The sequence below is a fragment of the Vipera ursinii genome, assembly GCF_947247035.1.
Source record: "Vipera ursinii genome assembly, chromosome: 2".
Classification (NCBI taxonomy): domain Eukaryota; kingdom Metazoa; phylum Chordata; class Lepidosauria; order Squamata; family Viperidae; genus Vipera; species Vipera ursinii.
In genome coordinates this window covers 157,299,128-157,371,216 of record NC_139513.1, presented here as the reverse complement: position 1 = coordinate 157,371,216, position 72,089 = coordinate 157,299,128, and the positions used below count along the sequence as shown (strand labels likewise).

The window sequence follows — 72,089 nt, the reverse complement described above, 5'->3', positions numbered from 1 at the left end:
ATCCACAATGCTTTTGCAACACACACAACTAATGCTAGGAACCAATTGCAGCTACTTAGCCAGGCACATACATATTTAGTGCATTTGAGAAACACAATACCTCGACTTACAATCCACAGCTGTGTCCAAAATTTCCGTTGCTAAGCAAGACAGTTGTTAAGTGAGTCTTGCCCCATGTTACGTCCTTTCTTGCCACAGTTGTTAAGTGAATCACTGCAGTTGTTAAGTTAGTAACACAGTTGTTAAATGAATCTGACTTCCACATTGACTTTGCTTGTTAGACGGGCACAAAACATGATGACGTGACCTTACAGTTGCGAAGCGTCCCAATTTTGATCGGGTGACCACAGGGGAAGCTGCAACAGTTGTAAATGTGAAATTGTTTATAAGTCACTTTTTTCAGTGCTATTGTAATTTCAACGGTCACTGAACAAGTGGTTGTAAGTCAAGGACTACCTGTAACAGGAGGCAATACAGCAAAACCTGATATCTCTAAATGTATTAGAGTTTGAGGATTTAGTGTTCCAACACACTGGGTGGCCCAAGAGTGGGAAAACTGCAATAAGTAATCAGAAAAAAAGGGCCTGGGAAAGATTTTTGTTTGATGGAGCATTCCTTATACAGCCCTAGAGCTGAGCACTCCTATCCCTGTTTCCCATTCCTTCAACTTCTACATTGTAAATTCTATACACAATTTACTGCCAAAGGTACCTCAATTCACACCCATTCTTTGCCTACAAGGACCATAAACCTACCTCTGGAATTGTGGAAGTGAGAATATGAAGTAATTCAATACTCACTCATGGGAAGTTTCCTCTAATACATAACTGAAATCTTCTTTCCTGCATCTTCAATCTTAATGCCTCATATTGTGTACTAGCTGACTATTGGGAACAATCCTTCTCTCTTTATCTTACTCTTGGACCACCACCATGTTCTTTTTAATGTTCTTGATTCTCTGTTAAAATACACAATTGTTTAGATTTTCCTCATATGAAAAACCCTGTGTATGCAGCCTAGGAATAGGGTTTCTAGGTGATATAATGAATTGAACAAAATTAGACATAATTTAGAATAAACCTTGCTAGAATCAGGATTCATAAAACATATATAAACATGTAAAAAACTTTTAATCGGCTTTACGGTTCTCCTTGGAATTATTTCTCACCAATTTCTTTTCATTTCTTTTATGAAATCAAATGTAATGCCATTTTCATCATCTGGAGAGTTTTAGGATGATGAAGTTAATCTTTGTCTATACAGTAATGACAATAGGATTTTATTATCACAAACCTTTTCAAAGCTCAGTTGCTGGCTAAAATATTTTTCTAAAGTATTAAGAGCTGAAATGTATTTGCTATTTTAAAAATCTATTAGTTGAGTCTTCAGTTCCAAAAAAGATGTCCTAGCATTATGGCCTAATCTTGTCAATGAAATTATTATGACTAATTCAGTAAACAGTGTTTAAAATAAGCCATGCTTTAGCATGATGCATTCTTTTCTTTCCCTTCATTAGTTTTCAAGGGCACTTGAATCAAAGAGTACATTATCTCATACCCCAGTTCCCAACTTCATGTTCTAGCTGAAGAAAGTTCATAACTGAAGTTGGTTCAATGCTGGTGGCCCACATATTGCTCATCCCAGCCACAAACAATGGATTCTAAACTAGAAAGGCTGGATTCACCTCATATCCTAAACCAAGCCAAATAAACTTCATTACAGCTTAGCATGATGTACATACAGATCCAGCATATCAGTATATATGGCTTTTCTCTGCAAAGTTCCCTTCCCCAAATAAACATATAGAATATTTTAAACAGTAAGTACTCTGAGATCTTTGCCGAGGAACTGGCTATGAGAAATACAAGCCTTCTGGCATACATTCTCTAGGCCCAAATGTCCTATGCAAGCATACTGGGTCAACTGAAAGATGCTTACTGTTTACTTACACAATTTTTTAAAGTATACAGCATATTTGGCTGCACTGTTTACACATCATAAAACTACTTGGCTGTCTGGGAAGATGGGATGATGGTGATTAATTTTGTTGGTTTGAATTTATAAAATCTAAGGCTACCATAGACAACCAATTTGATATAATGGTTAAGGCACCATGCTAGAGACTGGGAGACTGGGAATTATAGTCCCACTGTCAACAATGCGACTAGTGAACCCAACAAAAGAATTCCTCAAGGCAATTGAGTCCCATAAGGTAAAACTTTATTGGATACACCATCTTGGAACTGAAGAAGCCAAACTGGCTCTGAGTTTTCCCACGTTAAAGCTCACTTAGTTAAAAAGATTCTTGTGGCCCCACCCACCAAGTGTTCACATTGTTCAATCATAATATTTCTTTTTTTATGGGAACAGTTCACTTCTCCATTGAGCACCTGCAGTAGTGACTTTGGTGTGTTGCAGGTTCTCACGGTCCATGAACAGCTTCTTGGCATTCCATTCCCGCCCTTAGCTTTCTACCCCTTCCCGCTTATCTATGGCAAGTTGATTAGCGATAGAAGCTAGCAGGCGATGGGTAACCTTGAACTGGTAACTCTTTCTCAATCCTAGGAAGCAGGCAAAGGCAGACCACTTCCAAAATGAGCCTTGGTGGAGCAGTGGGCTAATGCCTCCTTAAGTAACACCAGCTGCCTGCAATTAGTGCAGGTTCGCATCCCACCAGGCTCAAGGTTGACTCAGCCTTCCATCCTTCCCAGGTAGGTAAAATGAGGACCCAGATTGTTGGGGGCAATAAGTTGACTTTGTAAAAATGCCACTTGGGGGGGGGCTGAAAGCCCTAATAAGCAGGCATATACATAGAATGAAGGCTATTGCTAAGCACATTGATTTGTGCTTCTTAGATTGTAAGCCGCCCTGAGTCTTCGGAGAAGGGCGGTGTAAAGTAGCATGGGTGCACACAGAGACGGACACGCAGCTGGGTAGTAACTTCTTTACTGAGGTCAGGAATGAAGCTGGGAAAAGGGGGTTACCTGGCGTACCTTTATACCTGCCCAGGTGAATACCAACCAATGGATTCAAACCTGGGCTTCCCGCCAGTGCAGGTGGCTAATAGCTTTGGTGGAGCAGTGGGCTAATGCCTCCTTAAGTAACACCAGCTGCCTGCAATTAGTGCAGGTTCGCATCCCACCAGGCTCAAGGTTGACTCAGCCTTCCATCCTTCCCAGGTAGGTAAAATGAGGACATTGCTAAGCACATTGGTTTGTGCTTAAATTGTAAGCTGCCCTGAGTCTTCGGAGAAGGGCGGGATATAAATGGGATTAAAATAAAAATAAATAAATAATAGATTTAAACCCTGGCTTCCCGCCAGAGCTGGCCATAGCCCGGGGCTGTCAAACTCATTCAAACCAGGCTTTCCCGCCAAATGCGGTTATCGCCTGGAGCTGTCCAGCCCCCTGCTGTGCTGACAGCCTGTGTATGCTTTAGCTGCATACACTACACCCCTTCCCCCATGGTGAGGTTTTATCCCCCCTACCATTCCTACTCTCATAACTATATACACTATTTACATCTTATTATATTATTGACACTTCCACCTTCCTCCCCCCTTAGGACCGTACATAATCAGAGAGGTAGCTTGGAGCCTTGTGGGCCCTGCTTGATCTCCTTAGGACTGGTTCACCCAGAGGTGTGTTGCTGTTTGCATTTCCTGCCCTTCCTGGTTGTTGGGGTGGTGGTCCGTGGTGCGTAGGTGTGGGTGCTGTGGTTCCAGGGGATTGTGTGTGGCTGGGGTTTGAGGGGCTGTTTTGTTGGTATTGCAGTGACCTTTTTCCTTCTGGGTCAGATGTTGGCCTGTCCCCACTGCCGGTCTCCTGCCTGGAGCAGATCTGTCCTTGTGACCCTCTGGTAGCCCTCCTGTGTGAATGACTCCTCATCTTCCTCATCAGACCCAAGAGTGTCCCCCAAGACCCTTTCAGGAGCCCTTTTCCTTACTGGTCCAGATGCCTTTTCCACAGTAGTCCCCCCTCCACCCTTACATTGTATGACAGGGGGCCTGTTTGGTCCAGTATTTCCCCTGGCACCCATGGGTGACCTGAGCTATAGTTCCTTGCCCAGATGGTATCGCCTGTGTTGAAAACTTTTTTGATATTAGGGGTCACGACGTCTACTGCTACTCTGTCTGGGTGGAGCCTGTCCAGTGTTGTTATCAGGCATCTACCCCATCTGAGTTCTGCTGGGCTTTTGCCTGTTGCGGAGCAGGGCATTGAGTGTTGGTGAAGAAGGAAGGTGGCCAGTCGTTGCTTCCATTCCCCTTGGACTATGCGCTTGAGGGCATCTTTAGTGGTGCGTACAAATCGTTCTGCCAACCCATTACTGGCCGGATGGAAGGGGGCTGAGGTGGTGTGTCTAATCCCCAAGGTCCTCAGGAACAGCTGAAAATCCGATGAGGTAAATTGCGTTCCATTATCTGACACAATTACATCCGGAGGTCCATGGATTGCAAACAGCCCCCTTAGTGCCTGAATGGTTCCTGCTGAGGTCATGTTGCCCACAGGAACCACCTCTAACCATTTAGAATGGCTCTCTACCACTACTAGGAATGTGTGGCCCTGGAATGGACCCGCATAGTCTATGTGCACTCTAGACCATGGGGTGTGTGTTTCCTCCCATTTGTGTACTGGTGCATGTGGTTGTTCGGGGCGTGACCTCTGGCACGTGTAGCACCCTGCTACTAACCCCTCTATTTCCTTGTCTAGCCCCGGCCACCAGAGGTAGCTCCTTGCCAGTGCCTTCATCCTTACCACCCCTGGGTGGCCCTCGTGCAGTGACTGAAGGACTCTACCTCTCAGGCCCTGTGGGATTATGACTCTACTTCCCCATAACAGGCACCCCTTGTGGGTTGAAAGCTCATGTCTCCTGGTGAAATGAACTCTTGCCCTGGTGATTTGTCCTGCCACCCACTGCTTACCCATGATTGCACCCGGCTCAGGATTTTGTCCTTGGCGGTCTCTGTTGCTATGTCTTTGGTGTTGAGGGGGCATTCTGGCAGCTCTTGGATAGCCAGTATTTGGGCAGCGGGTGCTGGGTCTGGCTCAGCATCCCTTAAGGGGAGTCTGCTGAGGTCATCTGCATGCCCCATCTCTTTGCCTGGCCTGTGTACCAATTTGCAGGCGTATGCTGACAGAAAAATGGACCAGTGTAGCATCCTAGGTGACAGAATTTGTGGTGTCTGTTTATCTGTGGTGAACAAGCCTAATAGTGGTTTATGGTCTGTGTATATTAGGAAGTCCCTACCATACAGGTAATCATGGAACTTCTTTACTCCTGCGACCACTGCCAGTGCCTCCTTATCTATCTGGGCATAATTCCTCTCTGCAGCTGACAGGGTCCTGGAGTAGTATGCAATGGGGGCTTGAGTTCCATCCTCCTCTACATGGCTGAGCACGGCCCCAATCCCATAAGGGGATGCATCGCAAGCAATGCAGATTGGCTTGTTTTCCCTGAAGTGTGTAACTGTGGCATTTCCTGCTAACAGCTTTTTTAGTGCATTGAATGCATCCGTGTGTGTGGCAGACCAGTTCCAGGGTGATTGCTTGTCTAGCAGCCTGTGTAAGGGCTCTGCTATCGTTGCTTTGTGTGGCAGGAAAGTGTGATAGAAGTTGAGCAGGCCCAGGAATGCCTGTAGCTCTGCCTTACTTTGTGGAATTGGGGCTTCTTTGGTTGCCCTAACCTTGGATGCTGAGGGATGGATGCCTTGAGCATCTATCCTGAACCCTAGGAATTCTGTTTCTGTTACCCCAATCCTGCACTTGTCCCTCTTGAGTTTTAATCCTGCAGCCCTAAACCTTTCCAACACAGCTTTCAGGCGGTCTGCCAAAACGTCCTCAGAGCTACCTGCAATTAGGATGTCATCAAAGTATGGGCAAACTCCTGGTATCCCCTTGAGAGTTTTTTCCATGACCTCCTGGAAAATTCCAGGAGCCACACTTACTCCGAACTGCAGCCAGTCTACCTGGAACGCCCCCTTTTGTGTACTATCGTTTGTGCTTTAGCAGCCTCCGGGTCGACCAGTAGCTGTTGATAAGCTTGGGCAAGATCCAGCTTTGCGAACACTGACCCGCCTTGCAGGGACGCGAGGATGCTGCTGACTGCGGGGACCGGGTAGGAGTAGGCGCTCAGGGCTCAGTTGATTGTCCCCTTATAGTCTGTGCAGATACGGACCTCGCCATTTGCTCTGAGGGGTGTCACGATGGGAGTTTCCCATTCTGCTCCATCGACCGGAGTTAACACCCCCTGGTCTACCAGCTTGTCTAGTTCCCGCTCTATTTTGTGCTTTAAAGCAAACGGAACTCTCCTAGCCTTCATTCTGATGGGCTGGACCTGGGGGTTTAACTTAAAGGAAATTGGGGAACCTGTGTATTTCCCTAACTGTTCATCGAAGACATCTGCAAACCCTTTGCAGACAGTTTCAAGTGAACGGCAGCTCCACATCTGGTGAATCCCGGTGATTCCAATGCCCAGCGCTTTGAACCACCCCAACCTCACGAGACTGGTTCGCTGCCCTTCAACAACCAACACATTCAATTTGCCCAAGAACCTCTTGTACTGCACCATCACAGATGCCTCCCCCCGAATGTTTATCGGTGAATTTTGGAAGTCAGAGAGGGTCAGTCTGGATGACCTCAAGGGGACCCGCTGGCTGATCCGCTTGCAAATTGCTTTAAAAGTTCTGGCGGAGACGATTGACACGGCCGACCCCGAGTCCAGTTCCATCGTGCAGGGGACCCCTTGCAGCTTCACCCTTAATTTTATTTTCGGGGTGAGTGTCTGTGGACCCCCCGTTGTGCAAACAGCTGCCTGTCCCTTCGTGTGGCTGGCCGTCAGTCTCTGCAACTGCTCCCCGGTACCTGTGGCAGACTGGAACTCCACTTCCACTTCGTGCAGACTGTCCCGTTGCTTGCTCCTGCAGACCGACGCGATGTGCCCAGTCTTCCCACACGCTCGACACTTTGCCGATTTGAAACGGCAGGTAGACCAGGGATTCGGTCCTCTTCAGCTTGCGCAGCGGGTAGACCGGGAGCCGTTCGCACTGTAGCCGGAACACTGGGTAGACCGGGTATGTCCGCAGCTGCCGTGCTGGGTAGACCGGGACCCACAGCCACAGTGGTGGGTAGACCGGGGCCGGTTCGCACTGCAACCAGGGAGCTGGGTAGACCAGGGGTTGTTCGCTCCGCACCTGCACTCCTGGTACTTCTGGTCCATCGCGGCTGGCCTTGCTTCCCTCGGGTTGTCATGGTTAGTGGCGAAGGGCCGAGGGGTTCGGTGTATGGCGTCCACTTCGGATGCTGACCCTTCTTCCCTGCTGCAACCACTCAGCTAGTGGATGGTTCCACTTGCTCTCGTGTCAAGACTCCTCTGCCACGTCCCAGGCTAGGAACTCCTTCTGGACATCTCTCAGGGTTAGCTTTTGTTTGGCAAATATCTTCTGCCGCAGTTTCCGATCCCTCAGGCCGCAAATGATGCGATCCCGCAGCCTAATTTCTAGGTTTTCAAAATTACAGGGACAGGCTACCTGCCTTAGGGTGGCCATGTACTGTTTAGCGGACTCACCGGGACGCTGGTCCCGCTTCTCAAAATGATACTGCCAAGCGATCTCGGACGTGTCCGGTCGGAAATGTTCGGTCAGCTTGGCCAGCAGTTCATTGTAGCCGATGGTGTTGATGTCATCCAGTGAGCAGAGACCGACCGCCAGCTGGTAGGTCTCCATCCCGCAGCTGCACAGCAGCGCCGCTGCTCTCTGGTGGTCATCCTTAACCCCGTTCTCCCGGAGATAGCACTCGAACTGTCCCACCAAGTCTTCCCATTCTTCGGGACGGTTACTGTTAAAAAGAGGATACTGACCCAGCTGTGCCATTTCACTGTCTCAGGTCGTCCTGTGTCCAGATCCGGTGCTGCCGATGGGGGTTCTTCCGCGGCTAGCGATGTCCAGGGCAGGATCCCACCTTCGTCGCCAGTGTAAAGTAGCATGGGCGCACACAGAGACGGACACGCAGCTGGGTAGTAACTTCTTTATTGAGGTCAGGAACGAAGCTGGGAAAAGGGGGTTACCTGGCGTACCTTTATACCTGCCCAGGTGAATACCAACCAATGGATTCAAACCTGGGCTTCCCGCCAGTGCAGGTGGCCAATAGATTTAAACCCTGGCTTCCCGCCAGAGCTGGCCATAGCCCGGGGCTGTCAAACTCGTTCAAACCAGGCTTTCCCGCCAAATACGGTTATCGCCTGGAGCTGTCCAGCCCCCTGCTGTGCTGACAGCCTGTGTATGCTTTAGCTGCATACACTACAGGCAGGATATAAATGGGATTAAAAATTTTAAAAAAAATCTTACCAGGAAAACTGCAGGGACTTGTCCAGGTAGTCACAGGAGTCAAGACTGACTCAAAGGCATAACACTCACACACTAAGGCTCCCAGGATCTAGCAGACATAGTGACTGTATATTACTTCTAGGATCAAAAGTGCTAAATATACGTTGTTCTAACTTAGGAGCAGGAGAGCGCTATTATCTTTGTGTACTGTTAGTAGCCTTTCTAGAGAGGCTTATGACCGCCTAACATCAGAATCAAATAAAATTCAACTGGCTTTTTGTATGATCTAGCAGGGCTCTTCTTCCTATGAATAAATGTCAGTAAGTTCAATTCATAGGCCACAAGAATAAGTTGTGCCTTTCAGAAACAGATGACATTAGATTCCAATGCATTTGATTTGGGCCTTTGGTGCTTCTTGAACTAGTAAAGTGGAAAATGGTTTCAGTATATATACAGTAGATGATTTTGGATGAATCATTCAAGGAAGTATAAGGAGTTGATAGAAACAGACTGTAAAAAAGACAAAATGTCTTTTGTTGCACAATCCTCTTTCTATTTGGTCATCTGTGGTATATAATTAAAATTTTAAAAATTAATGCGCCAACAGTGGAACTTTCATAAGGATCTTTCAATACGGGTAATCCTTCAGTTACAACAGTTCACTAAGCGACCGTTGAAAGTTACGACATAAACCTCCCCCCCAGTACTTACGACCAGTCCCAAAGTTATGAATGTTGCAACATTCGCTCTGCCATTTCCCTCCCTCCCCGCCAGGTCTCCGCAGGCACTGGACCTCCCCTTGCAAAGTTCTAGCAAGCCTTCGGTTTCTTGGCCTGGTTCGGTGCATCAGCCCTTCGGTGCGGTCACAGAGAATGGAGGCCTAAAGTACCGCAAGAACTTGTGCTACTGATCTTGTGTGATCTCCCAGAACTTTAGGCTTCTGTTCTCTGGAAACGGAGGCCTGGATGCGATCTACGGCAAAAAGGCTTTGCAAATGGAGGAAAGGCCTGAAGCACCAAAACCTACCTTCTGTTTGCAAAGCCTTTTGCCATCTTTGCAAAAAGCCTACACCACCGAGAATGGAAGCTGGGAGGGGCTCATGCATCCCTCCGGGCCTCCGTTTCGGGTGGCAAAACTCTTCACTTTGAGGAAATATTTCATTGAATAAAGGCCTTTGCTGCCCTAAATGGAGGCTTGGAGGGACGTGCACATCACTCCCGGCCTCCATTCTTGGCAGCAAAGGCTTTTTGCAAACGTGACCGGAGCTTATAGGAACACAATCTCTTGCCTCTGCAGGCCTCAGCAAGCCTTTGCTCAAGGCGAAACCGTGGCAGAGAGGCTGGAGAGGAGATAGATCCTTTGATCGTTGAGACCTAGGTATGGTAGGTGACCCAGTCAGGCAGGAGGGGGGGAGGGGGAAGCATGAGATATCTCAGTGGGTTGGAGGAGGCCTTTGGTGGCCACTTTCATCCTCGACTTACAACCCCAATTGGGACCAGAATATTTGTTGTTAAGCAAGATGGTTGCTAAATGAATTGCGCCCAATGTTTTTTGAAAATTTTTGCCAAGGTTGCTAAGCAAACTATTGCAGCCGTTCAGTGAATTACATAGTTGTTCAGTGAATCTGGCTTCCCTATTGCTTTTGCTTGGCAAAAAACAACTGAGAATGTCACAAATGGTGATCACATGACCCCAAGAGGCTGCAGCTGTTGTATATACATGTCAGTGGCCAAGCGCACAAATTTTGATCATGTGACTGTGGGGATGCTGCAATGGTCATCCGTGTAGGACTGGTTGGAAATTACTTTTTTCAGTGCCTTAACTTTGACCGGACATTGAAGAAATGATCGTAAGTCAAGGACTACCTATATACTTTCTTCCACTTTCTTCCAATTATAATGAGTGACAAGTAACAATCTAACAGCTTGTTTAACAGAAAGTTTTAGTTGAATTTGTTTTTTCTAAGGTCGAGTGTGCTGCTGAAAACATTTGTTGGCATGGTAATAAGAAAGCTACAGGAGCAAATTATGATAACATAGTTTAACTTTATGCTGGGCACTCCAGATTTTCTTCCAGCAGGTCAAAACAAATGCATGGATGGGAATTAATAATTTAATTTAATAATTTAATTTCTATACCGCCCTTCTCCCGAAGGACTCAGGGCGGTGAACAGGGCAATACACAATAAAAATCGAATACAAAAAATTAAAAAGCCATTAAACAACATGCCCATAAAATCAATACATATTAAAGTTAAAACTAATTTTAAAAACCCAACCCCATCCCGTCAGACCAGGCCAGCTTGTTCAAAAAAGAATGTTTTGAGATCACGCCGGAAGGAGTGAAGGTCGGGGGCCATCCGGAGCTCAACCGGTAAGCGGTTCCAAAGGTCTGGCGCGCCCACAGAGAACACCCTCCCCCTGGGGGTCACCAATCGGCATTCTTTGATCGGCGGCACCCTGAGGAGGCCCTCTCTGTGGGAGCGCACTGGACGGAGGGAAGTTGACGCCGGCCGCAGGTGTTGCCGTAGGTAATCCGGACCCATGCCATGAAGGGCTTTGTAAGTCATAACTAACACCTTGAAGATGAGAAGGGAGTAAAAAAAATCCTTGTCATAATAACATGGAGTTGTGTACATCAGCATTTTGGAAAAGGGGCAGGGCACAGACAACGTAAGAAAATGTAGATATCAGTGGATTTAGAGAAAGCATATAATAAAGTGAATAGGCAGAGAGTAAAACCTGGATATGTAATAGCCCCTTGATTAATATCTTTATGGATACTTGGTCTCAAAAGATACTGCATGTTGCATCATGAATATATGTGCGTGTGTGTGTGTATGTGGATATGGATATGGATATGTATCTGGATATGGATGATGAGAACCCAGCAGCAAATATTATATAGGTTGTGTGCTGCAACAAGGGTCAGAAAATTAATGCATCAAAACCCAAGCTAGTTGTGTCTGACAGATAGAAACAACTCAAGTAGCATTGTCCTTCATGGGAATAAATGGAAAAAAAGATAAGGAAAGCTGCCCATGCTAAGCTTCAATGACCTGATTCGTACCATGGGCTGCCGTGGTTTATTGAATAAACCACAGTTAACTGCTTCAAACGACTAGACTACAAATCACGGTTTATAATCCACAACAGCGACAGGATGGCCATAATCTTCCTCCCAAGCACTCTCGAAAAATGTACAAAAAAGGATAAAGCCATTTTCCACAAAAATGAACACCCAAATAACACAAAATATAAAACAATGAAAGAACATCAACTTAAAATAGTGTTTAGTAAAAAGTACATTAGCCTAAAAGTACATTCCAGGATCAATTATAATACTACAATACATGACAGTTGGTATTCGTCATATTTCCCCAGGCATGAAAGATTCCAATTAAGGTGTTACTGAGAAACTGTAGCTACTCTTCCGCAAGCCAGAGTTATCATCAAGATTATATATAGCGAGTCTCCCTGATTATTGACTTCCAGGTAGAAACCTGTCAGATTAACACACTTCCGGGAAGCAGTAGGGATGATGCAAACTTCTCCCATTAATGAAACCTCTCTGGACAAGGAGAAGCCATGAGATCAACTACATGTGATCTAGGAAGCGGCAGTTCCTTGCAATCAGGCATGAAGCTGCGTGAACCTGCAGGCAACTTGTGAGTAGAGCGCTGAGCAGAATACTAACACTGTATTATCCTACTCCAGACAGAGTCCTGGTGGATGTATCAGTTGAAGTTTTTTTATTTTATTTATTTTTTATTTTAATTCCATTTATATCCCACCCTTTTCCTGCCTGTTATGAGGCAAAGGCATTCAATTTTTTTAAAAATTCCATTTATATCCCACCCTTCTCCGAAGACTCAGGGCGGCTTACAAGCTTAGCAGTAGCCTTCATTCTATGTATATGCCTGCTTATTAGGGCTTTCACACACACCCCAAGCGGCATTATTACAAAGTCAGCTTATTGCCCCCAACAATCTGGGTCCTCATTTTACCTACCTCGGAAGGATGGAAGGCTGAGTCAACCTTGAGCCTGGTGGGACTTGAACCTGCACTAATTGCAGGCAGCTGGTGTTACTTAAGGAGGCATTAGCCCACTGCTCCACCAAGTTGGGAATCAGCAGCAAAAAACAATGTGAGGAAAAGAAGTTCTTTGGAGAGAGGAGAGTGTTACCAAGATAGAAACAAAGAAAGAGGCAACCTTGAAGTGCTCAGTTCTCATAATTCTTTCTTGAGCAGGGGTGTCAAATTGCTGGCCCATGGGCCGGTTGCATCATATGGAGGCTGCGCCCACCCCAGCTCCGGCAATGCAAAAAAAGTCACGATACGTCGTGACACATCACGTGATGCAGCGACTTTGACACATGTGACCTTGAGGATAGATAGTAACAGTAGAAAGGCAGGGAAGTAACTTGAGGTTTTGCTAATTATGAATATCTATGCTTACTTCATCAATTACCTATCTATATGTATGACTGTATCATTTTCTCCTCCTTTCCTGAAATATATAAATATGAGTGCATCTTCTTCTCTGTAGGAGTCTGTCCCATTATTTTCTGGAGGAAATTCCTCCAGTGCATACTGTTAAATAAATAATTACTGCAGTAAGCCTTGATTATTGGTTTTTGAGTCTTATATTTATTCCACACCAAGAAAACGCATTATGGCCACTTCAGGCTAATGTTCAACGCTCAGGTTTTCTGCATGATTTGACAGATATTACAAATGGATCTACTGTAATACTGTTCATGACTTCAGGACTTAATTGAAGAAGTGAACAATTGTGTTCTTGGGGCTGAATTGCTTTCTTGCAACTATTTCATTATTAGGCTAGGTAACATCATCAGTCTAAGGGAGAATAGGATTTGCTGGCTGTTTATGTATAGGAGCTTGTCATGCCAGTCTTGATGGCAGTGGAGAATCAGAGTTTTCTGTATCTCTTCGCTGCCATATAATGGCCATTGGGATTTTTGTAGGCTATATCTAGTAGCCCTAATATATAAGACAAACACAGCAACATTTGAAAATGGAATTAGCATCCTAACAGCATCCTAACAATCATTTATTGGGATACTAGTAAGTAATAATAATGGCAATAGCATTTATATACCACTCCATAGTGCTTTACAGCCCTAAGAGGTTTATGGAGTCGGTTTATTTCCCCCAACAATCTGGGTCCTCATTTTACAGACCTTGGAAAGATGGAGGGTTGAGTCAACTTTCAGCCTGTCAGGATCAAACTCCCGGCAGTGGGCAGAATTAGCCTGCAGTATTTCATTCTAACCACTGCACCACCAAAGATGATGATGATAATGATTATAATGAAAATAATAACAGCAACAACAATAATAATAATATCAGCAAAATGCTATTTAAAACAAGGCAGCCTTAACAGTGTTAATTCTAACTACTTATTTCAGATAAAATGTTAAGGGAAAATTTCTAATTCTGTTATTAGTTTGCTCATTGAACAACATACTTTTAAAGCTTTGAAATTTCCTTTCATAGTGTTCAAGAAAAGGATTTTGGGTTCCAGGGGAAGCAATATTTGCAGCTCAGGAAACATTGCTAACTCCAATTAAATGCATCTATAGGTGTCAAATAGCAAAACAAGCAGTATTTTCTTTGACTTACCTTATTTTAATCATATCTCAAGTGTTGTAAAATATAATTATTAATGGATTATTCTTATCCAGCTTCTATTCCTGATCTGTAGTCTTCCTATACAGATTAATCCTTGTAGATAAATGTTACATGCGTATATGTCTTATAGGTTCATTCGATAATTGTTGTACTCCCAACCATCTTCAGGTGGACAAAGTTGCCACTGCAGAAATGGCTCCCTTAAAGCAACCTCATCCAACTCAGTGACCTCCAAATGGGTTGAGCGACAAATCTCTTCATTTGCCACCAGCAGAATTGTCATTCAGGATGCCATAAAACATATCAAGATGGTAAAAGTATTTTCATGTTTGTCTAAAACACGGGTCGGCAACCCGCGGCTCCGGAGCTGCATGCGGCTCTTTGAGCTGTCTCCTGCGGCTCCCAGCCACCCGGTGTGCGCGCACCTCTTCGAATGGGCAGTGGTGCACATGCACCTCTCCAAATGGAGAGTGGCACCGCCCGTTTGGAGAGGTGCGCGTGCACCTCTCCGAATGGGCGGAGGTGCGCGTGCACCTCCCCAAACCTTTGGAGAGGTGTGCGCGTACCTCCGCGCGAATGGGCAGCGGCGCCGCTCTTTGAGAAAGCTGCCGCGGCACGTTTGCATGCTGCCGAAAGCGGTAGCTCTGCAGACGGGCCGCGGCATCTTTTCCAACAAGCGGCGCTGCTGCGCATTCCAAGGTGCGCGCACACCTCTCTGAACGACCGTAGGTGCACGCGCACCTCTCCAAACCTTTGGAGAGGTGCGCGCGTACCTCCGCGCGAACGGGCAGCGGCGCTGCTCTTTGGGAAAGCTGTCATGGCACGTTTGCAGGCTGTCAAAGGCAGTAGCTCTGCAAACAGGCCGTTGCCATCACGCAACCGAGAACCGGTTCCATCACACATAAAAAAATGGCAACTGTGTGCGTCCGCGCATGCGCAAAAAAACCTGTTTTACGCATGCGCAAAACATTTTTTGCGCATGCGCATGCATGGACGCACGCGGCTCCCACTTTTTTTTATGTATGATGGAACCGGTTCCCAGTGGCTCTTTTCCTTTTTCAGGTTGCCGACCCCTGGTCTAAAAGAATTCCTGGCTTTAGAGTGCCCACCTAGCCCAGATAAATAGTCTAATCACAGCATCCTTTTAGGATTAGGAGGAAGAAAAAGAGGAAAGAGAAAATGAGAGAAAACTGACTGAAGAAGCAGAAATAATAACCTTCTCTGATTTGTGCTAAGGGTGCCGTGGAGCACATTTTTCTTTTACTTGGAGCACTTCTCCAACAACCACCAGCCTTACTTTCACTGCGACTGCTTAATCTTGGAATACACCAAGCTAAATACAGTATACAGTATTTCTCTCACTTACAAAGAAGCAACTGTAGAGCTGATCAAAATGGATGTAAGTCACAACAGCTGGAGCATCAAACCAGAGTAAAAACCAGACTACAGAGATAATGAAGTGTTTAGCAGGTGCTTTCTAGCAGGAATTAGCTACACAACAAGAGAGGTGGCATACAGATTCTCCTAGTTTGCTTGACTTTACAGTAAACTATACAGTGAAAATATCTACATTTCAAAGTGCCAGTGCTGTGATGGAACGAACTTATTCAAAATTAACTCAACCATGATTTACACAACTTAATTTTCTGTGTTTGCACAACACTGAATTGGTGTGCACAATACATGAGACTATAATTATATGACATTATTGTATACAAGTCCACCCCTGAGTTTAAGTTGTCTATTATTGTTGCAGGATTCCCCATCCCAAAGCATAACCATTTCTATTTTCTGTTTTAATGTGCTTGTTTACACTCTTGCTGCTAACTGTTTCTACAGCTACCCAGAATTGTGTACATAGCAACTACTGTAGAAATTTAAATAAAAAATAGTTGATGCAGAATGTGTCACGTGAACACAGCCAATGACTCATCATATCTTGAAGTGCAATTTGAAGCATTAAAAATGAAGAAATGCTGACAGAGAAATAAAAAAACAACCACTAATTGCATATAGATAAATGTCCTCATTTCCCAGTATACTTCTGTATGCAAATGATAAATTAAGATCTAGTGGTGGGTCTCTAGTGATTTGTAGTAGGTCCAGAAGGATTTCAAGCTCTTAGTATTTAAAAACAAAAGCAACAAAGTATATCCCTGCCACTGCTTGAAACAATGCTGCTGAAATGGAGAAACCTTAAAAATGGATATGTTTCTGAAAGGATTGAGAACTCGTGTTAAATTTTTGAATCCAAAACAATGTCTTGGGTTCAGAATTTCTTGAATTCTTGAATTATTATCCACCAAAGTGGAAAGTTCTGAGCAGTGGAATCTAGTTTGGGATAATGCATTGTATCACAAACTTTACTTTAAAAAAAATGAAGCACTGGAAAATATAGATTGGGGGAAAATAAAAATCCAATAGCTATAACAATTTAAAGTACCCAGTCTAATGTGAATTGCAGCTTTTGATATTTCATAAGTGATTGGTTAGATAAGTTCTGGATTCAGTGGCTTAAAATAAGTGCAAGTGCATTAATCTGTCTACGGAGATTCTCAGTCCTCCAAGTCATAGTTATCCCAAAGATGCTTTTTCAGGAGGCAACTGGACTTTCTTGGGGTTGTTTTTCTTTTTGAAGATGTTTTGCTTCTCATCCAAGAAGCTTCTTCAGCTCTGACTGGATGGTGGGGAATGGATTTATCCTCCTTGCAAACAGCTGGTCATTTGCATTCTTTTAGAGAGTCATTGATCCAATCGAGGAAAATTACAAAATGTTAACGTATACATGCGTTGTCAGAAAAATATCAGTTTGTAAGGTTTAATAAGGCTATCAAATCTGGGTTGCAAAAATCTCTGGCAGCTTTGAAATATAGAGCACTTACGAGGGGATAGTATTCCCTTTACCACCATCTGGTGGGCATATGAAGTATTGCAGCTCTATGATGCAATTTTTACATCTAGGTTCCAGGGGTGTCAAACTGCCAGCCCGTGGGTCAGACAGGTCACAAGGAAACCTGCGACATCACGTGACGTCGCAAGTTTGACATGTCTGTTCTAGAAGAACTTGTGGCGAAAGGAATCAGTTCTCCATTTGAGGATAACGTGTCTGTAAATATACAGGCAGTGGTGGGATTCAACTCTCTGAGCAACTGGTTCTCTTTGTGGATGCTGCTTCCGGAAATCTGTTCTGGGCCTAGGCAACAAAAAATAAGCTACCGGTTCTGCCAAACTGGTGCGAACTGGCTGAATCCCAACACTGTATAGAAGTGGTATAAGTATATATGTGTGTGGTGTTTCTGTGGTATGCACATGTATTGAAATAATGAGGGACTGAACAAAAATACCTTTCTACACATATTCTTCATTTTTAATCTGTGAATCTGTGTGGATAAAAATGTTAACAGCAGCAGTCTGAAAAAAAATTATTCACTTTTAACATCTTGTATCCTGCAGCAGCCAATCGGAAGCCTATCAACATTTCAAAAGGAACACATAAAAGAACCGCAAATCTCGTTCTTGTGGTCCAGCCAGTGGATACCAGAGAAAATTCCTTTTGAACCTGGAGCTTCTGTATAGCCGCGAAGACAAGCAGCCAACTAGCAAGTCTACCTTCATTTAATTCCCTTTGCTGTGGTCAGTCATATGCTAGCAGGTCTCCTGTGTGGACAATCTAGATCACTTGGAAGAACCATTTTTGGAAATCATGAATCTGCTGGACTCCAAGTGCTGCAGGACCGACCCCCTTCCTTCTGACTGGACAGCTTTGCATCCCCGTGGCCTTTTTGTATGTGGGGGCAGATACTTTACTTCACTGGCATAGCCTGATTCTTCCCTTTTTTGTGTGGGGCTGCTTGGACAGAAGAATATTAATTTTGTGGGGGATTGATTGTAAATTTTCCAGGGGGTCAATGTTACATTGGGCTACAAAATTAAAGGCTCCACAGGACCCACGTGGCAGTACCCTTTTCCCATCATACCCAAGGACTCGAGACATCTCTCCTCTTCTGGAGGTTGGAAATCTCGTATTATTTTTTTTAGAAGCTGAAAGTTTTAAAAAGTTGATCTTGGTATTTCACCAATCCACGCTCTGAAACTCTGCTGCATTAACAGTGCATGTGGGCCACAACAATAACTGGCTCCATTATTGGGGGGGTAGGCTGGGCGCAATGCTTTTCATACTGACATACTTTCTTCCTACCTCAATTATGGGAAGAAAGCATATTACTGCAGTTATGAAGATGGCGGTTATGAAAAAGACTCTTCCTTTCCATCCCCAGGGAGGCATAAAGATCCTCTAGTCTCCAATATAAGCACCATTACTGTATAGTTGTGGCTATATATGCACTTAGGCTTCTTCAGATCTCCTAGAACTGTTTAATGTAATATCGTAGGCAACAATATATCTTGGGAGAACCAGTAATTGGCAACAGGGCCAAGGAGGTCAGTTTCCTCTACGTGTGTGATGCTAAAACCTTAGCCAATATCAGTTCAGGGCAAGATTAAGGTCTCTTGACTGAAAGTTATGGACCATAATTTACCGCACTAGTGCAACATGGATTGGAAAGTACAGGAGACTTTTTTCCCCCAACTTTGCACTTTAGGGCTGTGTGTGTGTGGCTGGCCCAAAGAAACCAAGCTGACTTCAATGTCTAAGGGAAGATTAGAACCTGGGTCTCCCTCTCCTAGCCCAGAATCTTAACCCCTACACCATATGTCTTTCTCCTAAATATAAGCTATTAAATGCAGAAGAAGATGTTGACACAGCAATGTATCTGAGACTATGTCTTTGCAATCCCTGCTAAAGTGTATGAGAGCTGTAAGGTAAAGTTTTTAGTCTGCTAGTCATTGCAGACTATGGGGGGGGGGCGGTGTTCATTTCTATTTCAAGGCCATTGGGGCAACTCTGTCCAAAGACATTTCCGTGGCCATCTGGCCAGCATGATGTTACCTTCCCACCGTAGGGGTACCTATTTATCTACTCCCATTTGCATACTTTCAAACTGCTAGGTTCACAGGAGTTGCGGCAAGGATGGGGATCCACTCCGCTGCACGGCGCTCAGGTCTCAAACCTTAGCTGTCAGCTTTCCAACCAACAAGCCCAGTGTCTTAACCGCTGAACCACCCTGAGAGCTGTACCTATGTTCATATATAACTCCCACTCATTTCAATAAGACTTGCATGGGAAAGCCTAATGCGTGAGACATAATGCTTCAAACTTGAAGCAGGACCCTAGCGCAACAACAGATGACATATGCTGTGTGGCCAGAAGACTTTTAAGTTCTCTCTCCAGCTTTTCCCCATTAAAGGCATCACAAAGCAGGGCAATGCGAAAGATGTCTGCCTCTCCAAACCCCTATAGCATTAATCCTGAACTTTTTGGCAGCTTTCCAGATTCATACATAAAGAGAACCAGGGCAATGGTTTTGGAATCTGGCAGAAAGCCATCTCCCCAAGGACTGTTTACAAGCAAAAGGAAATTACTTGAAGGAAGCATGATTTATTTTTATGAAGAGCTAGTAAAACTTATTACACTAATAAAGTATTATAGAAGACTAAATGTAAGGTAGTTAAAAAAAAGCTGCTTGGGGTATAAGGCAAATCTTGTGAGCCATGTCAGAGAATATATGAATGAATGCTCCTACCTCAAGGCCAAAAAAGAGGTCTCTCCTTATAGATCACCAACTACTTCTTGCTCTATCTCTGTTCCAACTTTATTCATTTCTAGGATGCTTCCTGAAGTGACTTTAATTGCACAAATACCTTTAATTGTACAAATGCCTCCCTCACAGAATTTCTGAACAAGGTAGTCCTCTATGAGTAATCCTCCCATATTCCCTAAAATAGGAACAATAGCATGGGTGTGCAATGCCTTTTGACTGAGTGCCAGAAAATTTATTATTTGGGGATGGGATCTCCACTTCCTTGTTATCTACAAATGCTTTTTTTTTTGCACTAAGCAGAGCTGAGAGCATAGACTGAGTCTTAGAGCAGGGCTTTTCAACCAGTGGTACGGGTACCACCTGTGGTACATTGGCACCTGGCAGGTGGTATGCGACCATCCTAGAAAAGTGGTACTGGGGGAGGGGAATGAACTGAACTGGTGGCAGCACCGCACAAGCCTGAGCGAGAGACGGCTGGAGCTGCAGGGCTGTCAGGGCTCAGTGGAAGCTCCAGGATCACTGCCACTTTCCAGCTGATCGGTGCTGTGAGGGTTCAGTGGAAATGCCAGGATCAGCACCAGGTTCCAGCTGGAGCTCAGCACTGATCCTGGTGCTTCTGCTGAGCCCAGAAGAAGCGCAGATCAGCTGGAAAGCAGCACTGATCCTGGCGCTTCTGCTGAGCCCAGAAGAAGCGCAGATCATCTGGAATGTTGCAGCATCCCCAGGGTCTTGTGATTTACATTCAGATGCTTGGCAACTGATTCATATTTATGACGGTCACAGTGTCCCAAGGTCATGTGAAGTGACCAAAACCTGCTGCAACCACCCAGCAGAGGGGGGGTAATAAAAACCAAACACCCCCCACCCCACCCCCGCTGCCAATCCTCAACAGAAATGCTCACCACAATGAAAACCTCGGACAGGAGGAAGAATGCCACCAGGCAAGCAGGCAGGTGTACTGCTCAGCTGTGGCATGGGGGGCACTTTTTTCAGTGCCATTGTAACTTTGAACAGTCACTAAGCGAACTGTTGTAAGTCGAGGATTACCTGTACTTCATCACTTTTCTCCTTTTTTTTTTGTCCTCAAGTTTTTGACACCTTGCTAGGCGACTGGTGGTACTCGGATGTTGCCATATCCTAAAAGTGGTACAATGGGTGAAAAGGTTGAAAAGCCCTGTCTTGAGAGTTCAGATGCAGCATGTTAAAACTGCCCAGCTGCCTCTTTTTCACACGTGATATATTGCACATAACTTTCTGTCTCCAAGCAGTCCAACAACAAGGGACCTCATACTAGGGGGAAATGCAAGAGATATGAAGGAAGAGGCAACAGAGGAAAGAAAGGAACAAGGCAGATGAGCATAACTGGTTCTAGGCTAGCTTTCCTTAAGGCACAGGTCTGCAACCCGTGGCTCCAGAGCCACATGTGGCTCTTTCAGCCGTCTCCTGCGGCTCCCAGTCCTCTGCCATGTGTAGTCCCCCCCCAAAAAAGTGGGACTAAAAAAGTTCAACCAATTAATTCAAATATGCAGGGTAGGTGCATATCTCGCCTTGGCTCCACTCTTCAGTCAAACCCTGTTCTGCACACATTTTTTGCGGCTCCCAGTTTTTCCTTTTGTGAGGGAACCAGTTCCGAGTGGCTCTTTCACTGTTTCAGGTTGCTGACCCCTGCCTTAAGGTGTGTTGTCCAAGTGTGTAACAGTTGTCATTCCCAACATGTCCAGCCAGCAACACGGGTGTAGTCTGACTATATCCAGAAAGAACCAGGTTAGGAAAAACCAGGGCTTTTTTTCTCACAGAACGCTCAGAACGGAGTTCCGGCACCTTTTTTGGGATGGAACCTTGTAGGGTAGGCAAGGCGGGTTGTATGACAAGTGTGAGTTCCGGCACCTTTTTCTTTTACAAAAAAAGCACTGGGAAAAACTGTTTAAGGCCATGAAACATCTTGCAATTGCTGGCACACAAAGATACATGAACAGCTCAGGGTTTTTTTTTTTTCTGGTTAGCTGATAACCTTCTTCACTAGTCATTCAAAAGCCACGCTGGGGGGGGGGGAGAGATGTTTAACAAAAATAAGCTTCTGCCTGTACTTAACAAAAGACCACATTATGCACAAATATAGGCTAACTGTTATCAATGGAGGGATGAAATTCTTCTTGGTTATTTTAAGAGTTTGAATAATTCTATGGACAAATAGAGCGGGGGAAGATAGCTGGGTTTTGAGTCAGATTATCACATTAAGCAGTATAGAAAAAGATAAACAACAATGACCAAACAGCAAAATGCTGAAGAGGAGTGAGCTTCAACTTGCACTTAAAGGAAAGGAATGAACATGGAAGGTCAGGAAAACTCTCCCATTGTTCTGTCAGAATTCGGAACAGGAACATAGTTAAGCGCTGTTATTCACCCCTATCCCAGTCACAGAGGTCCAACGAATGACATCAGTAGCTGGGACTAAGGCCATGTTTGCCACTCTAAGAGCAGTTTTTTTCTAAGCCCAAACCAGTCCCCCCCCCAAAAAAAAACTCGTTAAGCCAGTCTTATTTCTAAAACAAGGTTTAAGGCTGAAAGCCCAGCTAACTGTTTATTCATTAAACCATGGTAAAAGTATAACATAGCATAAAGTCAGCCACTGTATGGTGGCACTGGGCGCTTTTTGAGAGTCAGTACATGGTTATAAATACAGAGATGTTAATATTTCGGTCACTGAGATATACAGATTTCTTGTTTCAGATGTCTGGCTCTTGTCAGAATCTCTGAGGTACTTTCTTTCAGGAATGTCAGTTTGGGAGACCTACCTCAAATAGCCAATTTAGATGGCAAAAATCTAGACCATCGCTAGATGGCAACAAAGACGTACAAAAAATTCTTTGCTGTCATCTTAATGATTAACTGGATTTTTTTAGCCCAGATTTGGGACCCCTAACATTAAGCCCTAGAGCTCAATCAATGCCTGAGAGAAGAAGCCCCCATCCTGTGACCATAGAGGAATATAATATGGAACATCTGCCATGGAACATTTCAAGGCCCCAGAAGATGTTGTTTAACAATTTCCTAAACAGCACATGCTGCCACAGCTAATCTCTGTGAAATGACAACCCAGTGAGCAGATACAATCCGTATGGACACTGCACCTGAATATCAAAAATACAGACATAATTTTTTTTTCCACAGAGAAGGAAATGTGAACATAATCAACCATGGCTGGAAAGGTTACCTGAAAGATTAAATTGTGCTTTAGTGGTTACCTCTAAACTGTATCACAACACCTTTGAGCATCAAACGGTAAGTTAAAAAGTGGTCTTTATGCATTGAATTATTTCATACATCTGTTGTGCTATCAGATCCGAGTTAGTATAATTCTTCTCACTGCCTAAAATTTACCTTGGAGTTCGGTAAATCTGGTACTTTGTTAATCTTGATTTCAAATCTCCCTGAGTTATACAGATGGGGGGGGGGGAATAAAAGTTTAGCAGAATAGCTCATTCAGTTTGCAACAAATTCTTAAGGGTTCAGTACAGAAAACACAGTATAGGTTTTGCATTTTCAAAAAGAAGCCATGCTAACATAAAAGCAAGTAGCAACTGAAAAAGCCAGGAGAAAGATTCTTCATCCTTCACAGAAGTGTTTCAGGGATGTGCTTTGATACGGCGGAAGATAAATCCCTCAACTAAAACAGCACAGCGGTTAAAAAAAAAACACGCAGTTCACGAGAATGCATACACACGTGCCTCAGTATTTTTGTCCCACCAGTTTGTAAAGTTTGGCCAAATATTTGTGTTTAAGAAGCAAATAAAGATTATCTTAAGGGGCCACCCCACGGTTTTGTGGCAGATAAGAGCAAGCTCTACTTGTTAGCCTGCGGAAGGAGAAAAAGCAAGCCTTTAAGAAGCTGTGATGGAAACCAATTCTGAACTGGTTCTCAACGCAGCAGAGTGTTTAAAGTGTCTCTCAAGCCTGTAGCAGGCCAAATGCACTAATTCCGTAGCTCAGCTGACCGACAAGTCACTGTATTCCAGATATCAGTCAACAAGAATTTCAGTACAACAGCTTCTGCTAGGTCTCACCCACACCGTTGCAGCATGGAGCTATAGATCAAGAATGCAGCCCTCTATCCCCAAGCAGTCCACAGATAATAAAACTGTCCAGTCCTGCTGTAGCCACTGTAGGTTTTGGTTACTAGTTTCGTACAAAAGGGTCACCTGCAGATCCAAACAAGCAGCTTCAGACAATCGGCAGAGAGCAACCTGAGACTGCAAGGTTAAAGCGTGGAGTCCATCACTGGATGCCCGTTCTGAGACAGGATCCGATGCTCCATGGTGCTAGATTTCATTGAAGCAGGGGAGTACTTCGGCATCCTGTAGCAAGCAAAGCAAAGGATCTTCCGGAAGGTGCTTCGCATCTCATTGTCCCGATAGGAGTAGATGATGGCATTGATGAGTGAATTGATCTCTGCCAGCAACAGGAAGTATTTCTCCACTGCCAACACGTTGCAGCTCTTGCAGCCAAGGCCGTCCAGCAGAAGAACCACCTGCCCTGGCGTCCAGCAAATCACGAAGGCACCTAAGACAAGAGAGAGGAACCTATGAAAAAAATAAAATAAATCCACGGCAATTCAAGGCTTTAAGCAGCTGCACATTCGCCAAGGAGAGGGATGTGAAGACGCAGCTGCTGCCAACCTGTTCTGAATGCTGAAGATTCATTGCTAACTACATTACCTGATTCATGGCTTCCACAGCCTAACCCCTTCAGATAATATAGATATTACAGCTTCAGTGCTGGATGGGGATTCTGGAAGCTCTAGTCACAGCCTATCAGGAAATACAGTACTAGGTTAGACTTTGTTTCCAGAAAAGGAGGAGAGATTAGCTGGAGGCAAAGATTTAGGCCTGGATCCAAGGAGGCAGAGTCCCTCTTCAAAGGAAGAAAGAATATATATTCTGGCACTTCCACCTATTATTCTTCCAAAACAGACAACCAAAACAGTTTAAAAGACTATCACACATGGGTTTTTTTAATTATTTCTGGATTTTTTAAAAAAATATAAATAGCTTAAGGCAACAAACCTACCTAATTAATACTCCTTTCTCCTCCTATTTGCCCCACAACAATACAGATAGTCCTCGACTTACAACAGTTCATTTAGTAACCATTCAAAGTTACAACAGGATTGAAAAAAAGTGATTTATGACCATTTTGCACACTTATGACGGTTGCAGCATTCCCACCGTCACATGCTCAAAATTCAGAGGTTTTTGGCAACTGACTCATACTAGTGACGGTTGCAATATCCTGGAGTCATATTTGATTACCATCTGTGACCTTCTGACAAGCAAAGTCATTGGGAAAGCCAGATACATTTAACAACCGTGTTACTAACATGGAGGTGGACAATGTAAGAAAGTGATGCAATATGAGTTCCAGGGAAAACGTGGGCGAGAAACTTTTTTGCTCATACTAGTAGAATGTGAAACCACTTCCTTCTTGAGAAAATTCAGAATCAATACAAAAAAGCTCTTGTCCCCCCAGCTTCTGATGAAACCATGAAATTCAGTCCTATAGCCATCAATTTAGAAAGTTCTAAAAGGGGACTGCAGTGATGATAGGTGCAACGTTGAAAACCTGAAAAAAACAGGTCAGGGATAGATCTGTATGGAGAAAACTATGTGGTTGCTTAGTGTCACCAATGAATTGATGGCACATAATGAATGAATCAGTCAAAATTTATGTTAGACTATCGAGAGCTAGTAGCTCTCATATGCTATTTCCAAAATTAAGGCAGGACAGCCTTAAATATCCACCTCTAGGGAGCAATAGCTAAAATTGAGTATTATTTTTCCATAATGTATAAAAAAGTATAAGAGAGGATGCTGGATTACACAGGCATGTAGCATGATCCATCAGGGCTCTTGGTATGTTCCCATAATGCAAATCAAAACTATGTTCATTAATCACACCTTCTCCTTATTTTCCTATAAGGAGAGAAACCTATTTTATTAAGAAAATTTATATGGCCACCAAACTCACTCTCGGTCTCTCTGGGTGGCACACAAGGACACATTTCATGAGTGTGTCAGTGTGCATTCCCCGTTCCTTTCCATGTGCACGTTTTGTTTGATTCCTGAACACTAACAAAATCTATGAAGAGATATATTTTAAAAATAGAGTTGTATCTAGAGGAACAGCTTAACACTTGGCAGCACTCTAGCTACCACAAAAGCCAATTGGCTCCAGCTTTAAACGTTCTTCTGAGCTATGAGAGGAGAACCAGAATTTTATGGGCCAAACGTGACCGTGGACCCTTTAGCTTCTTCCTCCTGGACCTTGGATAGGATGAGCAATAAGGATTTGAGCAGCTAGTTCAGAGTCTTTGCTGGGCTTTCTTTATAATCTTGTGGTGAGCTATGACTCAGAAACAGGCCATATCACGCACAATTTAGACACAATAATGGATATGCAGCCATAAGAATTTTAGCAGAAGAAAAATACTAGATTTATATGAAATATTAGAAATGGCAGGCGCAAGATGTTTTACTGCTGGTATATTATTTCAGTGCTGATTGCTAAAATGCACATTTTCTCAACAACAAAAAAAGGTTGCAAAATTGGGTCAGTCACACGGACAGGCTCCATTACAGTTGTATGCCAAGGACTACCTGTAGAGGTTTCTTTTTTTTTAAAAAGAAAGCATTCAATTTTCCATCTTTTATCTTCACTTGCTCTTAACTCCTTCTTTTAGAAAAGCATATTGAATCAAACACCATACGAAGTTGAGTAATACAGCTACACGTGGCTGTTCATTCCTCTATTCTTACTTGTCCTCGTTGTGCTTAAGCTTCAAATTCATTATGCAATTCAACCCTACACACCTACAGTGGCCTTGCCCCTAATGCTAGTATAAGCTACAATCGCTCATTTCACAAAGCCACCCTGGGCTGCTTCTATTTCATCTGCTTCCCAAAGGGAGACCACTCAGGAGTCACCTTTCCAGAGCTATCAAGCAGTTCTAAAAGACAGTTGGGCGTATCTCTATAAGACACAGATTGGAGTGATCTGGCCTTTGGCCTTTGAGGAATTCTGGTTTTCCTAAAGCGGTTGTGGAAACATATTTACTTTATTAGTTAGATTTATATCCAGGCCCAATCACAAGACAGCTTACAAGAATAAAACAGAATAATCCAGCAAAAATGTAAGCGAGACCCCAAAAGCCCTCTAGAAAAGCTTTCAATTTTTCCCCCAGAAGGCAGACAATATCTATAGGCTGACCTCTAACGAGAAGATATTCCAGAGGCTCTGCTCCATCAATGGAAAATGCTTTTAAGCTCCCCCTAAAGGAGCAAGACCCCAAACATTAATCAGCACCCACAGACTGGAGGGGATTTCCTTCCACTGAACAAATTCCTATAAACTCTTTATTGGTACCAGCATCATCAAAACTTATGGAGGGCTTTAAACGATTACAGGTTGTCCTTGACTTACAATCGGTGACCGTTTGAAGTTACAGTGGGAATTTAAAAAGTGACTTATAACCAGTGCAGCATCCCCACAATCACGTGATCAACATTTGGACATTTGGCAACCAGTATATATTTATGATGGTTGCAGGGTTCCAGGGTCACGTGACTGCTATTCGCGACCTTCCCAGGTGGCTTTCACCAAGCAAAATCAACCGAGCAGCTTGATTCATTTAACGACTATGCGATTCACTTAACAATTGCAGTGATTCACTTAACAACTGCAGTGATTCACTTAACAATCCTGGCAAGAAAGTTTGCAAAATTGGATGTGACTCACTTTACACAACCCCTTTGCCTAGCAACAGATATTCTGGTTGCAAGTCGGTGACTATCTGTAAAAGAGATGCTCTGACTGAATTATGGAATGCGCCCTAGAAAGTTTTTATCTACCAGAAGTTCGTGGAAGACCTGGGACTCGAGAACCTTCAAGAAGACCAGGAAGTCTCAAAGGAAGCTCATTAGTGGAGAAGACAGACCCTCTTGTTGAAAAACTCTTAGATTCAGTTTGTTCTGGAAACACTTCAATACCTATCATTCAATCTGTTATAGCATTATATCCTGTTCACGTTTTTAATTATTAAAATCCATATACAATTTATTTACTACTTTATTAATAGGATAGTACAGCTGAAAGCAATCTTATTGAGTTCAGGAAGATTACTGGCAGATATGAACTGCCAATTCGCTTAGGCAAAAAATAATCATGGAGAACTCCAGTGCTGGATATTTTAAACCAGGGGTTTTCAAACTTGGCCCTTTTAGGACTTGTGGACTTCAACTCCCAGAATTCCTCAGCCAGCGTGCCTGGCTGAGGAATTCTGGGAGTTGAAGTCCACAAGTCCTAAAAGGGCCAAGTTTGAGGACCCCTGTTTTAAACCTTCCGTAGCCATGCAACTCAATCCTAGCAAAGCAAGAAAAGGATATTTTCCCCCTATACTAGTTTATTGAAGGTTGAGAAACCTTTTAAGCCAGATTCAAGGCCGCCATAAATTTTTCAACAAATTAGGATGAAGACAAATACACTAGAGTTCTTAGCCAATGGGGTCAATGATTTTCCATCCGTTGGTCAGGTCTTGAAGGCTCCTGAGTCCAAGGTGGGATGCACTCTTCTCTCCAAGTAGGAGTATTCTTTTTCCAGCCTTGCAGGGGAAAATATGAAAAACCGAGAAACTGAATGATCCCTGTATAGCAGGGGTGTCAAACTGCCGGCCTGCGAGCTGGATGCGTCATGCCGAAACCGTGACCACCCCAGCTCCAGCAATTGGGGAAAAAGTCGTGATATGTCACCAGACGTGGAGAGTTTGACAACCCTGCTGTATCGCCTCCCCCCAAATAGCATTACAGCCTGCAGGAATTATATCCAATGAGCTTATCTCAACTAGTCTTACTATGAACTATGTGGTTCTTTCACTGTTCTTTACTCTTTAAAAATGCTGTATACTATTTTTTTAAGTAAAATTGCCCTTGTTACAATAAGGTAGAGTTAACCCTTTTGGGGAGGAGTTTATTTTTGAGTATTTCCTATTATAAAGATTCTACGTCCAAAAAGAAAGTGAAAGGACTATATTATTAATCAGAAATTTTTAATGAGTCTAAAGGTCAATAGAAGCCACCTGAAAGTCATAAATTCAGACAAGTAAATTACATACAAGTAAGAAAAGCAGAAGTTGCTAGCTAACTGAGACCGCAAGTAGAGGAAACATAAAAATTAAGGATAAGGTTTAGAGCTTAAGGTAGCAAAGGTATAACCGCAAACAAATGTAGTGATAATTATAAGAATTGAGCTTTGTTAATAGAAAATTAGATGGTGATAGATAGGATGTGCATGAAGGGGCTTCCTGGAACATAGTGGTTTTAGGCGGTCCCGAGTAGTTATCGGATGACTGGGGAAGGGGTGTTGAGTGCGATAGGGGAGGGGGGAATCTGTGTCGGGGGTAGGATATAAAAATGTGTCAAACAGCTGTTTAAGGTGTGGCTGGACTCCTACATGTGTTTCAGCTCACCAAGCCTTTCCAAATGCTTTTTTTAAAAAAAATAAAATAAAAATAAAACTTTGTTACTGGAATTCCAAGTGAGTTTGTTTCCTTTGGGATCTTGAGCCACGTTCCAAACAAAAGTGTCAGGAAGTCTGAATAGAACCTACATTTGCAGAAATAATAAAAAAGGATCTGATATATATATGGAATAAGTTAAGTCTGGTGTACTGGTTAAGGCACCAGGCTGGAAACTGGGAGACCACATGTTCTAGTCGTGCCTTGGGAAGAAAGTCAGCTGGGCCACTCACTTTCTCTCAGCCCTAGGAAGGAAGCAATGACAAACCACTTCTGAAAAATACTTTGCCAAGAAAAGTGCCGGGACTTTTGCAGTGCTAGTAGTCCCCCCACCCCCACCATTCCCATCAAGATAAAGGTTTTTCTTTCCCCTCATACATCCTTGTCGTTTATGAAATATAGCCTTGATAAAACACTTGTGGAACAAATCATACTGATAGCCATGCAACCTTTAGAACAGGGGTGTCAAACTCAATTTTATTGAGGGCCGCATCAGCATTGCGGTTGCCCTCAAGGGGCCGGGTGGGCGTGGCCTACTGGGTGGGCGTGGCTAGAGTGCGTATGGCCTACTGGGTGGGCATGGCCAGCTCTACATCATTTGCATCAAGAGTGCCTATGGGGGCCTGGGCAGGATTGGGACAGATCTGAGGGTCTCTGGCAGGAGGAGGGTCTCTGGGCCAGGGCCAAGGCAGTGGGGGCCGTTCCCTCACTGTTTCCAGGATGGCTTCCCATGAAACCACTTCGCGGGCCGGATCCGGCCCCCAGGCCTTGTGTTTGACATGTCTGCTTTAGAAGGTTAGATGGACATCTATCAATCCATTCTGTAGCACTGTAGGCACCAAGAAGGGACTTGCTCTGGAAGATCAGAGGAAGTCACTGCTGAACCCCCCCCCTGTCAGAGTCAAAGCCTATGATCTACTTTTAGTCCAAGACTTTTACACAGTAACCTCATAAAGAGTTAAAATTTTCCAAACAGTGGAACGTTTCACCTGCCAATTTTTGTACAAGCTGCTCCAAAACTGAAAAAAAAAAAAAAACCAAAAGGAAAACCCAGACTATCAACTCCTTTTCTCACCGTTTCTATCTACCTCTTTACAGGGTTAACTTTGGAAGAAACAAAATTCAATTTGGTATTTAATCGCCACCGCATAAAGGCTAAATAACACACTTGCAAAAATGCTTCATAAATGTAATGGCCCATGAAACTACGATGCACTCTTAATCTTATCTATTGCAAAATAAATAAACCAAAGTATATTTGTGAGCAGGATGGGCATTTTCAAAAGAAAAAAAATGCTTATTATGAAGAGGACCCGTTTGTTTATTTAAACACCTCTGCATAGTTGCTCGTGTCATACAGTGATTCTGCCTGTTCATATTGGGATACCCTTCCCTGTATAAAAAGTACCATATTTTCCGGCGTAGAAGACGACTGGGCGTATAAGACGACCCCCCAACTTTTGAGATGATTTTCAAGATTTTTCGTCTTATACGCCGGAAAATCAGCGAGCCTGGGAAGGCACGCCTTCCCCTCTCACTGTGGAGGAAGCAGGGCAGGCTGACGTCTGGCGGGAGCCCACAGAGCAGCCGGGGAGTGTGCGCATGTGCAGGACTGCCCTGCCGGCTCCCGCCAGACGCTGATTTTCCGGCGTATAAGACGACTGGGCGTATAAGATGACCCCCCAACTTTTGAGGTGATTTTCATGGGTTAAAAAGTCGTCTTATACGCCGGAAAATACGGTAGATCAAGCTTTTATTGAAGATATAAAACACTGCATCTGGTAAAAGCTGCAGTATCAATATACAGTATGTGCATTTACACAAAGGAATCCAAGCATACACAAAAATGACCACCTCTTGCTGACATCTCAGTAACCTTTCTAGATATTTCATGCTGCTGACTTTTGTCTTTATTTCAAGGCACCCTCTATTTTCATGCAACGCTAAACTATATTTTGGTGTTCGTGTTTTAGAAGAGTCCCCTCTTCTAAAAGTTCATCAGATCTCTATTCTGCTGATCTTCTGCTGTTCATCAACTCTCTATTCTGCTGATGCAGCTGCAATGACTTCAGAAATGCTCCTGCTTTTAACCAACCACAATTTAGTATTGTGTACAAAATGAAAAAAAATATGGTTAATTTTAATGATGGTTTATAGAAATCCAACCTGAAATTACAGTTTATAAAATGAATTTAACAATAAACCATAGTTAAGTGGTCACCATTTAGGGATCAAAAGACATGCAATTATTGTAAAAGTTTATGGAAAGAGTATTTTCAAAATAACAAATTCTGCCGTGCGGCATCTATGGTCCATTCTGCTGTATATCACGCAGAGTGGAGGCTTCCATCTACCACAACTGCTATTAATTTCTATGAATGGATGAAGAAGCCACATAATTCTGCCTGTTCTTAAACAAAGCGCAGTACTTTTTGAACAGCACCATACCCTGACTGAATTCATGTATCGCACTGAACCAGGGTAGCTCAGTTCACACAGCACACCAATTCAGAAGCCACGGTTAAATAAAAACGTCTGAGCTTATATAACCCCCCCCCAAAAAAATCATATCACTTTCCAGCATCTGTACATGTAAACCCAGCTTCTTGTATTCTTCTAAATGTCAATTCTTCCTTAATTGTCTAGTTTATTATTCAGGTATTTTTTTGAACAACAGTAAACACTGTGAATCATAAATGCTAGGGGAAATTTGCTTTTACTTCTTGATTTTACTTACTGGAGATAAAAGGTAAAGGTAAAGGTTCCCCCGCACGTGTGTGCTAGTCGTTTCCGACTCTAGGGGCCGGTGCTCATCTCCGTTTCAAAGCCCAAGAGCCAGCGCTTGTCCGAGGACGTCTTCCGTGGTCATGTGGCCGGCATGACTAGACGCCAAAGGCGCACGGAACGCTGTTACCTTCCCACCGTAGTGGTCCCTACTTTTCTACTTGCATTTTTACGTGCTTTTGTACTGCTAGGTTGGCAGAAGCTGGGACGAGTAACAGGCGCTCACTCTGTTACGCGGCACTCGGGATTCGACCCGCCAAACTGCCGACCTTCTGATCGACAAGCTCAGCGTCCTAACCCACTGAGCCACCGCGTCCCTCTTACTGGAGATAGTATGGCCTAATAAGGCAACGCTATCACGGCCTAAACACACTGTAGACGGCACTAAGTAAGAACAGCAATAAAGCAAAACCACAGACCTTTAGATCTGAAAGCAACGTCTTGCGTGATGGGGCAGATGATAGACCCTACAACTGTAGTAGCTATCACAGCTACTGCGACTTGGATAAATGGGCTTGATGTCAAGGGACAATCTGGAGCCGCACAACTAGCACATACTGGCTGGCCTCACCTTAAAAATACCAGTTCCTCTTTGAAATACCTATTTGAATGTCTTTGAAGCTGGCAGCAGTAATGTGGCGGTCAGACTGCCACACACAAACTGTCATAGCTGGAGAGTTTGCCGTTGAGGAACAGTTTACTTAATAACCCCAAAATGAAACTGGAGCTAGGACTGAAACTCTCCAATGTTAAAAAGACTAATCAGCCCAAGCAAGCCCCAAAGCTGCCATACTCAAAAAACAATACAGACCTTTTTTTTTCCTTGTTCACATGCAGATCGCTAAGAAAAGCACATTCCTTCATTCATTCATCCATCCATCCACAGCAAAAGAAAGAACAGTTCAGGTTTCCATTTGAGAAACGATGTTAATTTGCCCTCTGGTCTAGTTATGCATTCCTCCTCCATCCTCTCTCCCAGCAGGAACCTTGTCACACCTTCACATACGTCTACACAAAGCCAAGACAGCTCATCAAAACAGAGGGAACAACCCCCTGCATTCTTCTGGCTGTCTCTTAGTCCTCAGGGAATGATACAGCTTGAGCAATTATCAGCTAGAATATGGCTCAGTTCCCTATAACTTCAGCTAAGGCAAAACAGCCTCCTGCTGCTTTTCTTGTGCACAGCAGAACAATCCATTCAAATAACAAAATGAAAGGGGAAAAAAAAATAAAGCAGATTTACTGAACTATAAAAGCCGGTTGTTCCGATTACTTCTAGCTTGGCTTTGAATCTCAAGTTATTTGCTCAAAAGATTCCAAACATCAACCATTTTTTTCCAAAATGCCTTGATGGGATTACATCTTTTAAATATGGAAGTTCTTGTTTCAGTCCCCAGTATTTCCATTAAAAAAAACACAAAACAAGACAGTTATGTTCTTATGTAGCTGTCTTCTGGCATTCTCAAAACCATCATCGCGTCTAGGATGACATGTGAAGAGAAAATGCTAGCTCTGCTCCTATTGATGTTGTCCCAAACATCCTGTTCTCGTAAAAACCAACCCTGAAGGAGGAATACTCCTTTATCTACTGGTATGTGCCTTCTAAGCTAACTGGCTGAATATAAGAACACTGTGTTATATGGAAGGTCTGGGTTTGGAAGGAGTTATTTAAGAACAGTGTGGTAAACAAGAACATACAAGGTCAAGAATGACATCTATGGAATTGAATACAAGAGTGTGATCATTTAGAGAGAATGAAGGAGGACTGAATTGCAAAACTAATACACCAAGGAACAAATTGGGAGGAAGGAGACAACTGAAAAAAAATCAGAGTTAGATGATGTTGATGAAATTCCTAAGAGGTGAGAAGTGAGGCGATATATAAAGTAGGGTAGGGACTTGGTACTTTTACTTACTGAGGATAATGATGACCGTCTTGATGAGGTTGATCATAGTTTCCTTGTAGCGTGGGTGAAATGTAGTATGCTTAGACATCTGAGCCATCTTCCGCTTGACGTAGATGAAAATGTGAGTATAGACAACCACCATAATGAGGAAAATAAAGAGATTGGAAAGTGCCCAGAAGGTCAAATATCTGCGACTGTAGAGAGGAGCCATCGTAGAGCAATCATTCAGCTGACACAAGCAATGCCAGCCGTATGAAGGGATAAGACCCAGTAGCAAGGCTGTTATCCAGATGCAGCCAATGAGAATAATTACCCTCTGGTTGGACATCTTGCTATGGAGCTGCATGGTGAAAATTGTCTGGTGACGCTCCACTGCAATGGCCAAAAGGTTGACAACCGAGGCAGTCAGGCTGGTGTCCAAGAGGCTCTGCCTGATAAACCAAGTCTTCAGAGAGAGTTTAGCTGTCCTTGGCCCAGTGTGGAACATCAGGAACATGTATGCAATCCCAGCAAAAAGATCAGCTGCAGCCAGATTCCCCAAGAGGTAATAGATAGGATAGTGGAATCGCTTGTTGATAACAATGGCTGTGATGACCAACAAATTGGTCAGCAGTACAATGATGCTGACTGTCAAGCCAAGGGCAACCACCAAGATATCCTTGGGCCTCCATTCATGGAATAGCTCTTTTCCACTGTTGTTATAGAAGAACTCTACTGTCATATTATAATAGCACACAGTCATCTTTTCAAGCAGTCAAGTCCTGATTGGGAGAGAGGGAGAAACCAAATGACACAATCAGAGCCTTTAAAGAGAGAACAGAAGATAGGGAGAAATGAAGTCTTTTGTTTACACAACCTTTAAAGAGAGAATAAGAGACATGTCTAGCTAATGTCAAGCTCTCTGCCCACCTTGGACTTAATTCACTCGCCAAACTTCAACTTAAGAAAGTCCCAACCATTAAGCATTCCTCTGATACAATTATTACCACGTGTCCCAATTCACTGAAGATAAACAACTAAAGACATTCTCTTCTACCAACAGTTGAGAATGATCTTAAAGAACACCCACTTCACAAATAGTAGACATCTTCCTTGTATGTAATTAGAGAAAGGAAATCCAATACTCTCCTATTATGTATCTCCAATTAGCAAGGCTAGTAGTAAGGAATGGTGGGTGCTGTAGCCTAAAGATTCTGGAAAGTGCCAGGTTACATACCTCTGCTCTGTCCAAGGCTTGTTGTTGTTGTTGTTTACAAAAGCTTCTTATTTGTCAGGATAAAAACAGCAACATTGCCGGTGACCTACAGAGAGCAAAAGAGAAAATAAACAAGAAATTTCTCTCATTAGGCTGATGTTAACAATATTGGTAGAAACCCACAAATCTAATCGTTTAGAGGTCTTCCACCTTCTTAGATCTGGGACACATGTTCTAGAAAACCTAGAACCCACTGTTTTCTCTTCCTCTTACTTTCTGGTTTTCAGAAAAGCAACTAGAATGAAATTAAGATGGTGTGGTAGTAACATTGTTCTGACCCAGCATAAGTGCTCAGTGATCAGTCATAAAACCTGAATTAACTTGCACAGCTTTTTGCCAGAGGTGTAAAACTCAACCCCTCCTATAAAATGGTACAAGGAAATGTGACAGTTAAAATTCAGTCTCTTCTATATTCTAATACATTGTACAAGACCAAGTTTTAAAAATCTGTTTATACAGAAATGTATCATTAGCTCAAGAAGTTTACTAGTCATGGTTTGACCATAGTTGTGCAGAAGAATGAATCGTTAAATATAGTTCCATGCCTTTGCTTTCCATCTTCCCATTTAAATCTTCTCCACAGATATAACCAGGTTAATAAGTATACACACGTCTTGCACCAAAATTCAGTTATTTTTAAGGCCTGGAAACAATTTGATCTTTGGAAGAGGCAATGGAGTAAATTAGGTAAAAAGAAAAAGAGGATGGTAGTGGGTTTCATGTTGTTTCCTAAGAAAAAGTAATCTTGTTAGGAGAGGAATTTAGGAAAAACAAATTAGACCCTGAGAAAGATACTACGATGATTAATTATTACAACCATGCATAAATTAGCCAGTACATTTCCTACTTCATTTTGTAGTTGGATTTGGTTCTATCCTGTCTCTCCTAGTAATGTTTGAATGATGTACTATATCTTATTCTGTTACTTATTTAATAATGAAAGTAATAGAATTAGTTTTTATGGACAAATGCCTAATGGAGTATGGGGTATATGCATATCACGCTTATTACATTCCATATAGTATTAGCTCAAGGAGTTACAAGCAGGAATGCAATGGAATATAATATGTAAACACACACACACACACACATTTGTGTTCAGAATAAGTAATGCAGATTTAGTTAATTGCAGTTAGAAATTGGGTATGTTACTATGCTTTGGCAGAGATGCACAGTAAAGCTAAGAGGAGCAAAGCTAGGCATAGTGCTGCCTTCTTTGCACACACATTTTAACACCAATTTGTTTTCTATGCTTTCTTAGCTATCAAGCATTTTGCAACAGCTCTGAGTAAGATTTCTCTTTCTTTCTCAAATTTTTCCAAGTCTGATGCTAGATCCTCAACAATACTTTGCGCACATTAAAAGACTGGAGAAATAACAGCATTTATGTCAACAACATAGTGTAACCCAGAGGTTCCCAATCCTGCACCCCTAGAATGCTTCTGATATATTCTTGCACCCCTTACAAAAGTTCCAAATAATGGCAACGAATTATGCACATACACTATAACTTTGAAAACCCAGGTTTTCATACCCCCTGGAATATTGCCTTGCACCCCCAGGGGGTGCGAGCACCCCTGGTTGGTCAACCCGTGGTGTAGGCTATTGTGGATAGGCATTGATGTGAGCAAACTCCACTGCATACATTTGCACCATACCTGCAAATTTAAAAATTGACTACTGTAGGCTATAAAGAAAGCTGCTTGAACCAGGAAAGTAGTAGAAAACTACTTATCTGAAATATGATAAGGAGTCAGTTGGCACCTTTTTCAGTTATAACTGTTTTTATTAAAGGTTATAAACTGCCAAGAGCTATAGCTCATCATCAAATGCATAGAGTGGCTAGACTAAGGTAAGATTTAAATTAGAATTGAGATGGGAACAAGGATGGAAGTAGTTTGGTTATGTAGATGCAGTTTACATGCATTTTTCCCAAGAAGGATTGCCAGCATCTGATTAATTAGCAATTACAATGGGTTAAAAGCCCACTGTATTTGTTAAGGCCTTCTGAGATTGCCTGAAACCCTTTGATTTTGGGGGGAATTAAGCAATTAAAGCAAAAATAAGCTTCATGGTGTTTTAAAGTCTGGTAAAGGGTTGTTTGTTTGGGGGGGGGGGTTGGTCAGTCCCAAAAGGCGCTACCAGACTCCTTCTAACGTGGTCCTCTTATAATGTCAGCTTCTAAGAATCTCAGCTTTCATTACGAAGAAAAAGAAAAAACAACGAGCGGTTTCTACTTTGGGGATATAATAAAATTGCAGGATGTAAATGCCCAAAATATATCCATTTACACCTAAAAAGGAATATCTAAAAGTACATGGGCTAAAAGGGTAGAGACCAGAGAAACATTTGAACTGTAAACAGACCAGATGGCCTCTCTCAACACCCTTCTGCCTGTGATTTAGCAGGTCCTGTAAAATTATGGAGGAAGGAAGGAAGGAAGGAAGGAAGGAAGGAAGGAAGGAAGGAAGGAAGGAAGGAAGGAAGGAAGGAAGGAAGGAAGGAAGGACCTTACTGATATAATTATAAAACTCATATTTTAATGCAGAAATTAAATCCATTAGGACCATGCTTTAAATATTCCGAGTATGCAGCATTTCAGACTTGAAGATCAAAAGGTAATTTGAAACGCACAAAAGTACTCATAGTATTATTTAAATTTCCTTAAAACAGCTACAACTTTTATGAGATGCATGGTTGTTCTCTGCAGCTACAGCAAGATCCTGGGGGAAAAAACACATTTAAACTGTTGCAGTGAAGTCCTATAATATGCACTCACCCATATTCTCCAAAGCAGTTTTTAGCATAATGCAAAGTGCTGTACAGCTTTATTTCCTAGTATATGATAGACATACAAACAACTCAAAACCCATAGCTATTTCTTTTAAAAAGAGAAAAACTAATGCCTCCTTAAGTAACACCAGCTGCCTGCAATTAGTGCAGGTTCGCATCCCACCAGGCTCAAGGTTGACTCAGCCTTCTATCCTTCCGAGGTAGGTAAAATGGGGACCCAGATTGTTGGGGGCAATTAAGCTGACTTTGTAATAATGCCGCTTGGGGTGTGTGTGAAAGCCCTAATAAGCAGGCATATACATAGAATGAAGGCTACTGCTAAGCTTGTAAGCCGCCCTGAGTCTTCGGAGAAGGGCGGGATATAAATGGAATTAAAATAAAATAAAATAACATAAAGAAAAGAAAAAAAAGAAACCAAAGAGAAAGCTAAAAGTGCAAGAAAGGGGGGGGGGGAAGAAAAAAGATAGAGCTTCTATCTTCTGTACAGCAATTATAAGTCCAAATTATAAATTTATGTCTTACTCAATGGTTGCAACATAACTCTTTTCTTTCTACAATATTCTGTCTCATAATCAAAACTGTAAACCAATCTGCAAATTTGCATAAATATCTAATCTGTGTTGAGAAGGAATCAACTAGACAAAATGTTTTCCACTTTAGGCCAAAATCTTCAGATTTGAAGTAATACTAGGGAAGCACACGAACAGAAGGATATGGTTTGCAGAAATGAGAAGCTGATAGGAGATGAGGAATAACCGGGAGTATCACACTAGCCTTCACTTCACCCACTAAGTTTTGCTGAAGATGCAGAACCCTTGGGATAAGACAGAAGCCAAGCTGGGGGAAAATTGCCCATATCTGATAAGAAACCCTTCCTCAGAAATATTTCCTCCCTAAACTGGATATGTAGGAGATGGAGATGTTAAAAGATTTTCTGTAACCACAGCTGCTCTTACTCAGAAAATATATTTAAAAAAAAACAACAATACTGCTGCAAGTTTTGTTTATCACACTGTAACGAAACGGCGATTCCAATTCATTTTCATGTATTTCCAGCTGCAACCCCCCTTACCCTTTTACTGGCACTCACTACAAGTTAGTAACTCTAAGACAGATGCCTGTTAAAAGTCTCAAAGGGTGCAAAACATGCAAATGGAATGCTGCTATTGCAAAAACTAGGTATAAGGTTTTGGCCAGAGTTCTCCTTGGCTAAGAATGTCGACAAACTGTAGTCTAATTTCAGACTGGAGAACACTTAGCTAAGTGTGATTTCTATATGGATATGAGAAATCTACAACTGAATTCATGCTCCTTGCTAAGCCAACATTTTTGTAACCATGATTTACTGAATAAATTAGTTTTCTGGAACTAAAGTAGGACCAGACAAAGCCCATGATTACGATCCAGATCTATGACCCTGAATATTCCAGTTCCAGACTTTGTCGAAGTACTGAATTATTAGCATCGAATTTGATAATCTTGTATCAGTCTAGATGACTAGGAAAGTCAAGGATCTCAGGATGTAAAGTCCATAATTTAGTCACACTAGTTAGCTGGAGGAACCAAGTAAAAGCAACTACCGGTAGTCCTCAACTTATGACCACAATTGAGCCCAAAATTTATGTTGCCAAGATATTTGTTAAGTGAGGTTTGGGCCCATTTTACGACCTTTCTTGCCACAGTTGTTAAGTGAATCACTGCAATTGTCAATAAGACATTTGTTAAGTGAGTCTGGTTTACCCATTGACTTTGCTTGTCAGAAGATCACTAAACACGATCACATGATCCCAGGACACTGCAAGAGGCATAAATATGAACCAGTTGCAAGCCTCTGGATTTTGATCACGTGACCATGGGGAAAATGGGTCGTAAGTCACTTTTTTTCAGGGATGTTTGAACTCCGGTCACTAAATGAACTGTTGTAAATCGAGGACTATTTGTACTTTGCACAATTGCTCAGAACAAGGATGACACTCGAGAATCCCCCAAATGTCTGAGAGCAAAACCTCTACCAGCTCTTTTTTCTCTGGAGAAATAATTTATATCATTTACAAATTAAATGTTCTGAAACACAGAATGAAACACCCCTGGATTGTACCCCATCTATAGACTGAATATCACCTCTACCCATAACAAATGGTTCTACAAATCATTATAACCCAAACCCATTTCTGAAAACTCAGAGGTCCTCAGAGGTTCCTCTGTAACACAAAAGAAATTCAGGTGGCGTCCTTCTCCCATACTTAGTCATAGCTCTCCATTTAATCCTTTTAGGCATCCATCAGTCCTGACCCCATGTGTATAGATAGCCTAGTTGCAAGAAATATAAAGAGTGACACATCACCAGAAACTCAGGTAAAATTTATTGTTTGCTTTATAATAGAGAGTCAAAAATTTGCTGAGTATTTGCTATCAAGTACAGATAAGACAAAGGCAAACTAAAAATAATTTCAAAGTGATAATAAGCAGATACCGGTAGAAGAGTTTAAAATGTTAATATGGGGGAGGTATTTTTCATTCCCCTTCATGGATTACTGCCTTGTTGTGGCGAAGGGGCTTGCATAATTCAATGAAGCTATGCCGTGCAGGGCCACCCAAGACGGAAAGGTCATAGCAGACAGTTCTGACAAAACGTGATCCACTGGAGAAGGAAATGGCAACCCACTCCAGTATCTTTGCCATGAAAACCCTATGGACAGTACCAAAAGGCAAAATGATGACGCTGGAAGATGAGCCCCTCAGGTCGGAAGGCGTCCAATATGCTACTGGGGAAGAGCAGAGGGCTAGTACTAGTAGCGCCAGAAAGAATGAAGCAACTGGGCCAAAGCCGAAAGGATGCTCAGCTGTGGATATGTCTGGTGGTGAAAGGAAAGTCCGATGCTGCAAAGATTTGTTCTCCATAGGAACCTGGAATGTAAGATCCATGAATCAAGGAAAGCTGGACGTGGTCAAACAAGAGATGACAAGACTAAACATCGACATCTTAGGTATCAGCGAACTAAAATGGACAGGAATGGGTGAATTTAATTCAGATGACCATCAGGTATACTACTGCGGGCAAGAATCCCTCAAAAGAAATGGAGTAGCCTTCATAGTCAATAAAAGAGTAGGAAAAGCAATACTGGGATACAATCCTCAAAATGACAGAATGATCTCAGTTCGAATCCAAGGCAAACCATTCAATATCACAGTAGTCCAAGTCTATGCCCCAACCACCAATGCTGAAGAGGATGAAATTGACCGGTTCTATGAAGCCCTACAGCACCTTATAGAACTAACACCAAAAAATGATGTCCTTATCATCATGGGGGATTGGAATGCTAAAGTAGGAAGCCAAAAGCTAACAACAAAAATTTTTATTAAAAAAATCTTGGGAGTTCCGGGATACTGATATATATTTTAAATGCTTCCAAGGCTAAATGGTGTACTGTATTGATTGAAGTTTCAGATTCCTGGGTTTAAACTGTGATTTAACTGAAACACCCACTTGCTTGGTTCACACAGTACATTAAACCACAATGCGTTTCTTTGGATCTGATGTTGCATGAACTTAGCAAATGTAGCTTGAAAAGCATAATTTTGGCTTAGCAGAATGCGAGAACCCAACTTCTGGCGTCAATAGGAGTTCAGTAACTCTGCACTAAATTCATCCCAAACAACCTGAGGCTTTTTTTCAGTGTGTCCTACCACGCAAGTTTGTTGCGATTATAAAATGGAGGGCAATCAAAAGAGGCACCTTTTCCCATCTTCTTTAAAGCAGTTCTTCCTATGTTTCAGGATACATTGCATTTCAAATCCAGAACATCTGGATGGTTCCAGTTTGAACATGACATCTTTAAGAGAATATTTGAAAGATACATATGTATTTTCCATTATCCCTGCTATACAGCTTGTCCTCGACTTACGACCATTAACTCCAAAATTTCCATTGCTAAGCAAGACGGTTAAGTGAGTTTTGCCCCATTTTACAATCTGTCTTACCACAGTTGTTAAGTGAATCAGTGCAGTTGTTATGTTAGTAACACGGATGTAAAGGGAATCTGGCTTCCCCATTGACTTTGCTTGTCAAAAGATTGCAAAAGATGATCACGTGACCTCGAGACATTGCAACCATCATAGATACATGCCAGTTGTCAAGCGTCCAAATTTTGATCTTGTGACCATGAGGATGCTGCAATGGTAGGAAGTATGAAAAATGATCAGGAGTCACTTTTTCCAGTGGTGTTGTAACTTTGAACGGTCACTAAATGAATGGTTATAAGTTGAGGACTACCTGCAATTGCAATTTCTTTCCTTTGCCCAGGAGGATGATACATTCGTATTGGGTAATAGGAGTCATCCCCAAAGTCATCCCGGAATCTGTTTATTCAAATTCTCCCTTGGCATCTGGCTGGCTCTGCTGAGTTGCCTGAGCTCTGGATGAACTAATTAGGCTATGAAAGTATATTTGGTAATTGTGAAATAACATAGCATGTAAACAAATGGAAGACGAAAACAAGATGCTTAACCTCAGGAATTCTTCTGTGCAACTGGATTAGATCTTTTATTTTTTATTTTTTTGCAAAGGTATCGTTGGAGAACATTGCATAACTGTTTTGACTGTCCAGAAATATACAGATTATTATAAATGTAAGACTGAAAGGGCAGGGCTCAAGCAAGTTCACAGTTTCCCCTAGAGCAATGGTTTTCAAGCTTTTCTTCACCACAGACCCCTTTTAAATACCTTTTGTGGCCACGGACCATGGTCACGGGCCACCAAGACTTAAGATTTAAATCATAGCATTTCTTCAAGCCTTCGTGGATCCCCCATGATGACAACGCGGACCCCCAGGGGTCCATGGGCCACAGGCTGAGAACCACTGCCCTACAGAAAGTGAAGAGAATATGCTATAATGTGAAAAGTGCAACAGGATTCTCACAATGATTGCATCTAAATCAGGGGTGTCAAAATCAATTTCATTGAGGGCCACATCAACATTGCGGTTGCCCTCAGGGGGCCGGGTGGGTATGGCCAGGGTGGGCATGGCTTACTGGGTGGGCATGGCTAGAGTGCGTATGGCCTACTGGGTGGGCATGGCCAGCTCTACATCGTTTGCATCAAGGGTGCCTATGAGGGCCTGGGCAGGAGTGGGACAGATCTGAGGGTCTCTGGCAGAAAGAGGGTCTCTGGGCCAGGGCCAAGGCAGTGGGGGCCGTTCCCTCACTGTTTCCAGGATGGCTTCGCGGGCCACATGAAACCACTTCGCGGGCCGGATCCGGCCCCCGGGCCTTGTGTTTGACATGTCTGATCTAAATGGTATCGGTGACATCAAACTGCTCAGAGTGTTTCCATAGCCATTTACAAATTGTATTGATCAGATGGTTCCTTATTTTTTGGATCACTGCCACAATTTTCCCCAGGAAACCTTTTTTCCTCACTTTATCTCTATACAAAAGAACATTTTCAGAATTAAATTCTGGTGAATAAAGCTGTTAAAATTTACAAGGACATACCGTACTCTTAAGTTGACAATTCCACCCCACCAGTGCACAAAATCGGTATGTCGCGGGTGGTGTCATTTGTATATGTCCCCCAAATTTAACTTTAACTCAGAGATAATAATTTCACGTAATAATGCAGCGCAGTGCCTGTAGAAGCCCTCACTGCTGGCCAAATGGCATTAGCTGCTCTTTCTCCCCAGCCGTGTCCTGGAGTTTCAGCTGATGCCAAACCTGAAACCCAAGTAGGCATGTTTCCAAAATGGTACACCACACCCACCCAGATCTCAATGATGCATGCCATCTCACCCAAAAGGAAGGCCTATTACAAAAGCAGGCTTGCCATAACCTGGAGAACAAGCACCCTGACAATACAGATCAGGGCTCTTAACTAACAAAATCTGCTGCCTTTTCGTGTCCCTTAAGAGTCAACATCTCAGCAGGCATCTCACTCTAATTAAAGGGGAAAAAGCTCCTATAATGCATCTTATTCACTTTTTGTATAGAAGTGTGCGGCATGTGCCAAGCATTAGGACATTACACACCTTTGAAGCAATGCTCACTGCCCTCTAAAGATGCACTGAAACATAATTAAGTCTGGAATCTGAAATTACCTAATGGCCACTGGCTAGATAGCACTGAATTTTCTTTAGACATCTTCTTTATTTGGGCTTTTTCTTTGGCAGGCTCTGCAATGTACTACAACACCCTTTCAGAAGAGCAGCAATGATTACTTTACAGCACGTGTGTCAAACTCGCTGCATCACGTGACGTGCCACAACTTTTTTTGCATTGCCAGAGCTGGGGTGGGCGCGGCCTCTGCATGATGCAACCGGCTCGTGGGCCAGCAGTTTGACACCCCTGCTTTACAGCAACTGATTGTTTTGTTTTTAAAGTGCTGAGTAAGTTATGATGAAAATAACTAGAAAGGACCAGATGGGTTATTATTGGCACCCTCCAGCAGTCCCAGCACTTCTGGAAGATACCAATGGAGGAAAGGTAGATCTTCCCAATGGCAATGTAATAATGCTAGACGCAAATCATAAAACTGGCTTTTCTTGGCAAAAGAGAAATTATAATTGGTTAGTTTTTTCAGTGATGTCATAATGACTGCAGTTGTCAAAGGGATGCAAGTAAAGCTTGGGTTTGGTGAGGTAGACAGATTTACGTTTAACTTAATATTGAACGGACAAGGGATTTTTTTTTCTTAAACCAGTCATCTAATGACTTTCTTTTTACTCCAAAGCAGACGTGTCAAACACAAGGCCCGGGGGCCAGATCCGGCCCACGAAGCCATCCTGGAAACAGTGAGGGAACGGCCCCCACTGCCTTGGCCCTGGCCCAGAGACCCTCCTTCTGCCAGAGACCCTCAGATCTGTCCCACTCCTGCCCAGGCCCCCCTAGGCACCCTTGATGCGAACGATGTAGAGCTGGCCATGCCCACCCAGTAGGCCATACGCACTCTAGCCACGCCCACCCAGTAGGCCATACCCACCCAGGCCACACCCACCCGGCCCCCTGAGGGCAACTACAATGCTGATGCGGCCCTCAATGAAATTGAGTTTGACACCCCTGCTCCAAAGGGTCCTTCTGATGGGCCAATGCCACCAATTCAAACTGAAAGAAAGGAGAGATGAGTGACTAAGATTCTTCCCAGAAATTTTCTTTCCTTCCTTACTACCTTTTCCATTAATGTAGTGGTGAAGAAATGACAAACCTCCAGGATAAAAATCAAAATCTTTTTTTTATCCTACTCATGGCTTTTGCTTTGTAGGGGGTCTCTAGCCATCCTTTTAGGATGGGAAAGCAAAATGCCAATCCCAGTGAACACAACAAACCCCAACCAGTGTACGTCATAGAGCAGGGGTGTCAAACTTGCAACGTCACGTGACGTGTCGCAATGTATCACGACTTTTTTGCCATTGCCGGCAATGAGGTAGGCGCGGTTTCGCTATGATGCATCCGGCCCATGCGTCCCTGTCATAGAGAAACAAAGCAAAAATACCAAAATGTGAAGAATTTGCTGAAGAATTTAAATCTAAGACCAAGAAGGGCGATGAGCTTTCATTTCACAGAAGGTTAGATCGTGTAGGCTAAAAAAAATATGCAGTAAGTCCAAAATCATGCATAATAGTAAAGGTGAGGTCAGAAGCTGGAAACACAAACCTGTATTTCTCAACTTAACAACTTTTCCAGCAGCGAGTCATTTCCAGAAAGGCATGAGACAATTAATATATAATTAATTTATATGAATATTGGAGCACCCACCCATCCCTCCCTTTTTTTTGACTGGCTGTATGGTACGAATCCTCAAGAAGCTTGTGGCTGGTGAATGGGTTTGTTTCTGTTGTGATTTATGGAGAAGCACTAAAGGTATTTTCAAAGAAGTTTCCCTGCCGTATTCCTACACCTCCCACATTTTCCTCTGAACAGGTTTTACTGGGGTGATGGCGGCGGTTGTTAATATTGACATCATTTTCCCCAAACCTGCCTAACACGTTTAAGCAGAGGTAGCCACAGAACAAGATGTATTGTACAAGATAATGGCGCTACTCCGCCTTCCATACTAAAAAAGGACATTACTAGTTTGTAACCAATGGCTGGAAAGCCAAGTTGTCTGCTTGAGGGACCCAAAACCTCAGCTGCAAAAGAGGCAGAATAAAGGGAGAAGCAGTTCAGAAATCCCTTTGAAATGCAGGGAAGGAGAGATAAAAGTTGGAGTGGAGCCGGGGTTTGTTGACCAGGTAAATCCTTCCCTGATTTGCAGGGGTGCCTGTCCTTGCTTTGCCATTAGCAGAAGCTGACCTTGGGACAGAACATAGGGTGGGGGTGGCCGCAAACAAGCCAAGACTCAACAATAAAAGGATCTAACTGGGATGATATGACAAACAAAGAAGCCGGAGCTGCTATTCAAAAAGAGACAGCTCTGTTCTAGCTTCTAAGATGAAGTTGAAAAAGAAGAAGCAGTTTATGGATTTACAGCAGGTCTTGAATCCCAATGTGGCAGAGAGGAGTAAAGAAAAAAGAAAAGAAAATTCTGGAGTTTATTTTTTGTCATGCTGGAGGCACAGTTATTAAATGATGGTTTAACATTCTTTTTTTTGTTGTTAACTCTGTACTGAAGTATTTCAAAGGCTTATGCATTTAAGGTATTTCTAAGATACTGGATACTTTTTTGTATTCCTGGAGGGTACGAATGCACAGTAATTGACGGTTTGGGCCTTTTTTTTTTAGATTAATTGTTAAACCTGATACTTCTGCAAAATATTGCAACTTCTTTTTTCTTGAGTGTGCCATGTTTGAGAAAGTTAATATTGAAAGACCAGTCGCAACAGAGATATATTGTGGAGTGGAGAAGATGGATTGATTATATCCAGAATAAATATGCGACTAAAAAGTTTCATCTAGAATTTGAATAAGTACTGATGTGATATTTATATTGCTTGTAGTTATTTTATAAGAGTTAAAGTGCGATAGATTTAATATTTTATTGTTGTTTGCATAAGGTAGACTATGATTGCTTGTATTTTTATACCCTGTATTGAGCTCTGGGAAGTTGGGGAGGGGGGAGGGGGAAGGGAGGGAGGTGTTGGGGAGGGTTGGGGAGAGGGGAGGGGGTTGGGAGGGGTTTTGTCTTTTTTTAAAAAAAATGTATTGTAAAACTTTTTAATAAAAAAAGAGAAAGTTAATATTAAATGCATCTACAGACGTTATAAGTTAATAACGTCTCCCTATATATAATTGTCTGATTTTATTATTCATGTATAAAGTTTCTATAATTTTACACTTTTTAAAAACTATATACAGTACTTCTGTAAATAGTAAAAAATGGGGTCAATGAGCATCCTTTTACTTTAAAAATGTTTTAGAAATAAACTTTTTGGGGAGATATTAATTTCTAAAATATCCAATCTTTCTCCTTTTTTTAACTGTTCATGTATGTTTTGGAAGCCTGTCATTTATTTTGTCAATAAAGTGCTGTTTTCCAATCAAGATTTCATTGCTAATTGTGAGGGTTTCTTTTTAATTATTATTCTCTGGTTTACGTATTCTCCTTGTAGTAGTAGTTCTTTCATAGCCTTTCATATTTTTAAAGTTGTTAGCTTTGCATAATTTTCTTTGTTCTGCTGCTTGATTAATATAAGATTTAAACCCTAAGCACTGAAAGAAAGATCTGTGTCAATATTTAACTACAGAATTGCTGTAAGTAAAACAATGGCCTTTTCAAAATTAAACGTGTATGAAGATCCTAGAAAAAGTTTTTTCACGGAATGGTAAAAGAAGGATGAAACATTCTATTTCAATTCAAAACAATCCAACGATCAATAGAAAGATAATCTGTAGTTCTCAAAACAAGACAGGGGAATCTACCTCTAAATTATATTCTCAAGCTAGGACTAGGTCATCCCAGCCCATCCATTTTGAAAGGTTTATTTATTAAATTTATATGCCAAAATATAAGATCCAAAATAAGATCATTGAGAACAGTGATAGATGTTGAAAATATGATTTGAGTAAATACTTAAGCTATTTATTCTTTAAAAAAAACATCTAAAATAACAATATTACAAAGAAGGATAGGGACCTAGCAATTCTATAGCATATATCTACTTTAACATAGCCTTGGTGGAACAGTGGGCTGATGCCTCCTTAAGTAACACCAGCTGCCTGCAATTAGTGCAGGTTCGCATCCCACCAGGCTCAAGGTTGACTCAGCCTTCCATCCTTCCGAGGTAGGTAAAATGAGGACCCAGATTGTTGGGGGCAATTAAGCTGACTTTGTAATAATGCCACTTGGGGGGGTGTATGAAAGCCCTAATAAGCAGGCATATACATAGAATGAAGGCTACTGGTAAGCTTGTAAGCCGCCTTGAGTCTTCGGAGAAGGGCGGGATATAAATGGAATTAAAATAAATAAAATAAATAAACATCCCAAATGATCAATGTGAGTTTTATAATCAATACAGAACTGGCCAAATGAAAATCAATTCAGATAAGTCTTCAACTTATTACCATTCATTTACTGACTGTTCAAAGTTACAATGCGCTGAAAAAGTGACTTACGACTGTTTTTACACTTACGACCATTGCTGCATCCCCATGGTCACATGATCAAAATTCAGGCACTTGGCAATTTGCATGTATTTAGGATAGTTTCAATATCTTAGGGTGATGTCATCACTATTTGCAACATGATTTGGAAGCCAGCTTCCAACACAAAGTCAATGGGGGGAAACTGAATTCACTAAATGACTGCATGATTCACTTAACAACTGGGGCAAAAAAGGTTGCAAAAAGGAGCAAAACTCACTTAACAACTTCGTTGCTTAGCAACAGAAATTTTGGGCTCAACTGTGGTCACAAGTCAAGGACTACTTGTATGTAGAATTAGATTGTTATAAGAATTCATAAACTCATAGTAAAGAAGAGACAGAGCAGCAATTAGAATATAAAATATTGTGGCTTTGTGGATTCATATAAACTATTTTTGTGTAAAAAAGTTAAAATAATTTACAAACCACCCATCAACAATTGTTGAGAAATTAATATTAAATTACCTTTCTCAATGCAAAACACTATCTCCAAAATATGTGTTATTGTTGGAAATAGATAACTGTAAGAAAACTTTTCTCTAGGTCTGAAAAATGCAAGGGAGATTGATCTGGAAAACAGTTTGATATATGGCAAGCATTACAGTGACTGGGGGATTTGTTGGTTTTTCTCAGGGACTATACAGTATTTGAAGAGTTTGCATCAGTGGTATTTAACCTTCATATATATATCCCAAAACTACCCCAAAACAAATGTTCAATTTTTGGAAAAAAGTTTTTGATAAACTGAATGTTATAATGAAACAAAAAAAATATTCACACCAATATATTTACATATATTTGATGGAAAGGATATGGGGTAAAATATATTTGTGGTTAAGGTAGCAGGCTAAAAACCAGGAGACTGTGAGTTCTAGTCCCATGTGACCTTGGGCCAAACCACTTCTGAAATCTTTCCAAAAAAACTGCAGGGACCTGTCCAGGCGGTCACCAGGAGCTTTGCTAGCTAAATTATTAATTGCTCAACGTTGAAAATAGTTGGATAATTTATCAATTTAAAAAATTGAAAATAAAATTTGGTCAATAGTTCTACTTGAAAAAATATCAGAAAATTCCTAACTTGAAAAAAAAACTGGATGACAAACACTCATTTGTCATTTGTCTCTAGTGGGAGAATAATTGATAATAAATCTCTGTCAGCTGGATATGTGGAAATTATAGTATGATTTGTAAGGAAATTAGAAAACGTTGATGCTAAACTGGTAAAATGCCAATCAAAATGTACAGTTGATTAAAATAAAATATATAAAAAGAAAATGTCAAAAAGAAAGAAAGGAAAGCAAGTTCTGGAGGACACTGAACTGCATGTAATTTTATGGTTGTTAATTTACACTGAAAAACATAAATGAAGAGGAATTTTCTTACAGAAACATTTAATAATGTATATTGGAGGTTTCTTATACCAGGGCTTTTCAACCTTTTCACCCATTGTACCACTTTTAGGATATGGCAACATCCAAGTACCACCAGTCACCTAGCAAGGTGTCAAAAACTTGATGACCAAAAAATAAAATAAAATGATGAAGTACAGGTAGTCCTCAACTTACAACAGTTCACTTAGTGACTGTTCAAAGTTACAATGGCACTGAAAAAAGTGTCCCCCAAGCCACATCCGAGCAAGACACCTGCCTGCCTGCCCGGCAGTGCTCTTCCTCCTGTCCGAGGTTTTCATTGTTGTGAGCATTTCTGTTGAGGATTGGCAGTGGGGGAGGGGTGGGGTGGGGTGTTTGGTTTTTATTCCCCCCCTCTGCTGGGTGGTTGCAGCAGGTTTTGGTCACATGATCCTGGGACACTGTGACCATCATAAATATGAATCAGTTGCCAAGCATCTGAATGTAAATCACAAGACCCTGGAGATGCTGCAACATTCCAGCTGATCGGTGCTTCTTCTGGGCTCAGCAGAAGCACCAGGATCAGTGCTGAGCTCCAGCTGGAGCCTGGCGCTGATCCTGGCGCTTCCACTGAGCCCTGACAGCCCTGCAGCTCCAGCCATCTCTCGCCCAGGCTTGTGTGGTGCTGCCACCGGTTCAGCTCATTCCCCTCCACTGCTACCACTTTCCTAGGATGGTCGTGTACCACCTGCCAGGTGCCAATGTACCACAGGTGGTACCCGTACCACTGGTTGAAAAGCCCTGTCTTATGAACTTATGAGGGTTTTCTTAAGAAGATGGACATTAATGCATAAGGTTTTCCACCAACCAATCCCTGTAACATGTTAAAAAATCAATCCAGTTTACCTGAGGTTTAAAATACCTGGCCAGCACTGGTGGTGAACTGAGATGATGCCACTGACGTTTTCCCCGATCTCCTTACTGCATGCATTATTTCATGACAGATGCTTATAAGTTAACCAAAAACAAAGCTGATGACAAAACTGCTAGTTTATCTTAAAAATAAGAATTTAGGTAGTCTGTGTGCATGAGTTTTTTCAGTTATTGACAGTCGTTCAAGAAACCCTGAACTAAAAATGTTTCCAATATCTTGGAATTCCTCTCCTTCCAATCTAGCTCCGAGGATGACATATCTCTGTCTTTAATCAATTAATGATTAAATTATTAATTTATGGTTGTTTGAGGAGTGGCAGCAGCAGTATTACTAAATGGAGTAAATTCATTCAAGGCCTCAGTCTGAACCTGACAGATGACGAAGGACCCTGGAGTATGTGCTATGATCCAGATAACATTCACTACTGCCAAATGAGAACAGAATGTTCATTGCATGGGGTCAGGAATGCATTAGTCGGCTCTCAAGAGAAATAATGGCCTCTGATGATTTTCTGGAAAAGGACATAGGCCTTTTCCAACCCACCGTCTTTCAAATGTGCTGGACTAGAATTCTGACCATATGACATAGGGCAGGGGTAGGCAACCTCCGCTCTTTTATGACTCGTGGACTTCAACTCCCAGAATTCCTGAGCCAGCCAAGCTGGCTCAGGAATTCTGGGAGTTGAAGTCCACGAGTCATAAAAGAGCCGAGGTTGCCTACCCCTGACATAGGGGGATGATGGGAGTTCTCCAACACATCTGGGGAGTGCTGGCTGAAGAAGACTGATGCCAAATAAAAACATGCAGCATATATGAATAGAAGTATAAAGGCCAGCTCACGATATTTTGCTCTTTCTGGAGAAAATCCCAAGCACAATCCACGACTATCTTATTTTACCTCACACCATTTCACCTCTCATTAGAATGAGCAAATAGTTTGTAAAAAAATAAAAATAAAATTGATTTAATCACGACTATCTTATTTTACCTCACACCATTTCACCTCTCATTAGAATGAGCAAATAGTTTGTAAAAAAAAATAAAAATAAAATTGATTTAATCACTCCACAGCAACAACTATCCTAATTGGTATCAAGGGTTTGAGTATTCTACTCCATTATCCAGCTAAGGTCTTCTTCATATTGAGCGTATTCAGCTATGTGAAAGGACAGACTGGTTGTGTGGAAGAAGGAAGAGCAGTAGGAAATAAGAGAAAACCTATGTTCAGACAATAAAACTCAGCTGTAAAACTGTAAATCTGGTAGAGGTAAAACTAAGAGTAAGGCATAAAGTCACAATTACTTTCACCAGTCTTTCTTTTGGCCTGCCTTCCTTTTATGTCCTTCAGATCCAGGAGGAGGGTTTTATCCAAGACTAATTCTTGGATAGTAGAAGCAAGAAACTACAACTCTTAAATAGGTTTACTTTAGGTACAGCATCTCTTCTGCTTCCCTTCCCTTTGTTCATTGAGACCTTTCTTTTACGGGCATGGTGACTAGACACCCCCCCCCAAACAGTAAATTTTTTTTACTCTGAAAAAGAATTAACCCAAGATTTGGCAGTAATTAGCCAATGCAAATATTGTTGTGCTACTGATTACACAAGACACTGATCCTTTGGTGCCAGACCAGTGCGCATATTTTTTATTGATAGATTTCATTTTACATCCCACTTCTCTAAGAACAGGACCTCTACTTTATCCCACAACAACAATCTTGTGACACAAGCTGGGCTCAGAGACAGCAACTTGCTCAAAGTCACTGTGTGGGATTCCATGGCTGAGGGACTCCCTCATAACAGCCCAACATCTTAAGTGCTACCACTCAAGCAGCCTAAATATACCACATAAATACCTTCCCCACGGTTAGTAGCATATTACCTTTTAAACTTTGTGTGAACACACCCCTAATCCTTTGAATTAGCACCTGTGATTCCTGGCTCCATTTTAATCTCCAGCGAAACCTAAAAAATCCTGCCTAGCTGGCAACTTTCTTCAATGAACAAACAAATCACATTCTGCTCTAACTATGGAATCCATTATTGTCTTTCATGTCATCTTATTACTGTACATAGTTCTGCAATTCTTGTTGGAAAAAAAACCCAACAACAGGCAAACTAACCCTTATGTACTGTGTGGGAATGATGATTAACTAGGATTGTTAGCATGGAACTTCAGTGTTTGAGGGAGCGATGGATGCTGATATGATCTTTTTCATCAAAACGGTACCCTCCTCACCGGAGCAACGAAAATCTTAGCCCATCTCTACTAACCATGAGGACCAGAAACATTTTTTTTAAAAAATCAACCCTGAGATTCTTAAAATTCCAACCAGCTGGGAAGAAGAAGCCATTTCTTGCCCCATGCCTGATGAGACCAATGCGCCTTCCTTCTTCCTGGACCCTTTTTAAAACAAAAAACGAAAAACCCTGCATTTTCCCTAAGCAAGTTAAGACTCGTATTTCAAGGCTAACCTTTCAAAACGAACATGAATTTCCCTGCCCTTCCTCCTTCCCGACCTGGAGCCGAGAGAGCAGGTTCTGCGGAGGAAGACCCAGCCAGCATCCCTCCAGACTTACAAGGAGTCGTTGGGGAGGAGGAGTCCTTTCCCCGAGAGAAACGAAGAAAAGCCTTCCTTCGCCCCGCAACAGGCAGAGAGGCTAAAACGAATTCCAGCGGACCGACCTTACTTTTGCGTTTGTTTTCAAAGCAAGCGGCGGGCGGGCGGGCTGGCTCTCGCCGTTGCAAACTTTCCGCGCCCAGTGCAAACCCTCCCTTTTCCTTTGCACCGAGGCGGAAAGCCCTTCCTTACCTGAGCACAGGAGCGCACCTCCCACACGCCGATTCGGCCTTTTTGTTTCGGATTTTACCGCTGATCTCCCCACCCCTGGCAGCGAGGGGGCTTGCTGGGGCGGCAGCCCCGAGCCGTAGGGGTGGGGCAGCTTCGGCCTCTCCTTTATTCTCCTTTCCTGGCTTGTCGAGGAAACTGGAAGGGGGGAAAAACCCCGCGACCACGCCGAGTAGCCTCTTGCCACCGCGGAAGCCTTTTGGGAAGAGTGATCCTTGGGAGGCAATGTTGCAAGCTTGGCCTCCTTCCCTCGGCCCATCCCTCTCGGTGGCCTCCCCGAGGCCCGCCTTCCTCTCTTCGCCCTAGCAGGAGACCTGAGCCACCCAGGAATTGTAACCTGAGTCTCGTGAACGGCCTTCCTGTGGTTCCGAGGTAGCGGAGCCCTCTGTGGTCTCGAAGATCGTCCAGTTCTGCCTGGAGAGCGGGAAAGGGCTCTGCAGAGGAACACGGAGGGTTCGGTAGCCCGGCTGGCTCGGGAAGAAGAGGGAAGGGGGCTCAGTGGGGAAACCCTAACAAGCCCGGATCAAGAGAGAAACAGGGCTTCGACGAAATGAGCGTGTGGAGGGAGATGGAGGAGGGGGTGTAGGAAGGGGGTCTAGAAAGGGTACAGAGAAGAGCAACAAAGATGATTGGGGGACTGGAGGCTAAAACATATAGGGAACGGTTGCTGGAATTGCGTATGTCTAGTTTAACGAAGAGAAGGGTGAGGGGTGACATGATAGCAGTGTTCCAGTATCTCAGGGGCCGCCACAAAGAAGAGGGAGCCAAGCTATTCTCCAAAGCGCCCGAAGGCAGGACAAGAAGCAACGGATGGAAACTAGGCAAGGAGAGAAGCAACCTAGAACTAAGGAGAAATTTCTTGACAGTTAGAACAATTAATCAGTGGAACAACCTGCCTCCAGAGGTGGTGAATGCTCCAACACTGGAGGTTTTTAAGAAGAGACTGGACAGCCATTTGTCTGAAATGGTATAGGGCAGAGGTAGGCAACCTTGGCTCTTTTATGATTCATGGACTTCAACTCCCAGAATTCCTGAGTCAGCATAGCTGACTCAGAATTTCTGGGAGTTGAAGTCCATGAGTCATAAAAGAGCCGAGGTTGCCTACCCCTGGTATAGGGTTTCCTGCCTTAGCAGGGGATTGGACTAGATGACCTCCAAGGTCCCTTCCAACTACTACTACTACTACTTCTTCTTCTTCTTCTTCTTCTTCTTCTTCTTCTTCTTCTTCTTATTATTATTATTATTATTATTATTATTATTATTATTATTATTATTATTCCTCTTTGTACTCAGCAGGGAGGTTTTGGTGGGCAGAGAAGGAGTGGAGACCTACACGCGAGGCAGGGATTTTGATTCTGCTCCCAGGTTTCAAAAGCGAAAAGTCTCACCTGAGATTTTTAACTGGTCCTTTAAGATGTGATGGACTACAGAACTCATCATCTCCAGCCAGTAGGGCCTATGACCATGTTGGCTGGGAATGATGGGGTTCACTCCCAACACATCTGTATGTGCCCTGTTGGAAAAGGATGTTCTAAACTCTTATGTGACTCTGTTCGCATGACACATTTCCCCCTGATTAACTGAGTTTAGTTTAATTCATCAGTATTCAGAGTCTCTAAGTCTAAGACATAAACTAATCATAAAGATTTGTTGTGCACTGCACACTATGCTAAAATATCATTGCCTAGTTGTGGTTCAGTGTGTTGGGTAAACACAATGTTTATGTTGAAACAACACAGAACAAACCATAGGGCTATTAAACCTGTGGCTGAATTCAAATAAGCCAGATTCAAGCAAGCCATATTAGTTCATTGTAATATATGAATCAGTCATTGTAGCTTATTCAACAAATCATCATTAAAACCAAATTAGTACTATGTATCAGCCTGCAAAGTAGTTTATTCTTGTTAGGTTTATATCTTCTTAAGGTAAAGGTAAAGGTTCCCCTGCACCTGCGTGCTAGTCATTTCCAACTCTACGGGCTGGTGCTCATCTCCGTTTCAAAGCCGAAGAGCCAGCGCTTGTCCAAGGACGTCTCCGTGGTCATGTGGCCATCATGACTAGACGCCAAAGGCGCACGGAACACCGTTACCTTCCCACCGCAGTGGTCCCTATTTTTCTACTTGCATTTTTACGTGCTTTCGAACTGCTAGGTTGGCAGAAGCTGGGACGAGTAACAGGCGCTCACTGTTACGCGGCACTCAGGATTCGACCCGCCAAACTGCTGACCTTCTGATCGACAAGCTCAGCGTCCTAACCCACTGAGCCACCACGTCCCTTTATATCTTCTTAAATTTATTTTTAAAAAGATTATAGTTAAGTTGATACGTATCTGGGGTAGCACATAAAGCAAAACCATGATGCAATCTGGTTTTGTGTAGAGTGATTGTATGGACTTTGCCCTTAGGCTCCAAACTATAGTTTGTAACTTAGCACGAGGCATGGTAGCTGATTGAACAAGTTATATTGTATGTAAAAATACTGTGATCTAGATTATCTAGAATGATCTAGGGACCAACTTGTCCCAAATGATTATGTTCCTTCTGTGAGGTTATCTAGACAGCCTGCTCAAGATTTTGTCCCCAAAAGAATGTGGGACAGAAAACTGGCCACCTGTGTGGTAACACCAACATTGTAGATTGTCACATAACGTAATATTCAGGGAAAAACCTGAATATTTTTTTATAAGTAGGCCTTCAACATACTGGATGCCTAATCTGATCAAAGTTAGGTGACTATTATATTTAATGCTGGTCTGATTGTTTTTGTACTGGAGTCGATCATCACTTTTTACTTTAATATTAGTGTGCCCACTGACCAGAATTGCTTGATTGGGATGGCACAAAATATTAATACATACATAAGTAATATGTGACCTCTTCCCAATTTTTTTTTGTGTGTGTATGCCTTCAAGTTAGTTTTCGATCCCTGGCAACTGTATTAGTTAGTCTGCAGTTTTCTAGGGAAAATGTTTTTAAAAGTGGCTTTTCCTCCTTCCTTAGAGAGCTGGACTGGCCCAAGTGCCCCACTGGCTTCATGTTCAAGGTGGGACTAGAACATATCCCTGATGCCTTAACACACTACATCAAACTTTAATTATTTAATTAATGGGGTTTTAGTTTAAATTCAGGGACTTAATTTAATCTTAGTTTTAATCGATTTTAACTTTGTTATGTATTTTAATTCTTCCCTGTAAACCGCCCTCCTACGGGAATAGGGCGGTATATAAATTTAAATAATAATAAATAAATAAATAAACTGGCTTTGCTACTCTAGGGTGCTTCTGCGGCTGAGCAATTTCTAGGTTATAGTTCAGCTTCTACGAAGGCTATTGTAGGAAGGCTATGCTGGAGAGAGAAGTGGAAGGAAGGAAGGGATTAAAATGGTGATATCTGTGATTAGAAATTGGTGTGGCTGCTGCAAAGAAGATTTCTGAGAAGATCAGTCATGTGATTGTGGGAAATCCTACATCTTAAGCCTTATGCAATGCTTTGACTCTTATTTGGGAATAAGCCCCACTGAATTTCTGTGGGGGGAAAGTTAATGCGAGGTACAGTTTTTAAGATCAGCTAGGAACCCCAGCTCTTTTCCATGTTTGTTTGAAGTTTTGGTGGAATGGGCAAGCAAAGCCCATGTGTATTTATTCAGAAAGCTATCCTGCTGTTCTCAGTGGAACTAATGTCTAAGCACACTAACTTGAAGAAAAGCAAGCTCTGAAGTAAGTGAGCCTTGCTTCCGGATAAATAGATAAGGTCATTGGGTTGAAGTAGCCAAACTAGCAAAATTAAGGCTGCAGTCTAATGGTGGATAATGGGTTGCTAGTTTGAAGCAAGGCAGCCTGATCTGATGCAATTGCAATTTAAGTCCAGACATTAGAAGCAAGGAGAATAAAAGAAGCAGTTATATTTATGGGTTGGTTCCCTTACCTGTTAATCATACGTGAGTATAGTAGGCTGAGGAAGGGGAAATGATGGTCCTTTATACACAGGGATTTTAGTTAGAAAGCATTGGCAGAGTGAATAGACTACACTTAAAACAGTCTCCGCACATTTCAAATATTTTTCTTTAATAATGAAAGTTAGATTTTTTAAAAAAAAACAAGTTCATCATGTCAAAGTTTGTTATTTCTGTCCCATATGGTTATATAAATACAAACCAGAGAGATGACAGAGTTTATTCTGGTAACATTACAACACTGTTGCAAGACCTGAAGGACCAGGTTAGGGACAGAGCGTCCTGGAGAATATGAATCCTTGTCATTGCTAAGAGTCAGCATCAGCTTTATGGCACCTAATTAAAAGCAACAATAACGCAGAAATTCAGTACTGTAATACAGGCTTATACAACAGGGCTGTTTGAGTTTGGTTCCATCAATCCCTTGAAGCCCAATATGCTACTATAGGTTTGTGGCCAGGATAAAATGGAGGGAAATTCCTACATTTTGTAATCTCAATTTCTCAAGAGAAAAGACTGGATAGAAAGAAAAAAAATAAATTATCCTCTTCCTCCTCCACCTCCCCCTCTCCTAGAATCATGGTGGGACCTCCTGCCCTGACTCAGTTACTGAACCTGGTTTCCAAGTAATAAGGTGATGGTGACATAGATCACGCATTGCACTAAACCATTATATGGTTTTTGTTGGTTTTTGGCTTAGCATGTTGTGCAGTCATCAACCTCTTAACGCAGGGGTCGGCAACCTCGGCTCTTTTATGACTCGTGGACTTCAACTCCCAGAATTCCTGAGCCAGCATAGCTGGCTCAGGAATTCTGGGAGTTGAAGTCCACAAGTCATAAAAGAGCGGAGGTTGCCGACCCCTGTCTTAATGGTATATTTAATAAAGAATACGCCATGATGCGATGAGGTGATGCAGAAACGAGGCTTAGGGAATGTTGACACTTGAAGCAGATACTGAGAATGACTCATTTTAGCAGATCTGAGGATTTTTCGTCCTTTGTGTATTATTCCATCTGATAGCATCTCCCATATTTCAGAGAGAGAGAGAGAGAGAGAGAGAGAGAGAGAGAGAGAGAGAGAGAGAGAGAGAGAGAGAGAGAGAGAGAGAGAGAGAGAGAGAGAGAGAGCGCCCTCCCGGTATGTTCAAGTCTGACTGGAATTTCTGGGAATTATCATCCCAATCTATCAAGAAGGCTCTAATTAGAGAGATTTGGGGGAATCTTGGGAGTTTTCAACAGGCAAAGTTGTTGTGCTGATTAAAAAGCCCTGAGGGCTCTCTCCTTATGTGTCTCATTACTGCCTTTAAAATTATGATCACTGATTTTGCCCTCAGAATTGGTTTCCCTTCTGTTTTTCTTTAGCAGCCCCTTATCTGCAAAGGACACTAAATCAGCCAAGTCATGTTCCCCTCAAGCCCCCCCCCACTCCCAGCATCCTTCCAGGGCTGCTGTTTTGCTTTTGGTAGAAGCTCTGCCATTAATTTTCTTCTCCTCTTCTGGAGTTCCTGCTGGGGCCCCATCCCCCATTCTTGAACAAGTTAGTGAATTATAGCACTCCTGTCCAAATATTTCTGCAGGGCATGCAGCAAGTAGAATAGTTTTTTCCCTTTTTTTCCCTTTTTCTTTGGAAGGGGGCCATAGGGATGTTAGAACTCACCCTCAGCCTCATCCGCCCCCGCCCCCTCCCCCTTACAGCCAGCCCTAGCGTAGAGTAATTTAAAACCAACTTGCTATAATAGCTGCCATATGCCTGAGGTTTCTCCATTCATCTCCCCTTTCTCAGGGTGTGAGTCATCCAATTCCAGGCTAAAGATGACACAAAAATAAAAGATTTTCTGAAAATAATAGTAAATAGCCAGGATTTTCTCTTAAGAAGGATGGCAAATGTAACCTGACTGAAGGAGGGTGGAACATTATCTCGATGGATTAGGGGGAAAAAAAAATCAAATTCCTAGGCATGTCAGTGTCAGACTTGAAGATTTAGAAAACAGCGGTTCGTAGGTAAATGTTGGGAGAATCAATAGCTGGCTCTTAATTTGTGCTTTCTTTAGTCCTTTGGTGTTTCTTAGAGCAGGAATAAGCCAGTATTCTAGGTTCAGACATGGTCAGTATAAGAAGGAGTTGTGATTTTTTTAAAAAAAAAAATCAAGTCTTTTTCCTTGGGTTTTGGAGCTAAGCCCAAACCCAGCAAGTTAGATCAGTTTGTGTTACATGTAAATTTTGCAGTTAGCAGTATGACATACAGTGGCTCACTTAATAATTGTCTTATAGAAGAAGCAAAGTTAAAACTGCAGTCCAAAATCACTGCAATTCATTGTGATATTTCTGCAAGAGAATTTTCTAGCTTCCTTGGTCATACATATCCTCTACTGTACTTTATGGTACAAATATTTAGCCTGCTATGACTAATTCCATAGAAGGCCCTCCAGTCAGTAGTGTTCGACTGATTAATTGATAGATAGACAATCTGTGACTACTTCTCCACCAGATGGCGCTCAGCATGGCTTACAATTAAAAATCCATAAGAGCATCTGGGGGAAAACCTACTAAAAGCATCAACAACAAAAACCACCTAGATCAGCCTTTCCTAATCAGATCTCTTCGAAATAAATATAATCTAATCATCCAGAGAATAATACACATGGGAAGGTTGCTACACATGGTCCATATTCCTAATCAGTGGAAAATGTATCAAAAACAGTACAAACAGGATCTCCAATTTATAAATTCAATTATAATGTAAAGGTAAAGGTTCCCCTGCACATGCGTGCTAGTTGTTTCCAACTCTAGGGGCCGGTGCTCATCTCCGTTTCAAAGCCGAAGAGCCAGCGCTTGTCCGAGGACATCTCCGTGGTCATGTGGCCGGCATGACTAGACGCCAAAGGCGCACAGAACGCTGTTACCTTCCCACCATAGTGGTCCCTATTTTTCTACTTGCATTTTTACGTGCTTTCGAACTGCTAGGTTGGCAGAAGCTGGGACAAGTAACAGGTGCTCAGTCTGTTACGCGGCACTCGGGATTTGACCCGCCAAAGTGCCGACCTTCAGATCGACAAGCTCAGCGTCCTAACCCACTGAGCCACTGTGTCTCGTCAATTATTTTAATTCTATTTATTTTTTTATTTTAATTCCATTTATAAATATATAAATAAAATAAAATAAATTATAATACCTAATCTATAAATTGGGGATGCCATTTGCATTTTTACCCAGCATTTTTCCCCACTGCATGCACCATTCATCAAGGCTTACGAGAAGTGCATGGAGGAAGAGGAGGAGGGTTAAGCTATAACATTGTCTTCCTTTAGTACCATCCACATGTGAATCCCTTCCATGCCACCCATTGTCTGTTCTGCTTTTGACTCACTCCCTTTAATAGCTAATGCAAAATACTGGTACCAGGATTCCCCTCCCCCCACAATGCCTCCTTAAAATATCTACCAGGCTTCCTACCCGAACTGCCAATTTTTTCAAAAGTAAAAAAAACCCTGATGTTTTGCAAAGCAAGTTTGTAGTCTACAACATTATTTCTGTTTCCAAGAATCCCAGTGCTGTGCCTAGGGAAGGAAAAACAATAAGCAGGCATCAGAATGTCTCCTGGTGGGAAGGATGAATAAGGAGTCGGTGCATAATCTTTCAGTAAATTGTGTGCCTTGTAGTTGGCTAGGTCTCTCAAAACTAGAGTGACCAGACATTTGAATAAGCAAAACAAGATGTCTACTATTGGAAAGGAGGAGAGGGGAGAGGGAGGACAATACACTAATTCAGGGGTGTCAAACTCAATTTCATTGAGGGCCACATCAGCATTGCGGTTGCCCTCAGGGGGCCGGGTGGGTGTGGCCAGGGTGGGCATGGCCTACTGGGTGGGCGTGGCTAGTGTGTGTGTGGCCTACTGGGTGGGCGTGGCCAGCTCTACATCGTTCGCATCAAGGGTGCCTATGGGGGCCTGGGCAGGAGTGGGACAGATCTGAGGGTGTCTGGCAGAAGGAGGGTCTCTGGGCCAGGGCCAAGGCAACGGGGGCCGTTCCCTCACTGTTTCCAGGATGGCTTCGCGGGCCACATGAAACCACTTCGCGGGCCGGATCCGGCCCCCGGGCCTTGTGTTTGACATGTCTGCACTAATTGCTTAACTTTCTTAGTATATCTGGAAAAAAAAATTACAGCCCAAACCACATACATAGGCTTACATTTATATGAAGTTACTTTTTCCAGCATTGGTAAGATTAATTTTTCAATGGCGGTATTTTTCCACCTAATCTTTATTTTCGAGAGCCTATGCTAGCAATAATAGAGAGTCAACAATGACATAATTTTCAAATTTCACCATAGAAACCTACGATGAGGCGTGTGATTGAAGCCGATTGATGGAATCAGGAAATAAGGTAAATCTAGTTTGCTGAACCTGTCAGTTGGTGAAGCAGACAATTTACAGGGTCACAGTACAGGAAAATATGAATGGCCAGTTGTGAAAACAGTCCAAAATAAAATAAAATTTAAAATGACATTCAAAAAAGCTGGACAATATATTGTGTAGTGGGTCCGACGCAAGAGAGACGCCAGCCGGTGTGTGAGTTCAGCTCTTTATTGGAAGGGGAAGTGAACTGGGGAATGAGGGCTACCTGGCCTCCTTATATACCTGGCCAGATAAGCTAACAGCCAATGGGGTTGGCCCTAGGTTTCCCGCCGAAACTGTCCAGGCCAACGCCCCCTGGTGGCTGTTGCTATGCAGGTGCCTGCATACATAACAAATTTTTGATTTTAAGGCTATGTTTGCAGGACAGAGGACATGTCCTCCTTTTGCGGGATGTCTGGTAACCTTATATATGACACCTTTGGTAAATGGGCAAGTCCCCGGTAGCCCTTTTGTTAAGTGGCCTAACATGGTCCCCAAATTCCTGCCTAGCCAAAAGGTTTAAGGATAGTTTTACTGCATAGGTAATTTTTGACTTGTGACCACAATTGGACCCCAAATTTCTCTTGCTAAGCAAGACAATTATTAAGTGAGTTTTTGCCCCATTTTACTATCTTTCTTGCCACAATTGTTAAATAAATAACTGCAGTTGTTAAATTGATAACACAGCTGTTAAGTGGATCTGGCTTCCCCATTGACTTTGCTTGTCAGAAAGTGGCAGGTGATCATATCACCCCAGGATACTGCAACCATCCTAAATATGAGTCAGTTACTAAGCGTTTGAATTTTGATCATGTGATCACAAGGATACTGCAATGGTTGTGTGTGTGAAGTTGCTTTTTTCAGTGTCGTAACTTTAAACAGTCACTAAACAAACAGTTGTAGGTTGAGGATTACCTGTACTTTTTACAGAGATATAGGAAATTTAAGTTCAAATTTTTGATCCCTCTGTAACGGTCTTTAGCCCTTATCTATCTCACAAGCTGGTTCTGAGGATAATAGATGGAACAGAGAGAGCGATGGACATTGTCTTAAGCTCCTAGAAAGCATGAAGGATTTGATTGTAATAAATAGGCACCAGCGCTTCCAGGAGAAACTAGACTAGTCTGGGGAGATTTGTATCACCTGGGCATCTTATATTTATGCATTCATTGAAGCAAGGGGTTATGAGTTAAGAGCTGGGTGAAATGAAAAAAGATCTGCATGTCACCTAGTAAGACTTATGTAATTTAGGTCACAGGTACCATGTTGATGTTCCTTTTCATTCCCCTTATTTCTTTTTATCTTTGACTTTTTTGGCACCTAAGATCTTGGTTAGTTTACCTCAACAAGTGTTGACCTCGGTGCCTTCCTGCTGCGACCAAGGGGAAAGGCAAACCTCCATAACAATATTCAGTCTCCAGAGCTTAGCAGGCTATTATTTTGCCCATACTTGCTACTATTTTAAAACAGCATAGATCATGACCCTCCTTATTTATTTTTTTGTTTGTTTATGTATTATATATTGAGCAACCTATCTTACTAGTTGAGTAATGAGGGGAAAAAGCAAGCTGTAAACTATACCAATAACTGCCTACAAAATCATATAACAAAGGGAAAGCATGAACGAAGAGCTAAATCTTCAGCAAAGATAACATAGTAACCCATAATAAAGCCATTAGGATGAATAACTATCACAACAACGTCATCCATACAGTAAATATTGACAAACAGACTCACCCATTTTATTGGACGGCATAAGCACAAAGATGTTTTTCAACCACCACTATAAGAAGATGTGGTGCAGAGATTTTCATTTGGCAAAAGGCAGGGTAGGGTGTTCCTGACAGGATGGGACAATACTAGAAGAGCTTGGTTTTTGTTTTGTTTCGTTTTGTATGGTATACTTCTATAGATGAGGACTCTGCAGATTAACAAATGATTTCTATTTCAAGTGAGTATGTTTCACAAACATAAATTATGACTACCTTGTAATGCAATGTAGATCGGACCTTGAAAATGGAGATGGGATGAATGAATTCTTAAGGTGGAGTCTGAGCAAAGATTTCTTAGTACTGGGAAAGAAAAAAAAGAAGGGGAAAGAATTTCAAAATAACCCCACCTTAATTTTGTTTGGCATAAGATAGTAGAAAAAAAAACTCTTGACAAACTTTATTCTGCCAGAATACACTACAACAACAAAAAACACCCAAAAGTGTCTGCTGATTCTGTTTCTTGACCTCACCTACTTTGATAAAACAGGCAATCGTTGAGCAAACAAAGCATGTGGAGTTTTACAGATGATGCAACTATTTTTTGCCGTATTGAATGAAACTAAACTGTACAGTATTGATTTGACCAGAGTATATAAAATAGGTCACAATTATCTGGGTACTTCAACAGATGTGAAGGTATCAAATAGGCACTTTTGGCCATGTGGAAAGTACAACATAACAAACACAGGCTGTTGACTCAATCATCACAATGACAAGATCTTAGCTTGTATGATTTTATTTTATTTTTTTAAAAAAAAACCTGCTCTCCAGAACAGCTGTTACGGGGCTTTAAAACCTGCTCATGTGACTTTATTGCAGCGTTTGAGAACAGTCATTTGATTTAAATGTTTTGGGCAGTCTGATAAAGGTTGCTTGACTACTTAAAAATATTGTCCTAGGGAGGTCAGATTGGCCCAACTGGCTTTCCAATTGGATCAATCGCACATTGATCATCCATCATGTTTGTTTTCATGTTTCAACATTGACAATTTGCAGAATATGACGCCACTGATAGGTTCTCTCCTGAAGGCTGTAAACTTTGTAAGAGGAGAGCTCTGCAAAAACCTCAAGGTCCTGGTAGCAGCTTTCCCAACTGATAAATTTTATTCAGAAGCACTGTATTCCATTATCAAACTATTTAACAGATTCCCCCTCCCCTTCAGTGTTTACATTGCTGAGGAGGAGATAGTTATGATCTTAACCAGCTACATACAGTATTTGGAAGGCTATACCCGTATTTAACTAAAATTGGGAGACTTAGGGGAGAGTTTACTGTTATGTATGCAGGCACCTGCATAGCAACAGCCACCAGGGGCCGTTGGCCTGAACGGTTTTGGCGGCAAACCCAGTTTCGGCGGAAAACCTAGGGCCAACCCCATTGGTTGTCCGCTTACCTGGCTAGGTATTTAAGGAGGCCAAGTAACCCTCACTCCTCAGTACACTACCCCTTCCAATAAAGAGCTGAACACGTACTCCGGCTGGCGTCTCTTCCTTGCGTCGGACCCACTACACAATATTTACATTTTCTGAAAAATGAAAATAGCAATAGCACTTAGACTTATATAGTGTTTCGTAGTGCTTTGCAGCCCTCTCTAAGTAGTTCACACAGCCTATTGCCCCCAACAAGCTGGGCCCTCATTTTACTGACCTTGGAAGAATGAAAGGTTGAGTCAACCTTGAGCCCTGTCAGGATTAAACTCCTGGCAGTGGGCAGAGTCAGCCTGCAATACTGCATTCTAACCACTGCGCCACAATGGCTCATAGAATAAAATTAAAAAATGGAAACTTTGCCCCTTGTAATTTTAGCTTTCTCTCTGCCGAAAAACAGCACTTGATGGTCTTGGACTTTTCAGAGTTTTACTACTACTTGCAATTAACTATGAAGATTTTGGGACATTCTGCAAATAATTGACTGGAGTAAACACATTGCACTCCACACTGATTTAGTTTGAAGATTGTCATTCTGGGCGATCATGTATGTAAACCCAACTTGCAGTTAAAAAGTAAGGTTAGATTGCATCAAAATGCAATACTGTAAGCATACTGTAAACTTTAAAAAGCAACCACGAATTCTTGCTATAGTAATTGGGATTTGTTTGAATAGACCCTGTTCTCCAGTCTGGGTTGCTGAATGTATGCACATCTTTCTACAAGTTAATCTTTGTTGCAGTGGAACTTGAAGTGCATTTTGAAAAGCTGTTTTGTTTTCCTTCTGCTTAAGGGCCATGTTTACCTCCTTCTCCAGAACTCATTCAAATTCATACTGCATAGCTTGCTTTCATCTCTTGAATAATTCCTGTAGTTCTCAGTCTACAGGATACACTCTTGAAGTTTTTGTGACAGGTTTATAAGAACATGAAAAATTGCCCTGTTGGGTCAAGTCGATTTCCTACTGCCTTTGGGCATTTAAGAAGATGGTTTGTTCAGTTTTAGCTTTAGTACGTTGTGTGAACTCTGCAGTTTGTAAGCCATGGTATAATATGGTTTAACATGAATAACTTCAGTATAAGCAATGATAAGCAGATGCAGACAGAGCTAATATACTTTCAAGTTGCCTTCCCAAGCTATGTGCACGTCCAATATGTTGGACTATAACTGCCAGTCAGAGAATAATGACAAGGGTCACAGTTTATCATATAGGCAAGTCACAAGTTCAGTGAAAAAAAGGTTTTGTAAGCTGCAGTGGGTTATTGTGATGTCTCACAATCAGTCAGAGGGTTGTATTGGAACTGGCTTTTTTATCTACCTAATGAGTCCTTTCCAAGGGTCTGGGATAGGAAGAGGTTGTTGTTTAATGGTGTTAAAGACATCGTCGCAGGATGCAAGTTGTTCCAATAAAACTGCCTTTTGCAATTTGATTTTGTCAATGCCAGTGGTATGCAAGTGGTGCTCCAAATATTTTGAAATTGCACCCAACATGTCTTTTACTATCGATACTATCTTCGTTTTCTTTTGCCATAGTTGTTCCACTTCGATTTGCAGATTTTTGTATTTTGTGATTTTCTCCAGTTCTTTAAATTAGTATATACACAACACTGTGAAATCACAGCTGCCAGTTCTTTAGCTAGTGTGGGCATTCATTCATATCAAGTTTTTCCCAAGAACCTAGGGTGTCATAAAGTATTGGGGTGTATATGTGCAGATCCAAGCATTGCGATATGGCTTTTTGCAATTGATATGAAATTTTTGTCAATGAGGATGTCAACGCTGCTAACATTGGATGTTTTTGCATTGACAACAGATGGAGATGTAGCCTTTTTTTCTTTTTGCTTTTAGAGTTAGATGATGCTGGGGAGGGGGGGGATGTGCATGAGAGTCCAGCTAAACATAATAACACTGAAACTAGCATGAGTACCAAGGTTGTTGAAATAAGAGATGATAAAGAATTGGTGGGCTGAAGAGCTGGAGGGGAAGCCCGTATTCAAGCTAATTGGGGAATGTGATTTATGACCGTTAATTGGAGGAGGGAATTGTGCTCTGATACTATGTGCTCAGGGGAGGGGAATTCAGTTTTTGGCTTCAATTATGTTAGTGCCAATGTTATGCTACTCGAATAAAGATTCTTTAAGGTAAACAATGCCTCAAAGTTCTTTAAAGAGTTCCATCTGTCGGAACCATGACAGAGATTTTCTAAGCACTGTCCAAGGCTTTTTGGTATGGAACCCAGATTTTCACAGCTTGATACTTTGTGATCTTCTGCAATTCTTCATCTTCTATTCTACTATCCTGTAGTATGGCCAGATCACCTATCCACACTTTGTTTTTTTCAATCACAGTTAAATCTGATGTGTTATGCATCAAGACTTTTATCAGTTTGTACTTGGAAATGTTATTGTTAGTTGCGAAGTCATGTCCGACTCATCGCAACCCCATGGACGTTCCTCCAGGCCTTCCTATCCTCTACCATCTTCTGGAGTCCATTTAGGCTCACGCCTACTGCTTCAGTGACTCCATCCAGCCACCTCATTCTCTGTTGTCCCCTTCTTCTCTTGCCCTCCATCTTTCCCAGCATTAGGCTCTTCTCCAGTGAGTCCTTCCTTCTCATTAGGTGGCCAAAGTATTTGAGTTTCAACTTCAGGATCTGGCCTTCTAAAGAGCAGTCAGGGATGATTTCCTCTAGGACTGACTGGTTTGATCGCCTTGCAGTCTAAGGGACTCACAGGAGTCTTCTCCAGCACCATAGTTCAAAGGCTTCAATTCTTTGGCGCTCAGCCTTTCTTATGGTCCAACTTTCACAGCCATACATTGCAACTGGGAAGACCATAGCCTTGACTATACACACTTTTGTTGGCAGGGTGATGTCTCTGCTTTTTAGTGTGCTGTCTAGATTTGCCATGGCTTTCCTCCCCAGGAGCAAGCGGCTTTTAATTTCTTGGCTGCAGTCCCTGTCTGCAGTGATCTTGGAGCCCAGGAAAATAAAATCTGTCACTACCTCCATTTCTTCCCCATCTATTTGCCAGGAATTGAGAGGGCCAGATGCCATGATCTTGGTTTTCTTAATGTTAAGTTTCAACCCAAGTTTTGCACTCTCCTTCTTCACTCGCAACAAGAGGCTCTTTAGTTCCTCTTCACTTTCTGCCATTAGAGTGGTATCATCTGCATATCTTAGGTTGTTGATATTTCTTCCGGCAATCTTAATTCCAACTTTTGATTCATCTAGCCCTGCTTTTCTCATGATGTGCTCTCATGATGTGTGGTATTCGGAAATACTACAATATTTTAACCTGCTCATTTTGGACTACTTTTTCAACTATATGTTCCTGCCAGTTTTTCATTATAGACACATGATAATTTTTAGCTGATACTCCAGTGAATTGTTTTGTTTGTAATCAGTTGGTGCAATCTCTTTGCACAAACTTAGTTTATGGGCTGCCATTTTTTCCTCTTCTTTGCACAATATGCATTTTTTGATCTTGATTGCATTAGTTCATGTAAACTACTGTTGGGCAGCCAAAATCAATCTTTCAGATTCTTTTTCTTTCAACGTTTCACTGATACGGTAAGTCATTGCCAAGTTTTGTTTTTCTCCACTTTTTCTCTTAATCTTTTGTAGAAACTGACCATCTGTTTTTTTCTTGCTAATATTCTTTTCGTTTTTTTATTGCATTTTTTTGATATTCATGTTTTGTTTCTTGTACATTGAGTAAGTTCCAATTTTTAAAGTGCATCGGTACTTGTTCTTGACTTTTACACAATTGGCCAATCCATGTTTTATTTCTTTGACAGATTGTTTGACTTGAGGTACACCTCTGTCTCCAGTTCTGCAGGGCAGGAATTATCTATCAATAGCACTATAAGGATGTAGTGCATAATGAATAGTTATCAATTTTCTTTTTTCTTTCTTTTTTAGTCCAGTTCATCTTACATCCAGATTAATAATTCCAGCAATGCATCGTATAGCAGATATGTCCCAGGTATTGATGGCTTTGATGGTGTTTCCATCATTCAATATTTCCTTTAGCAATTTTCTCACTTTTCGGATGTCTTATTTATTAATCACATTTTAACCTAGCCATGTGTGATATTATCCAACTGTCAATGCCCAGATACATCATAGAAGCCATTCTGCCAAGGTTCTAGCAACCCTTTCTGGAATACAGAATAAGTATTAATTCATTGCTTTGTATAATTATCTGGCAAGAGCCTTTTCTGAAAAAATTTTAAACACACCAAAATATTTTGTTACATAGATTTGGGCAACACAGTTTTTCAATCAACTTTTAAAAATGTTTCAGAATTATTCTCATTATAACTCTGGCTATCCAGATCTGTTGTCTCTAGCTAAAATCAGATATTTTCAACCTTTCACCTTTTGGCCAGTCACTGTCCAGTTATAGTGAACTAATCCTTATTCATAAAGTCTTCTATTAGGTAGTACTATTCTTTATTTTATAAATTTTTGAACATCCTATTGGAGATGAGACGTGGAACTTGACCATATCTATGTAACTCCATATATTGAGCATTGATTGGCATTGAGAGTGCATTTGTGAAATGTCTACGTTTATGTCTATTCTGGGGTGGTATGAGCCACACCATCTCAATCCATTGAGAACATATAAATTCTTTGCACTAAGATTTACATCCCCAGAGGCTCTTTTTTCTCTTTTTGTTATCTATATTTCTAGAGGCTTTTTGACATTCTGAATGGAATGTTTTATCTTTTTGTCAGCTGTTAAGACACTTTCCATTTCAAAGAAGATTATTGTGTTTTGGCCCCAAGTTACTACAGGCATGGGAACATCACCTTTCTTCAGTGAGCCAAATCTGATATCAATTATCTGGGAAAATTATATGGTTCTGTTTTGTCAACTTTTTTTGTGGGGGGGGGGAAACTTCTTTTGTTAGTTGCACCTAACTTGTTGGGATTTCTCCATTGTGGTATACTGTACTGGAAAAGAACTAAATTATTTCTTGGTGTATATAGGTGATATTAGTCAGATTTTGATTTAGGATATTTTTGTGAACTAGTCATTGGTCTAAGAATTCCGAGGTGCATTATGCTCTTAGAAGTACATTGCACATCATGTGCAAAAGTGGCAAATAAAACTGACTTCTTTAAAAATGAACAACAGTCCAGGGAAATTAATTTTGAATGGCTGAATAGTAGAAATGTAGAGGTTTTCAACTGTTTCCCTATAATAGATTGTTTTTCAATTCCAAATTACCTCCATCATCTCTGCCTTGTGGGTATCTGGCACAGGGAGCAATCATTTGCAAAAATTTGTTTGGAATTAGTTAAACGTTGTATAGTTTGTAGGAGTCAATAGTAATTCCTGACACAAAACGTCCGTAATCAACCTCAATAAAAGAGGTTGAGAAATAATCAGGAACTTGTCTTATCATCAAGACAATAAAAGGCCTCCTGAAGGCCTTGCAGCTGGAGAGATCTTGATTGAAGCTCCAACTGGGTTTAAATGTGCTGACCTCTGGTGGAATTAGAACTCAGTTCAACCCCACTGAGTCCAGTGCTGCTTTAGTGACCAGCTGAGCTTATCAGTAAATGTGTAACACAAAAGCAGGCGCCTCCGATCTGCAGGGAGGCAGGGGAAATATGGCCTCATGTCTGTGGTTGTGTGCCCTTTGTCCTATTTTGACCTGGTCTTCACCAAATAGCAACTGGCATAATTCTTACAAACAGTAGGAAACAACATGACCCACCGATTTCTTAAATGTATCACGTTAGGGACAAGCTGCGTGTGATGTTTTTGCAGGGTGCGTTTTTAATATTTAATGTTGATTTTAAAAATGCAAATTGCCTCAGTTTACAAGGCTGAAAATTCAAGCGGAGACTATTTTTCTGGCTTGGCTTCTGATAATCAGGTGGTTTGATATGTCGTCTAAATTCTTTTTTTTTTTAAATCTAGGCTTCCAGACAGCATCCTCCCCACACATACCCCCACAGGTGTCCTGCTTCAGAGAAAGTTACAGCCGACACGCTCACTTACAGTTACTCTTGTTATGCTTATAAATTGATTGCAGAGGCACAAAAGAGGAGGAAGCATCTCCAGTATGTTAGTAGTACTGAAAACGATCAAGCCATGACAGAGAAGGAAACCTTTAAGCTATACAGAAATGCAAACAAGTCAAAGCAACTGCCATTTTTGTACATGCAACCAGACATTGCACACATGTACAAAAAGCATGGAGCTTAGCGCATGTTTTTTGGACAATCACACTGGATTCTGCAGGATCAAGATGAAAGCAAATCTCATCTAATTTATAATGCATTGGATAACAAGGAATCAAAAAAGTGAAAAGCCAAAATCCTGAATTGCTGCCTGAAACCAGAAAAGAAATACCCTGGATGTTTTACATTCAGCAACCAAGGAAAACAACAAGAACATACAAAATTTCTTCTTTATAGAATAATAGGCCATGAGCAAGGAGTTTTTCAATTATCTTAATGCTCCAGCTGGGGAATACTGTACTTGGAAAGCTGTGCAGGATGGGGCAGGTGGACAAGCTTGAAAGTAGGCTTTTCCATCAGTGATATGGTTGGATCCAGGAAAACCTGCGGTCTACATACATCTTTCTTCAGGGAGAGGGCAAATCCATTGTGACACTTCCCTAGTTTCTAGTAATGTGGTAAATTGAATTTATTTATTTATTTATTTATTTGATTTGTATACCGCCCTTCTCCCTAAGGACTCAGGGTGGTGAACAGTGACATAAATATCAGAATGCACAAATACAGATATTGAAAACAAATTAAACCCTAATTTTGCCCAAATGCAGAAGATAAGTTATCTTAAAACAATAATTACAACAGAACCCGTCAGACCAGACTGGATTGCTCAAACAGATATGTTTTTAGGTCACGTCGGAAGGAG

The 72,089-nt window shown here is 42.0% G+C and overlaps 1 protein-coding gene across 2 annotated transcripts; it reads right to left on the bottom strand.

The window, feature by feature from the left end:
- Window positions 1-22,202: 22,202 nt before the first annotated feature.
- LPAR2 (lysophosphatidic acid receptor 2) lies at window positions 22,203-53,881 on the bottom strand. 2 transcript variants are annotated; one of them, XM_083354001.1, is made up of 4 exons: window positions 53,602-53,881; window positions 35,107-35,191; window positions 33,900-34,651; window positions 22,203-24,194 (listed from the first exon to the last, which is right to left on the bottom strand). In XM_083354001.1, the coding sequence occupies exons 3-4, from the start codon at window positions 34,630-34,632 to the stop codon at window positions 23,893-23,895; spliced, it is 1,035 nt and encodes a 344-aa protein (XP_083210127.1). In that variant the 5' UTR covers window positions 34,633-34,651; window positions 35,107-35,191; window positions 53,602-53,881; the 3' UTR covers window positions 22,203-23,892. The 2 variants fall into 2 exon arrangements, with proteins under 2 accessions (XP_083210127.1, XP_083210128.1); XM_083354002.1 differs by lacking the exon at window positions 53,602-53,881 and adding an exon at window positions 53,369-53,486.
- Window positions 53,882-72,089: the final 18,208 nt, after the last annotated feature.

Coding starts and splice junctions, on each gene's coding strand:
- LPAR2 (XM_083354001.1), bottom strand. CDS start 34,632: ATGACTGTGTGCTATTATAATATGACAGTAGAGTTCTTCTATAACAAC. Junction 24,195..33,899: donor GACGGTCATCATTATCCTCA/GTAAGTAAAAGT, acceptor CTCTTGTCTTAG/GTGCCTTCGTGATTTGCTGG.